Source organism: Acartia tonsa, chromosome 8, assembly GCF_053477335.1.
Source record: "Acartia tonsa isolate MP-2025a chromosome 8, ASM5347733v1, whole genome shotgun sequence".
In the NCBI taxonomy this organism is placed as follows: domain Eukaryota; kingdom Metazoa; phylum Arthropoda; class Copepoda; order Calanoida; family Acartiidae; genus Acartia; species Acartia tonsa.
This window is the reverse complement of record NC_137267.1, coordinates 29,705,425-29,777,513: the sequence shown is the minus strand read 5'-3', so window position 1 is coordinate 29,777,513 and position 72,089 is coordinate 29,705,425. Positions and strand designations below refer to the sequence as shown.

The window sequence follows — 72,089 nt, the reverse complement described above, 5'->3', positions numbered from 1 at the left end:
ATCACTAATTAGTGTATAAGTATTTAAGGATGATTTTTATGTATTTTTCGGCATTCGAGCATAAGCTGCCAATTGGGTCCTCAAAAACGTCTTTTCAAGTAAGGCCTCGAAACCGATTCATATCTGCTGGATGAAAACCGGTTCTGAACCGTTCTGAAAAAGTATGTATTAACTAGGGTTGGGCCGGATACTTTTTTGGCCGGATACCGGATACCGGATATCCGGCTGATTTCAAATGCCGGATATCCGGTATCCGGCCGGATATCCGGCCAATGCCGGATATCCGGCAAATATCCGGTTATCCGGCCAAATTACCGGATATCCGGCCGGATAACCGGCTAAATTACCAGATATTAAAGTAGCAAAAAAAATTTATTAATAAACTTTTGAGATTTCATATATAAAATTTACATAAAGATAAACATATTCAAAAAATGTTCTTCTAGCTTCAAAAATAAGAAAATTATAGCCATTTAAAATTTTAAAAAGCAGAGATTTTTGGTGTAAAATATAAAAAAAGTTATAGCCGGATATCCGGCCGGATAGTTTCAATATCCGGTTTCCGGCCGGATATTGAAAATGGCCGGATATCCGGCCGGATATCCGGCCACACCGGATATCCGGCCCAACCCTAGTATTAACGTATTGTATTATAGAAAAATTACACGAATAATGAAAAAAAATCATAAAAAATTACAGTTTTTTTCTCATTTTTTTATTGTATTTTACTATCCATAGAAAGCTGTCTATAATTCGATGCGAAAAAATAACTGATACTAAACTGACATAAAAGGAACAGATTTAGAAATTAATTTTAAATTTAAAAAATGTCTAATTTTCTGCAGCTTAGAGAAGAACGGCTGCCGAGCCCTGCCTTATCAACTAAACATAAAATGGCTATAAATTCCTGACATAAAATTTATAAAAAGCGTTGTCTAAATTCGACAATAAGATGTATAAAACGGTTTTCCATATAAGCTTTTTGTCCTTGTAGTTTAGAAAATGTGCTTAGTATCTTAATTTAATAAAAGTGGTCATAGCTGACATAACATTGACTGCCTATTAATGAAGTCGCTGGTAGGACCAACATGAAGCTTCTAATAATGAATTGAAGGATGATAAGTTTGTACAAAAATACTATGTAAATCTTACTCAAAATTACTTTAACCCATTAGTGCCGAACCGGGCATCAAAACCCGGTTCCGAAAAATGGAAAAAAAACTGGTTTCCGGCTTCATAATTGCATCATTCTCAGAATGAATCCCCCCTCTACTACCCTGACTTTCATTTCCCCCTGGAGCAGGCAGTTTAGCTTACTTCCGTTTGCTGGTATAGCTCAACAAAATTTGAAAATCATGAAAATTCAAAATAACCTTCTAACTTTTTTGTTTTTATAGTAAAGTCGCTGATTTTTTTTTGTGAAATCTAATGTTTATTGACAAGTACATCTATTTGTGAATTCGTTTTATTCAAATTATAATTTTTTATATGATTTTTTTATCGTTTTTTTACGCCCTATTATGACCCGGTTCGGCTTGGCCATAAATACCCGAAAATTTTAAAACCCAGCTCGGTTTCGGTTTTTATTACCCGGTTTTAACTTTTCAACCAATAAAAATAACAGTTTACGTCATTAGTAAGGGTTTGAGCCACCCTAATAACCCTAGTAATCTCTATAGGTGTCACCCAATAGTTTTATGCTCGTTTTCTGATATGTAACACCCAAATTTTATATGTTCTTTTTTTGTAGTGTGTGTCTTTTAAAACTTCGAGCAACGGGTTTTTTTACCCGAAAACGGCGGCACCTATAGCCGAAACACTAAATTTGAAATAAATCGCTTCGTATTATACTTGTAGCTCTTTAGATTACATGAGGTTGTGTAGTTTTCAATTACGGATCGTATCAAAGTTCTAAAAAGTGTTCATCTCACTTTTGGCGTTCAAAAATTACATTTTTCGATTTTTGGTCAAAATAACCGGGTTTATACAGGTCAACCGGGTTTTAAAACTGGGGGAAAGCACCAAAAACGGGTGTTAATGCCTGGTTGGTATTTATGGCCAAGCCGAACCGGGTTTTTTTGCAACTTTCCTGTGCACGCCACTAGAGCAAAACAAAAAAATACGAATTCCGTTTTGACCATTATAAAGCTTCCCTGAAACTTACAGCTCGATCGGCCCATAAAAGTGGCGCTCGGCACTAATGGGTTAATACTGGATGCTTAATAAAGACATACTAACATTCTAAGACTTGATTTTGGATATGCTTCGTTTATGAACAGAACCTAAAAAAGACCAAATTAGACAACGTTTTTAACCTTTTTGATACTACTGTTTATGTTCATAAATGAGAAGCCAACAAAAAACTTAAACAAGAACAATTAATGTGTTAATGTTAGCGGCGCTATATTTACATTAATAACAAGAAGTACTTTAGTAAAAAGGTAAAGCCTCGATTATTTTTATAAATGAAAAAGACAAAAAACAAGGATAATTTACTTTATTGGTAACGCAGCGTTTATGGTTTTTACATCAACAAGGACTACTTTATCTACTAGAAACTTTGCATTTTTAAAAGACCTTTTCAAAAATTTAGCTACTTTGTCTATCTTATAATATGAAAAAGGAAGGTTTTCTGTCAGAAGCTAAAGATATCACAAATGGACACAACCCAATCTTTCCAGATTTTGTATAATTTTTTGAGGAACACGACTCCAGTGACGTCATATTTTCCTTTCCCGAAAAAGGGAAGGGGGGAAGAAAAAAAGAGATGGGAGAAAAGGGGGTTTTCCCCATCTCTTTTGAAGAGATTTTCTTCCCCCCTTCCCTTTTTCCGGAAAGAAAAATATGACGTCACTGGGGGAAGGACAAATACACAATAACTCTTGTAAAGTGTCAGAACTTAAAATGTAGATTGTAGAACATTAAACAAAATTTTACATAGATTTGTTGCAAGGTTGAGTAAATCATTGATTAAAGGACATACGTTCATTTTTAGGATTTGATTTTAGATATACTTTTTTTATGATATTGTACTTTGTTGTTCTAGGAACAGTCAGACAAACAGACTACAGTTATAGAATAGCTGCGCTTCTAATATAGCTAAATAAGACTAACAAAAGAAGTAAGGAAATATCTATGAAAAATTTAGCAGTACAGGCTTACAGACCAACGCGTTTTTTTTTCTATACCTTAAATTCACTGTTTTACAAATCCGCGAGATTATGGAAACATTGATGATACATAATACTGTTGGTTTTGATAGCACAAACATTCTTGATTACAATTAATGGCATAACGTTAACAAATACAACAGGTTAAGGGGAGGAGGGTGGAACTTGTTTATTAGCAAAGCGGCTCTATAACTAATTTAACCATCTGTTTATCCAAACGTCTCTAGGTCATCTGAGAAGCAAGATTTTCTCCAGTTAAGGATAGACATCTACCACTTTTTGGTGAAAATGCATCATATCAATGAGCAAATATCTACTCTATACTGAATACTGTTCGTTAGACCGTCGGTAATGCTGCACGTGTTAAATTGGCTACTTAAATCGAAGACTTTTGTAAAAAAAATATTATTTCATATTTCCTTTCATTAAAGAGATTTATTATAATTAATAAGTATCTAGGAAAAGTCAATTCAGATGGTTTTGCGTAGATTTTCATTTTGGTTAAAACGTCCCAATTATACTATGTCAATCGTTGCCCCTGTTTCTGGGTCAGGGAATTCCCACTTACATCTATGAAGAATGTATTTTAACCCATTAGTGACGAACCGGCTTTTAACGCCCGGTTCCAGAAAATGCCGAAAAAAATCGGTTCTCAGTTTTAGGATTGCATCATTCTCAGTATGAATCCCCCCTCTACTACCCTGGTTTTCATTTCCCCCTGGAGCAGGCAGATTTGCTTACTTCCGTTTGCCGGTATAGCTCAACAAAATTTGAAAACCAAGAAAAACAAGGTGTTTTTAAAATACCCCTCCTAACTTTTTTGTTTATGAAGTAAAGTTAGTGATTTTTTTCGTGAAATTTAAAGTTTATTGGCATTTACATTCATTTGTGAATTCGTTTTATTCAAATTATTATTTTTTATATGATTTTTTTATCATTTTTTTACGTTCTATATAGACCCGGCTCGGCATATGGGGGGAAAGTCTGAAATTTTCATTACCCGGTTTTACTAATAGATCTTTTTTACAACAACAACAAAAACCGGGTTTATTAACCAAAAAGGGGTGGTACCTATAGCCAAAATCTTAAATGTGATATAAATTGTTTTGTATGTTAGTTGTAGCTCTATCAATTACATGAGGTTATGTAGTTTTCAATTACGGATCGTATCGTAGTTTTAAAAAGTGTTCATCTCACTTTGGGCGTTCAAAAATTACATTTTTAATTTTTTGGGCCAAATAACCGGGTATTTAGGTCGCAAACGGGCTTTAATGCCGGGGGAAAGCACCAAAAAACGCCAAAAACGGTTATTAATGCCGCAAGGTTTTTTTACTCGCGCCGAACCGGGTTTTATTGCAACTTTCCTGTGCACGCCACTAGAGCAAAACAAAAAAATTGGAATTCCGTTTTTACCATTATAAAGCTTCCCTGAGATTTTCAGCTCGATCGGTCCATAAAAGTGGCGCTCGGCACTAATGGGTTAAATGGTTTTATTTTGAATTTGTTGAATCATATAATCAACTATGTCAACTAGGATCAAATGGGTTTTCCAAAAGCATTTTTTTTCAATTTATGGAAATCCACAAAAATAGCTTAAAACCTACTCAGAACCATGATAGGATACGGAACATATTATGCTTATGTTAATTCTTATTACATCCGAGTATGTGAAAATTCTTCTAATGAGTTGAAATAAATTAAAAACACAACTAAAATGCTATGAGTAGCGCAGCTACTCTTTAGTTAGGGCATGTCCGTCATGTTTTATGTGAAAGTGTATGACTTTGGTATTTTCGCAGACATAATTTTAAACAATAAAATTTTACTTTTTCAGGGTAGCCGCCTGCAAGCCTCAATCAAATCAACCTTTTACAATTTTTTAAATCAGCTAGAAGTCTAAACCTGACCAATATGTCATAATCCCTCTTTTAAAAAAATTTAAAACATCCAAACTTTTAAATCTGAGGCTTAGTCACGGCTGCCGAGCCCTGATTTTTTTCTTAACTCTCGTTCACGGACGTACGTACTTTGCAATATAGTATAGCTGCGCTACTTACCATATTTAACTGTTTTTGTATAACAACCCCATCAACAGGTTGTAATAATGTTGTTGCTTTTTATGTGCGTATTCTAACAACTTCTTAAATTTGATGTCCTCAAATCAAGGATGTGCTGCATAACGAACCAAGGTTGATAACATTCATAAGTAGCGCAGCATATATAAACCCATTTAGCAAAATAGAAAAATACCAAGTCAAAAAAACTGACTGATAAAGACAGAAAGACATTAGCACAAAACAATGAATAGAGTGGATAAGAAGATGTCTTGACCAAAAAATCTTCTTTGTTGGTTTACTAACAGACAGAAGGACAAAACAATATATAGACTAGGTGTACATAAATCGAAAGAATGTTTACAAAAAAAAAGTTTTATAACTGTAAAAGAAACCAAGATAATTAGGTTTCTTTAATAAAAATTAAATTACTACTAAAGCTTTACTGACAGACAGACAGACAAAACAATGCACATTGGGGCAAATCAACCACAAAGGGGATTTAATTATTTAGTACCCTTAAAATTCATCTCACAAAAATTTCATTTTATACTTTTTTGTATGTAATTTAACAACAAACAAATTTGCTTTTATGTTTTTTTCTGTCATTTGAAAGGAACATGAAGATAAAGGTCATTTTATGAAGGTAGATAGAAAATTACCAGATTAACCCCTCCCGAAAATAGCCCCCCCTTACCCTATCCATCTATCTATCCATCTATCTATCCATATATCTATCCATCTATCTATCCATTTATTTATCCATCTATCTATCCTTGTATCTATCCATCTATCTATCCATCTATCTATCCATCTATCTATCCATCTGTCTATCCATCTGTCTATCCATCTATCTATCCATCTATCTATCTATCTATCTATTCATCTATCTATCCATCTATCTATCCATCTATCTATCCATCTATCTATCCATCTATCTATCCATCTATCTATCCATCTATCTATCCATCTATCTATCCATCTATCTATCCATCTATCTATCCATCTATCTATCCATCTATCTATCCATCTATCTATCCATCTATCTATCCATCTATCTATCCATCTATCTATCCATCTATCTATCCATCTATCTATCCATCTATCTATCCATCTATCTATCCATCTATCTATCCATCTATCTATCCATCTATCTATCCATCTATCTATCCATCTATCTATCCATCTATCTATCCATCTATCTATCCATCTATCTATCCATCTATCTATCCATCTATCTATCCATCTATCTATCCATCTATCTATCCATCTATCTATCCATCTATCTATCCATCTATCTATCCATCTATCTATCCATCTATCTATCCATCTATCTATCCATCTATATATCCATCTATCTATCCATCTATCTATCCATCTATCTATCCATCTATCTATCCATCTATCTATCCATCTATCTATCCATCTATCTATCCATCTATCTATCCATCTATCTATCCATCTATCTATCCATCTATCTATCCATCTATCTATCCATCTATCTATCCATCTATCTATCCATCTATCTATCCATCTATCTATCCATCTATCTATCCATCTATCTATCCATCTATCTATCCATCTATCTATCCATCTATCTGTCCATCTATCTATCCATCTATCTATCCATCTATCTATCCATCTATCTATCCATCTATCTATCCATCTATCTATCCACCTATCTATCCATCTATCTATCCATCTATCTATCCATCTATCTATCCATCTATCTATCCATCTATCTATCCATCTATCTATCCATCTATCTATCCATCTATCTATCCATCTATCTATCCATCTCTCTATCCATCTATATATCGATCCATCTATCTATCCATCAACTATTCATCTCTTTATCCATCAACTATCAATTTATCAATCTATCCCTCTATCTATCCATCCATCTATCCATCTGTCTATCCATTTACTTATCCATCTATCTATCCATATATTTATTCATCTACCTATCCATCTATCTATCCATCTATCTATCCATCAACTATCTTGAATTTCGTGTTTAAAATGTCTAATTAGGGGTTTTGGTTATCAGAGCAATATGAGAATTTTTTAGTAGCGCAGCTACCCTATCACTAGCTTTTTGGGCCCTTTAAAGTGTAACTAGGTTAATTGTAGTCCGATTTTAGTGTTCAAAGTGTCAAATTTGGGGTCATGGAATTCATTTCAGTAGGAGGGGAGGGGATGGTGTAAATGGGGGTGGATAGGGATCCTTATTTTAGCAAGCTACAAGTTTCACTTTATTTTTATGTTTAATAAATCCATTATAAATGTGGGCATGATTAACATAAATTTTTATTAACTGATATCTATATTTATAATGATATTTGATTCTTGTTTACTGTTTATATGTATACTAGCGGCTTCGCCCCTAGCCTCTAGGGGATTTGCCCCAAGATGTAATTAAACAAGGATGACAACATCCATGAAAGAAGCGAAGCTCTGAAATGGAAGGACAAACGAACATTAACACTTGTGAAGTGTCAGAACTGAATATTAAAGCATGTCTATACAAAATTGTAATTAAAACTGATTAAATACATGTTACTGTTTAAGGACATACTGACGTTTTTAGGACTTGATTATAGAGATGCTTCGCTTATAACAATAGACGCTATTGAAATAGGAATCAGTATTCAAAAAATCAGATGAATAGGATATTTTTAACATTCAAAACCATTATTTGTTGTCAAAAAAGTAAAAATCAGCTTGTTATAAATGGATGTACGGACTTTCTGGTAACGATTATAGAGTTGCTGTGCTTTCTAAGTCGTACCTAACTGTTGTAGAAATCAGCATGAAAAGTTTGAGATCGAAAGGACAATTCTAGCCTGTTTAAGTTAAGTAAAAGAGCTAACTGTACCAGACGTACGGACGGACCGACCCTAATTATAGAAATATGAAAAAATTGAGGGGGATTTTTATTTTTGAAAAAGATCTTTAAACAACCACAGGACCATTAGATATATTCCCTGAAGAGTAGAATTCAATCAGTTTAGTGGTTTGCGAGATCTTAAGGGATGGGCGGACAGACAAACAGACATCAAGCTACTTTGTATTACATATTAACACCTAAGGGATCTAAGGAACAAAACAATAACCGATTAATATGTACATCCCCAATATTGATACATATTTAATAAATACATATTTAATAAACTATATTACAAAATTATTTGTCAGTAGATGACAATAAGTGGTTTAAAAGTTTTGACACTCATCTTAATGAACCAACCAATAAAAAATCAATTAAATTTCCTGAAGTTTTTATGCTAACGAATATAAAAACGTTATTATAAAACTTTGAAGTTTGGAGACTAGTGTAATTAACAGTCCCCTCCCTTTCTAAATAAAACTGCTTTATTTAAACATGAATACCCTGTAACTACATAATTTAAAAACAAAGCATTACCAATAGACAGACAGAAGACTACTTGCTAATTCCAATTTAGAATGATTATAAGAACCTCACGTTATTTGCATATTAACTAATTTTGAGGTAGGGGACATTGGGCTGTTTATAACACTAGTCCCCAAAGTTTTACAGTTGTGTGTTAAAATTTTTAACTACTAACTTTAATCTACACAAGGGGTAATTTTGTGTATTATCATTGGGGATGTACAACAATTTATTGACCTTTGTCTTATCCCTTTAGATCCCTGATAATTGTAAGAATCTATAGAAACGATTATTTAGTTACATTAAAAGATCAAACATAAAGAGGTTTAGATTTAGGTTTAGCCCCCCCCCCTCTCCTCCCCATCATTTAGTGCAAAATAACTTGAAAATATTTATTATTAACTTTAATTCTAAGTCTGAATAAATATTTCCCAATATGTCTATGTGTCTTTTATTTATTTGAGTTATATCTTAAGTTTTGACTTTAACCCATCAGTGCCGAACCGGGTTTTAAAACCCGGTGCCAGAAAATGTAAAAAAAACGGTTTTCGGCTTCATAATTGCATCATTCTCAGTATGAATCCCCCCTCTACTACCCTGGCTTTCATTTCCCCCTGGAGCAGGTAGTTTTGCTTACTTCCGTTTGCCGGTATAGATCAACAAAGTTTGAAAATCATGAAAATTCAAAATACCCCATCTAACTTTTTTGTTTTTATAGTAAAGTCTCTGATTTTTTTTCGTTAAATCTAAAGTTTATTTAAATTATTATTTTTTATATGATTTTTTTATCGTTTTTTTACGCCCTATATAGGCCCGGTTCGGCATTTCCATTTGGAGTCTGAAATTTTTATTACCCGGTTTCACTAATAGATTTTTTTTGACAACAACAACAAAACAGGGTTTTTTTACCCAAAATCGCCGGCTAAACACAAAATTTGAAATAAATCGCTTCGTATTATACTTGTAGCTCTTTAGATTACATGAGGTTGTGTAGTTTTCAATTACGGATCGTATCAAAGTTCTAAAAAGTGTTCATCTCACTTTTGGCGTTCAAAAATTACATTTTTCGATTTTTGGTCAAAATAACCGGGTTTATACAGGTCAACCGGGTTTTAAAACTGGGGGAAAGCACCAAAAACGGGTGTTAATGCCTGGTTGGTATTTATGGCCAAGCCGAACCGGGTTTTTTTGCAACTTTCCTGTGCATGCCACTAGAGCAAAACAAAAAAATACTAATTCCGTTTTGACCATTATAAAGCTTCCCTGAAACTTACAGCTCGATCGGCCCATAAAAGTGGCGCTCGGCACTAATGGGTTAAAAGCGCATTTAAACGCCTTTTCTTACAAGCTTTTCGTGCACCCACGTTCAGAAAACGGACTAAAAATCCCTACGGGGGCGCGGGGGGGTAAATGAAACCAGTACTGGCGATTAAAATATGTCTTTGGGTAATCAAATATCGTTTTTTTTAGCCGGCGACACCCGGCGAAAACAAGTTTCCTCTTACTGTCTTCTCAAATGTTGATTAAAAAACAAACAAAATTAAAAATTAAAATCTTGACTTCAACTAAAATTATTTAGGACTAATTTCTTCAATTTGTGTTTTTTTCTTTTATACTGTTAAAATATATGTAATGCATGACTCATCAGAAGTTATTTTGTCTAATTACGTTAATTCTAAGAGATTTTATAATACTTTGAAAATTGTTGGTGAAACACAAAAAGTATGCCTTTTTCTGTAAGAAAAATTTTGCATTTCTTGACTTCCATGCATTAGAATGCTTACTTAAAAAGCGTATTTTTATGATTCCTTTGAAATCTGATGTACATTGGGTATGATAATACTCATAGAATGTTTAAAACTTGATTTGGGGGTGGTGAATTGTTGCCCCTTGTTGCCCCTATGTGCAATGTATAGACAGTAGGGCGGGTTCATATCGGAATTAGACAAAGAGGGGGTGTGCAACAGATAAAACTGGCTTAAATAAAATTTCTGACCGCAAAAGAATTTTAAAAAATTTATTATTAGAATGCGACCACTGAAAAATGTAATTCATTAGTAAAAAATATACAAAGACGACATTCAAGTCCTGTCCACTTATTATCTCAGTTCCTATTAGTGCTAGAGGACTAAACATTTTTGTGTTTATTCCCAGTTTGTTAATGAATTTCCGACTATAAGTCAGTCAAAGTCATATTTCGCTTCCTTACCCTTTATTTACCAACCTTTTACCAACAACCAGACATACAATTGTATAGCTATTTGTAAATGAGTGTAAAAAAATTATTGAATCAGAACCATGGCTTCATGGAAAGGCCTTGAGGAGTAGAATCAGGAACTTTTGTCCGTTTCAAAATATCTCGTTCCTAGCCTTAAAAATGACTAAAAACCACCAATTTTTAAGGTATATTGAAAATTGTCCAATTTGTAGAGGCTTTTTGAGCTTTTCTCGGGCTAGGAACGAGATTTTTTGAAACGGACAAAAGTTCCTGATTCTACTCCTTAATGCCTTTCCTAGGAGCACCATGAAGCCACAGTTCTGATTCAATAAATTTACACCCATTTACAAATAGCTATACAATTGAATGTCTGGTCGTCAGCGGTTTTAAGACTTAGGATAAATTGATAATCATTCATATGTGTATTATACTCATAAATATCATTTGCAGATCCCCGCTTTGGTCTCAGAATAAAAATGTCCAAAATCGACCCACCCTAATAGACAGGATAGGTCATGGGATTTTTCACCAAAAAATCAGCTTCATATCTTAAACAGGAGACGAGAAAATCACGTTTTCCCTTGGCAAATAGACGAGCAGACAGACAAAGTGACTTTAGAAAGGGAAAAAGAGTTTATTATGGAATTTCTAATGATACATAATTGATCAAAAGTTTATTTAAATGCAAGTTTCAGATACTTCATACAAAATAAAAATGGTAATATGTCAATTTCTTTATATCTAATTATTATTGTGTGAATAAAAATTGTAAATTTCTCTTTTTAACTATTTTTAAAATTTGTTAATGCCTTTAGGCAAATTAACATTTTATGAATAAGGAGCTTTTTTATTAGCAATGCTTTTATACAAATGTAAGTATTCGTCTATCCTAAATTTAATTTACTGGGAATGTCGAGGGGTTCTTGAAACTGCATCTGCCCTCAGCCACGCACCTTATGGAAGCTGCAGGCGTATCCGCACGGGAGCAACCAGCCAACGAATACAAAGAAGTTTCATCCGTAGACGTGTGGCTAACAGGCTTTGCTAAAATCTTTTCCATTATGGCTATAAAACTATGCGCTTTTCTTCAACAATAAGAGATTAATTTTAAGATATATTCTAGAAATTAAATTATTTAAGATGGTTGTTAATGTTTTTTATCAGTCAGCTTTAATTTTTAGAATGGCGATTCCTATGAAATTTAGACATAATGCATTGCTAATGTTTTGTTTTTCAAGAATTTTCTCACTGTGTATAAGTCCACCCCCACCCCTCCTCCCCTACACTTAAAAGTCCTTTTCTTATATTGAATCCTTTTTTGCTCAACTTCTTTTATTTATGAAATGTGAATAAATGAACTTTTTCTCCCTTAGTTTTCTCTTTAGCGAGTTTCATATAATACAACCAAAAAATGGAAAAAAAACTAAAAATGTATCTTGTTTTAAGATATGCCATAAATAATAAAAAAAAATATAAATGATTTTTCCCCAAGAATTTTGTAAAATGTTTCTAACATTGGTTGACTTAAACTCTTTTGATAATCGGTGGGATAAGATAGATCTTGCTAACCACTAGAAGGATATTGTTTTCCTGTACAATGAAGCTTTCTATAGGTGCTTTGAAGGTTTATAAACATTTTGGATGAGGGTACCACCACCCTAAAAAATATCGCCCACGGAAAAAACATCACACCACCCATTTAAAAAGTTTTCTTTTAAAAAATAAAATGTAAAGTGGAGGGTCAACCAATTCCACTTCCCTAAATTAACATTAGAGACCTCTAGCCGCTAGTTCCTCAAAAAAAGACTTCGAAATAAAGCAGTAATTTTGTTTACTAGAATTGGTAGCAGGTTAGTTTATAGTCCACTGACCTATCACTGTATTTATCAGAAAGTCTTTAATGTTCAGCGTAGCCTTGCTATAGTTCTATCTAGGTTTTAGACTATTAATTCATGAGGATCGAATGGCAATCATTAAAAAATAGCTCAAGAACAATATTATTTTCGTTGATTATTTGTTAAACATTTTATGTTTTTATTTTTTCTTTGTATTAGTCATTATTTTGCTATTTTATAGTATATGTTTTCAGCTGTTTTGTGATTACACTTTTTCTTTTTATAGTTCGTGACATGATTAAATTGAATGTAAGCTTCGCTTTCTTATTATACACTAAATTCATATATTACACAATATAAAAAAGTAGGCCGTTTTTGTACCTACGTATGTTGCTTAAAATCTGTTAAATGGGGAGGGTGACCCAATGGCAGTGCAAGGAATTTTAGCTTGAAAAAAACTTGTTAATATGTATGCTAATTATATTAAAGACCTTGATATATTTTTAAAATATGCAGGTTACAGAATTAAAGCAAAAGTAAATTTGTTTCTGAAGATTTAGTTGCAAAAAATAGCCTTAATCCATCCAAAGGCACGACTATAAAAAATAAAAGCCTAATGGCTGCGGAACCTATGTGAAACATTTCTAAATAGGAGAACTCAATTAGTTTAGTATTTATTAAAATTTTAAGCATCAGACAAAAAATCGTACTTCTTTATTTAAAAGGCTTTTGAATTCTTAGCTAAATAAGAAATAAATGTGAATTCGGCAGATTAACCTTTTATAGAGGCTTTTGCTGAAAAAATCCTAAAATAGGCGGCCGTTTGGCAGCTGTGGCTGAGTATGCTAGTAAGTGGATTTTTTCTGCAGTGTTTTATTTTACCTTTATGACTGCTATAACACCAACTTGTATTTTTTCACCCGCATATTTTTAGCTGACTTATATGGACAAAAAACATATATTAGAATTTAATATTAATTTGACCCTGGATGTGTGGGGTATATGATGATGAACATGGATAGCACAATCGGGGAGAAACTAAGGTCTTCCCCCAATTTTCATTTTTAGATTTTTGCTTTAGTAGATTAGAATTATGATAATATTTTTTAAATCTGTATGTACCTTATATTTATATTATGTTTTTTTCTTGATAATAAGCTGTATATTGCAATGGTTCCCCAAAGTTTCATTATAACTCATTCTTATTTGTTGGCTTAACAACTTTGGGGACTTTAGTGAGATTTGATTGTTTGGTTTATTATGTTGAGTGTTCAAACGTTTCAATCACTAATTTTAATCTACATAAAGAGAAATTTTGTATCATCATTGATAGTGTACATCAAATTATCAGCCATTGTTTTATACCTTTGGATTACTGGCATAAAAAAGCTAATAGATCTGATCGTTAATTTAGGCATGCATTTTTATACCTTTGTATGATGATTCCTATAACAGTATAGTACAATTATGAAAACCCAGCTATTTCTTTATTTGTTAGTTCGACTATCTAATATTTAGAGCTTTTAAGTGGGTTGTCATCCTGGTTTTGAATAGAGTATATATTTATGAATTGAATATAAAAATAAAGGAAGTCCTACTCACAAAGAAAATAAATAAATCACCTCTATAAATCATTACAATCTTAATTCAAAAATATTTAGATAGCTATTATAAAACTTTTTAGCGTTCAATATTGGATCGTGTCGTCTTAGGATTCCTCGTGCAAAAAGTTAAGATTCAAGTTCAAAATGAATCTAACGATGAACTTTATAAATTATACCTTATTACTCCAAGAATCATCAATTAAAATTTAAAATTGAGAGTACAATTCTAAAATGCCTAAATCAACGTAAAAAGCTATCTATTATATACAGGCATACCTTCCCTAATTATAGAAAAGCTTTGCTTTCAAACATAAAATTAAGGCTTCAAACGTTCATAAATATCTATAATTTTTCTTGTTTAAGGATAAAAATATTAATTTTCGCTGCTGTTTGACTTATTTGTTCTTGAAAATGAAAAGTAAATATACTAATTGCGTACCTTCAATGTCGCATATTATCAAATTAGCAAGTTTTTCAAATAACCGCAAGTTCTTTTTAACAATAGCAAATATTTAGAAAAGTTAGTTTGATTAAGAGTGTGAAGCAAATTAGGGAGAGGAAACTTGTGCATCTGCAATAATTTGCTATTGTCGAAATTTGGTAATGTTTTATATCTGTGGTATTGAATACACATCTAAAGCAAGTGACTCTGCTATTCTAATTTCTATTATAATTCCAACAAGTATTCAAGTAAGACAATGTTTATAAGTAGCGAAGCTATTTAAGCTTATAAGTAAATATTGACTACTTGATGCTTTCTCTTAAATTGCCTATCGAGCACTGTAAGTTCCCCCAACCATTGTTGAAATAAATTGAGAATAAGTATTTTTTAGCTATATTTCTAACTCCTGCCTTTGATAGCACAACTTTACCCGGAAGTTCTTTAGGTAAGTTTTACCTTTTAATAGGCCAAGATATTCCCTATATGTATGCATCTGACAATAATCTTAAAAAGTCTTTAGTTTCAAACCATCACTTGGCAAAGATACTCAAACAATTACAAAATAAATAAACAGACTAACGAACCGACCAACACACTATCCGCATAAAATATTGGAGCTACGCTACTCACAAGAGGAGACGCGATGGGATTGTGAAAAAAAAAATTAAAATCATAACTTAGTAAACAAACTTTGTTTTCTAGGGTGGCTCTATTCTGTAATAGTAGTAATGTTCTGGGATAGATAATTATTGGACTGTATATTACACTGGTATCTAATGTTTATTATCAGCCGTATCGTTTTCATTGCCTTAAAAAACTTTGGGTACTTTTTCAGAATTTGAAATGGTTGCTTTTAAAACTTGTAGTGTTCAAACAATTTTAATCGTCTTTAGGGATTGTAATATATTGTCTATTGTCTTAACCCCTAAAATCCCTGGGAATGTTAGTTAATATTTGGGGCGTTTCTGTTGCTTGTTTTAGATAAGGTTAGGTTAAGTAAAGGTAAGAAAAGAGATAGTACCCACCCAGTGTGACTAAGGCCCTGCAGGGTTAGATCGCCCTTCAAGGTTTAAAAAAATTAACTAAATAATTTAACAAATAAAACTACCCCTCTTCCTTATTCTTAATTCATTTCAAAATGAGGAAGAGTGGGATAGAGTTTTCAGTAATTAGGAAGGTACTTTGTATAATAGTGCTATTTATTCAAATTACAAAGAATACACTTTAATATACTTTTGAACTTAATAAGCAAAAAAAGCAGTTATTTCTTATGATTGAAGGAAGAAGAAAATAAGAAATGTTTTAATATTTAGGACCATTCTATCATCTGAAAACTAACTGAATGAGAAAATCATGAAATTACTTTCATTATCCTTTTAATTTGATTTGTATATTATAAAAAGTTTATTTTTTACCTTTTAATAGAAAAGATACTATTATTACTCTATAAAAAGTTAAGTAAGTTTAATTTATGTTTACTAAGATCTCTCTATTCATATATCAGACATTTTTCTTTGCAGGAAGCCTCAAGGTACAAGTCAGTTTTTTACATAAAAGAAGGCCCTAATGTCTAGAGGAGCTGTTATCTTTATTATGTATTGTAGCTGTAAGATGGACGTATCATGTAGGGCTAATCTTACATTATGGAGGAAATTGTGGAATTACTTGAGAAAATGAAAAAAGTGTAGTGTTGACAATCGAGGTGTTCACTAATTTCCCACACATTAATTAAATGAATAATCGCACATTATTACAACAGCAAGAACATTAAACTTACAGTATCTAGAGAAATGGTAGTTAATTTACGGATCTGTGTCGAAAAGAAAAGAAAAGCAGCTTCAGTCGAAGTACAACGCACTTCGTTTTTTAAGATATTGGAACTAATAAAAAATACCGACCAAACGCAAATGGTACATTTGTAATGAAATATAAAAATCTACTCCTTTTAGTTATTGATTAATCAGGTAACAAGTTTTCACTCCATCAAAACAGCATAAACATTGTTGCAAGTTAACAAAAAAAATAATTGAATAATGTTACGAAAATTTCCATTTTTTAATTGTTTATATTTTGCTGAAACATACTAAATAGATTATTTTTTACTATTGTGCCTTTTAGCGAATAATTAAACAACATGCGGTTTACGGAAATATTTGCACACCAACTGTGAAACATCTCATACAAATAAAAATAAAGTGTTTCTCTCCAACTTTCAGATGATAATATATATTTCTGGGAAAGCATCTATTTATTATATTGCTTCAATCTTGTAGTAAAAGCGTTTGGAAACATTTTCCGATTGTTTTTAAAAAAATACCCTTCCATAACATCAGACAGTAGAACAAACGAACATTTACCCTAGCTTTCCGAGTGGCGGAACTTAATTCAACCCCGCCCCACTATCTAAAGTGCTCGTAAAGGCCACTAGGGGCGTAGCCGCTAGTTAAAGAAATAAACCCAATTATAATTAATTACAGAATTTCCAAATGATTGTTTATTGTATCAACAGACAAATTTGATATGAAGAAAATCTTTTTAGTTATTTGATGCCGACATAAAAATTAATTAGTAACATTTTTCGCATCCTTTGAAATTTAATTGAACATGAGTGGGGCAGAACTTTTTTTTATATCAACGCTGTTAGTTAGAAAGCTACTCTATAATTCAAAATGACGGTCTGTCTGTAATTCTCTAGAGGACATCAAATTACTATAGGTAAATTGCCTTTTTTTCTTTTGCTATTTAAGATAGAAAGCTGATTTTTTGTTAAATTTTTGATAACTAATGCAACTGCCCTCTAAAAATCGAATACAAAAATACATACATAAGTATATTTGAAAATTTTTGTATGACCAAAGGAAAAACTAATTGGCAAAGCGTTAATCATTTATTTTCGTACAGAAAGTATCATAAAATTGTTAACATTTAAACTCTTTTAAACGTACTTAAAATTTGGTCACTCTTAGGCAGACGTATAAACCTAGAATTTTTAAGTTAAAGTATTTATAAATTACTAGTTTACATGTACACAAATATATATTACAAGTATAATTATAACCGTAACAGCGCAGCTTCTCTATAATTTGTATAGCAATTTGTCTGTATGTTTCATTTCACATTTATTTTAGATAGAGAGTGGAAGGTGGCAATAATTTTAATATATCAAAGGAGTAATTTTGTTTATCATAGAAGGTTGGGGGCGGGGGGAATTGATTCTCTATCATTGTTCCTACCTATTAAATACATACATGAAATGTCTGAAATGTTTGTCTGTCCTGCTTAGAATCCAATTACACTTGTTATATATCTGTCTATAATTGTAATTACGTAAATTACGCCGAGATAATCAAATTTAGCCCTGGGTTAGAAAAGCCAATCATAAGAATAACATCTTGTGTATGTATGTATATACATATATGCTGCTTGTAGCGTAGCTGCTCTGTATTACACAAAGCACCCTCTAAAGCAATGGTTCCTCCCCCCTCCCTTATTTTGAAACAAATTTAGAATAAGAAATTAATGAGGGGGGGGGGACGAGGAAAATCTACCCATACTCATCCATAAGGGGAAGGTTATATCATCAATGCTCAACTAGCAATGGACCTCAAATTATCATTTTCTTACTATATGTCTTACGAAAGATAAGTGGGTTAAAGTCAAAATTCACAAAAATGCTTCACTACTATAGATGTAAATATACTTGTTTTGTATATGTTCATATTATTATTAGGTATACCTTTATACACATGCCCGACTTTTCATATTTTAAATGTTCATATCAAACATTAAAATATATCATGGTGATTCCTTGTACAGTTAGGTACGATTTAAAAGCATTTTTGCTCTATAAACAGTATTACATGTCCGTATAGGTATGTAAAAATTATTATGATATAAATAACCTATTACATTGAACTTCAAACATTAATTTCTAGGATGATTAGTCCCAATGATATAAGCGAAGCATCACTTTATAAAAGTCCTAAATGTAAGTATGACCATAATAAGCATCATGTATTTAAGTAATTTTGGGATTGAGTTATAAGAAATTTTGTTCATTATTAAAAGCATCATTACTTTACATTTTTTAATGTTCGCAATCCGATTTGTTAAGCTTTGCTCTTATGTATGTTGTCATCCTATTTAAGCTTTTTTCATTTTTTTTATGTTGTTTTGTATGTTAACTTCTCATTTTACTTGTAATACACCTTGTTCTAGACTAATTGATTATTATCTTACTACTACTATACTCCAGGGATTAAGGAATATAATAATTATACTTGTGTATACACCTTGTTCTAGACTAATTGATTATTACTTACTACTACTATACTCCAGGGATTAAGGAATATAATAATTATACTTGTATATACACCTTGTTCTAGACTAATTGATTATTATCTTACTACTACTATACTCCAGGGATTAAGGAATATAATAATTATACTTGTATATACACCTTGTTCTAGACTAATTGATTATTATCTTACTACTACTATACTCCAGGGATTAAGGAATATAATAATTATACTTGTGTATACACCTTGTTCTAGACTAATTGATTATTACTTACTACTACTATACTCCAGGGATTAAGGAATATAATAATTATACTTGTATATACACCTTGTTCTAGACTAATTGATTATTATCTTACTACTACTATACTCCAGGGATTAAGGAATATAATAATTATACTTGTGTATACACCTTGTTCTAGACTAATTGATTATTATCTTACTACTACCATACTCCAGGGATTAAGGAATATAATAATTGTACTTGTATATACACCTTATTCTAGACTAATTAATTATTATCTTACTACTACCATTCTCCAGGGATTAAGGAATATAATAATTATACTTGTATATACACCTTGTTCTAGACTAATTGATTATTATCTTACTACTATACTCCAGGGATTAAGGGATATACTAATTATACTTGTATATACACCTTGTTCTAGACTAATTGATTATTATCTTACTACTATACTCCAGGGATTAAGGGATATAATAATAATACTTGTATATACACCTTGTTCTAGACTAATTGATTATTATCTTACTACTATACTCCAGGGATTAAGGGATATAATAATAATACTTGTATATACACCTTGTTCTAGACTAATTGATTATTATCTTACTACTACTATACTCCAGGGATTAAGGGATATAATAATTATACTTGTATATACACCTTGTTCTAGACTAATTGATTATTATCTTACTACTATACTCCAGGGATTAAGGAATATAATAATTATACTTGTATATACACCTTGTTCTAGACTAATTGATTATTATCTTACTACTATACTCCAGGGATTAAGGAATATAATAATTATACTTGTATATACACCTTGTTCTAGACTAATTGATTATTATCTTACTACTATACTCCAGGGATTAAGGGATATAATAATTATACTTGTATATACACCTTGTTCTAGACTAATTGATTATTATCTTACTACTACCATACTCCAGGGATTAAGGGAAGAATAATTTTAGATAATCTTTTCGTCTTTGGAATACCTCCTTTTGCTACTATTCGCTCTCATTCTCTCCCTCTTTCTATTTCTTCTGTTTCAATCTTCTTTTCTCCTTGTATCTGTTCTTTAAATTAGGTAATCTTGTGTTTAAGATCGACTTCCTTACATATTTTTTTTCTCTCCAAAATATTGGATGTGTCTGACTGTTCATCTGTCCGTATGTCTGCAACAAGTACGGGTGATCAAAAATTAGGGCAATTTCCATATTGATTCCTATGACAATATTGTCAGGAGTTCAGCAACTCTTTTTTCTAATTTGTCAACCTGTTTTTTAATTGAAAAAAAAATTGAAAATTAAATCAATTTCTATTTTTCGATCATCCTCCACCCCCCCCCCCCCCCCTCTTACTTTAACTTTAACTTTGGATGCCTTTTATTTATATTAATATTGTAGAACCAAATGTGAGGAAATGCATCGTATGTTGCAGCTATTTAAATTAAACCCAATTCCATGTTTCTAGTCTACACATACTTTCAGATTAAATTTACACAAGTCATAACTAGGGGGACTACAAATATACAAATAAATATTTACTAAAACATCTAACATCTAATGTATGCAATAATCATTATTTAGAGAAAAAAAAACTGCAATAATTCTAAAGAGACTAATTACCAGGAAGGAAAGGTAAATGGGACTGTAAATTACACTGGTACCCAGAGTTTGTAACATGTTACCTTTTTCGTGGCTCACAACTTTGAATACTTTTAATGTATCTTAATTGGTTGGTTAAACTAGTAGTGTGCAAACTTTTCATTCAATAATTTTAATCTTCAGAACAGGGATTTTGTTTTTCATCATTGGGGATGTTTATCAATTTAATCGTTAATTGTCTCATCTTGTAAGGTGTCTGTTAGTTATTAAACAAAAAATATAATTTGTAAAACCTACCAAAGCTCATAATATGTAGATTCAAGGATACCATCTCATTATAGCGTGGAAAAATATCAAAACATCCTCAATTATTAACTAATTTTTCTTCTAGGACTTGGAAAACTGTACAAAAAGTGAATCTTTTCTAGTATTGTAATTTAAAATGTTCATATTTTAGCTATCATGAAAATTGTAACTGTCATCGAAATAACAAAATAATCTATGAGAAAAAAATATTAATGATTTAATAAGGGAAAGGGTTAAGTGGTCCAAAATTCGGTTTGAGTGAAACCACCTTTCAAGTACCACAAGGCTTTAAACTCTATGTAAATTTTTTTATTGTTTATAGATTTTTAAGCTTTGCATTTATGGACGTTGTCATTATTGTTAATTTCACACAGTAGACCTTAAGGTTAAAAATAATCAGATTTGTCCTAATACTCTAATGTTTAAAATCCTTAACTATAAAATTTTAGTCAATTATCATTACCCCTAAACTTAAAACTTTCCTAATACTTATTTTCCTTCGTTATCTTAGAAAAATTGAAACCTCTGGCTGTAATTTTCAATTATCCCCAGTCTAATTTGTACATTTTGGGTAACATTATCAATTATACATCATTTTTGATATATTTATGTCATTATTATAGAAATATTTAGATTGTTACATGTAATAATAAATATGACTGTGTCAAAAGTACAGTCTTATACTTTATTTTATTTTAAAAATTAAGATCGGGCCCTTTGAAGAGAATTAGGGGACAAAAACCTCCTGTCCTCTATCCCGGCCTATATAACGATTTTCCGATTATAAAAGAGTCTTTATATACCAACCTTTGTCTTTAGGTATTTTTTACTAAAAAATCTGGATAAAGGAAAGAAAACGAAATAGCGGGTTTTGTCGTATTTTACAGTAGCTTTACTCCTATTTCTAGCCTCGGGGGGGAAATTAACCTTTGGCCAATCAAATCCTGTTTCAATCGTCCTCTATGATAAATCTTTAATTTTCTATTATCCTATCCCTCCGCTCCCTTCGTAAAAATTTTACCTTAAAAGTGTCCCTTTAAGTGTGGTTATATTAAATTGTTTGTTTATTTAGCTACAGGGGTAAAATTCCAAAGTTTAAGTTTAGGTTGTTATCTATTTAGTTAAGGTTATTTGGGTTATTATTAATTTATATCATTTCAGCCTGGTTCACACATGGCATTGTCCCGGGAGGGAAGGGACATTGGACTGTAAATTATTTTGGTACCCAAAGTTTTGTAATATGCTCTCTCCATTGTATGTTTCAAACTTTGGGTTCTTTTATGAATCTAGATTGGTTGGTTCAAACCGGCAGTGTCTAAAATTTTCTACCAATTATTTTTATTTACAGAAGTGATAATTTTGTTTATCATTAATGGGTATGAACATTATTTTAGTGTCCATTGTCTTATACCTCATGATTCCTGATGAAACTACTCTACAAATTTTACGTTGCTGTATGTTTTTTGTCTGTATAACAATAAATCCAAGAAATTCGATTTTAGACTTTTTTGGGCGACTTAAACTAAAAATGGAAAAGCATCGCTTTTATAGACTATTTTTAATTTTGGTTCAAAAGCGTATTGTAAAATTTATAAAAAAAAACTAATTAATATAATATCTACGTCGACTACATTACCTTAAACAGTGATAATAACTGACATAATATCAACATAACAATATTCAAACAACAATAAAACATAATAACAACTAATATTATTTACAAAAAATGTGGTGTCATTTTTCTGCAGATATAATCACGTGATAATAGATTTGCATTCGATATTTAATTCAATTTAAAACGAAGTTCCTGTCATCATCGCCAAAACATACACACAGACCAACATACCCAGGTTATTGAGTAGCTTTGTATATCAGTAAGAGTTTAAAAAATTGAAAAATGTTGCTAGTAAATGTTGTAATATCATATCGTGAACTGCAAAATCAAATAATCATAGACTATTTGAAGTTTAGATTGGAAATTTTAAATTCAAATAACAAGAACATTATGCCAACAATTCTGATTTTAAAAGTACAAAAATTTTATGGATTAAAATTATTGGCGGAAGAGTTTCGATATCCAAATTAAGATTGTATAAGTCTCTAACAAACCTTTCGGGACTAGTACAATGTCCCCTTCCTCCTTGCAATAAAAATATTCTTATATTTTGGCAATTAATAACCTGTAGGCATATCCAAGGGTGTGGGATAAGGGTGCTTACCCCCCTCAAAATTTGAAACGCATAATTTTACCCCCTAATAGTTTTGAAAATACATTAGATTACCCCCTCAGATCTTTAAAACCCCTAATTTTACCCCCCTCATAATAAAAAGCTTGAACGTCGCTGTCTGTAGGGTATAATTTCCAATAACAGTTATTTTTCCAATCCAATATTTTTTTTCTATGTAATATTTGCCCGTACAAATCGATATATTATTACTTGGATATTGCACCAGTTTTTATGTACTTTAATAAAATGATACTCGTAGCTGGTCGCTCTACACTAACTCAAATAGAGTGAGATAGTAATGAGAAGACAAAATATCAATAAAATAGGACTGGTCACTCTACCCTAATTCTAATAGAGTAAGATTGTAATGAGAAGACAAAATATCAATAAAATAGTACTGGTCACTCTACCCTAACTCTAATAGAGTAAGATTGTAATGAGAAGACAAAATATCAATAAAATAGGACTGGTCACTCTACCCTAACTCTAATAGAGTAAGATTGTAATGAGAAGACAAAATATCAATAAAATAGTACTGGTCACTCTACCCTAACTCTAATAGAGTAAGATTGTAATGAGAAGACAAAATATCAATAAAATAGGACTGGTCACTCTACCCTAACTCTAATAGAGTAAGATTGTAATGAGAAGACAAAATATCAATAAAATAGGACTGGTCACTCTACCCTAACTCTAATAGAGTAAGATTGTAATGAGAAGACAAAATATCAATAAAATAGGACTGGTCACTCTACCCTAAATCTAATAGAGTAAGATTGTAATGAGAAGACAAAATATCAATAAAATAGGACTGGTCACTCTACCCTAACTCTAATATAGTAAGATTGTAATGAGAAGACAAAATATCAATAAAATAGGACTGGTCACTCTACCCTAACTCTAATAGAGTAAGATTGTAATGAGAAGACAAAATATCAACAAAATAGGACTGGTCACTCTACCCTAACTCTAATAGAGTAAGATTGTAATGAGAAGACAAAATATCAATAAAATAGGACTGGTCACTCTACCCTAACTCTAATAGAGTAAGATTGTAATGAGAAGACAAAATATCAATAAAATAGGGCGTAGATTTTGTTAACTTTAGTCAGGTAGGGAAAGGACGATTGAAGATAAAATAATCTTTTTAAAAATATCACAAACAAAATTACCTTGGATCGAGTTTGGGCCATTGAAGACATTAAAAAATATATCTATTGCTGCTAGGTCAAGCGTATGAAATTAAAAGTAGAAGGGAATGCCTCTGCTCAGAAACAGACGCAACTCATTACCATAAACAGCTAAGACTTAAAAACAAGGGTTATTCAATTAAAGAAATGGTTGTCTATTGATAACGTCTTAAATATCTAAAGTTTCCTATTAAGAGGTAATGCAAAGTATTATTAAAAGGGGAAGAAAGAGATTTAGATTGGTTTAAACGTCATTGTCCTCCCCTTCCCTGGTAAGCTAAAACTTATTATATGTATATTTACCATGTTAGATGCAAAAAGTAAAACTTAGGCTTCTTACAGTTTTTCTGTTTCTTACAGTTTTTAAATATGTTCGTTCATCTGTCGGTAGGTCTGTTTTTTTTGAAAAATATTTGGAAATCAGGGATTTCTCGTTTGTTATCAAAAAATAGACCATTGAGTTTTTTTTGTAAAAATTACCTGTAATGATGAAAATCCAGGGTATAATTTACTTTGTACAATCTCAACTTCCCCCCCCCCCCCAAAAAAAATACCCCTCCCCCTCCAAAAAAAAGATTCTTTTTAAAACTAAAATTAAAAAAGGTGGGTCGAGTCCTCCCCCCCCCCCCCCGAAAAAAAATCAAACCTCTTAGGGCAAAGCCCCTACAGACTAGGGACTAAACCACTTGTTCTTATAATAAAGTAACAGGATTTCTATCTGTGTGTGTGTCTGTCAGTCTGTCAGCGTGGGTCTCGCTAATCTCTAAAGCGATGTAGTTTTCCTTTACAGTGAAGCTTCTCATAGGTCCTGAGAAGGTTTATAGTTATTTTAGTGGACGGTTTCATCACCATCAAAAGGGAAATTGCAAAAAATTAAAAATTTCTATTAAATGAAGTTTTGTATCAACCCTAGCTTTATGAAATAAATTTGTAACAAACTAATAGATAGATAGATTTATGAATAGATAATCATTAAAACTTAACATTTCCTAATTACTATTTTGTAAAGCTAAGCCTTTTAAACCATAAATTTAAACCATGACAAGCATGTCCTTTCATACATCTATCTGTCACTATATAACAGTTACCTTCCACTTTATATTATGCTTCGCTTCAATAGATGTTGTAATCCTTGTTTTTAGTATTTACTCTGTAATTTACTTTATCTGTCCGTCCGTCAGTCATTCTATAACACTAAGGTGAAATATAAATATCAAAATAAAAAAATACATAAGAAATATCGGGTATAGTCCCTTTCGTGACAACGCACCTTAAGGGGCGATTCTTCGTATTTTTCGCAGTAGCTTTTCTCTTATTTCTAGCCCCTGCGGGGCCAATTGCCCAACCCTGTGGGGCAACCACCTAACCCACCTAACCCACCTAACCTAACCTAAAATAACCTATAAAAAGCCATTTTAAAAGTACGACGAATCGCCCCTTAAGGGGCGTTGCCACGAAAGGGACCATTCCCGAAACATCTCTTCATTTTTTCTCTATAAATATTCTTAAATCTGCCTGTCCGTATTTTCATCAATGTTATTTATTCTATGCTTCGCTACTTTTGGAAATTGCAATCTTTATGTTTTACAGGATTTACACTTACTAAACCTTATTATTATAAATACTAAACACGAAATGAAAACCTAATAAAATAACCACAAAATTCTTACAAATTATATTTCTGGATGTACAGGAATGTTTTTATTACCTTATTAGAACCATATTTACAAGAAACAAGCAGTTTTTTTCTCTTTGTACAAAACAGATTAGATCAATCTTTAAACGTTAACAAGTATGACAACATCAAAAAGTGACGAAGCTCTAAATGTAAAATCAAAAGAATAATAAAGAAACTGAGAAATATTTTATTTCCCCATTAGAATATCTTAACATTTGAGATGTTTAATGCATTGGTGCATTACAGAGGAGTACAGACTGACAGACTTACCAATTTATTGTAATTGTTTCTTCAATTGTAACTAAAGTGAACTAAATATAGCTAGCTATTTGCTATTATCATACCAACATAAAAAAAATTATCGTACCGACTTGTAGACAATTTTCTACAAATAACAAGATAAGAATCATAAAATTAAAACCAGATTTGTTGGCTCGGGCCTTTTCCTCTATTGGTCAACAAAACTGTAATTAATCTTATAATTTTTTATTAAATTATCCGCGGAAAGCTATCTTTAATGTTATAGATTAAAACAGATAGTCAAAAAATTGACACAGCTAGTTTGAACCAATCAATCAAGATTCAATGACTGTACCCAAAGCTTTTATAGTGAATGAATGAGATAACTGTATGGTGTATGAAACTTTGGGTACTAGTATTAGTTTCAATCCAATGTCTATTCCCTCCCTGATTGGATGAGAAAAAGAAAAAAACTAACAGAAAATCTAAATTTCAATAATGTTCCGTTGAAGAAAGTTTTATATAAAGTTTATATTATTATTCTGTTATGAATACATGAAAATCGTGGCAATAAAGTTGAATATAACATAAATGGCTACTTTTCAAATGTTCACAATTTCAAGCTTACACTAAACTATATATTTTTAGAATTTTTATTTTAAAGTATAAAAATATGCATAACAAGTAGCAAGGCTACCAAATAACTTCTAAAGTTTGTCTGTCGGTTCGTCAATCAGTTTGTCCATTAAGCTTAATATGAAATGGAATTCATATTTTCTATTGCTATCATTTTTTTGTAAATAAATTTGAAGGCTTTACAATAAGCTCCAGGGAGGTTTTAGACTTTTTCAATTTCTAGATTTAAGTCTTAGGATGTTGTTAGAAATAGTCTAAGACTATTTCTCTTACTCCTTTTTACCCCTTTGAAGACATATTCCTTAGATGCAAGGGGCTTAGCAACCCAAGGGCGTCCAAGGTTTTTAATTTATTTTTTTTTTGGAGGAGGGGTGGGCCGCGTGGGGATAATCACTCCTTTACCCCCCCCCCCCCCATTGCACGTCCTCGTAGAATCCATTATAAAAATAAAGGAAAATTGATGATAAATTAATATTCAAAATCACTAAACCTCTTCATTCCCTGAAAAAGTAAAAAGTAGTTGCAAGATTTGTTGTACCCAAACTTTTAAAAATATCCAACAGGAGATAGGAAAAATTTGACTTTAAATTATACTGGGACCCAAAGCCCAAGTTATCTTACTCGTTGGCTCAAAACATATGATACTCTTATTGAATTTTGGTTGGTTGGTTCCAAACTATTAAAGTCAATTATCAACAAATTATTTAATCAACAAAGGGTAAATTTGTTTATCATTATTGCGGATGTTTATAAATTTATCGCTTTGTCTTATCCCTTAAATCCTCATAAATATCTTCAGTGTCCAAACTTTTTCACGTTTTCTAAATCGAACCTGAATATTACACGAATCATTAACCAAAGTTAAGAATGCCAAAATTAACGAGAAGAGCTAACGGACGTGCTGGCGGATATACAGACCATAATTATATAAAATATTTGCTTCTAAAAACTCTTATTTAAAAAATGGGTGTACGCCTCGGAAATACCAAAAATGGAGAGGAAAAAACAAAACTATGAAATAAAAAATATTCAAAATGAAGAAATAAACAATGGAAAGCAAAATTATTTAATTTCGTAATTTTGACACTTTATATTTAAAATCAAAACATGTTTCTTTTCTTGATTTTATTTATTTTTGCGAAATATTTTAAAACTAAATGAAATAAAATAAGGGATCTTGTTCGTTAGCCTACAAATTTTAAGTACTTTGATTGAATTTTGATTGATTAGTAAAAAAATAGTGTACAAACGTTTCAACCAAATAATTCAATCTATATAAGGCTTTGAAACCGGCTGGATTAGACCCAGCTCTAGATTGGATTGGGTAATAATGAACAAATTTACAAGACTTAAATTTAAAGATAAAATAGCCTACAACCATCCTAATTATAACAAAAAAACTTTAATAATAATATTCCTCTACGGAAAAAAAAGTAAGCTGTTCAATACTATTTAATTCTAATGTAAAGAAATGGCCTATTATACCAAATAATGATTAATTTTTGACTAAATAATATAAGAAACAATGTAGCATTTTAAATAAAAAAAGTCCGAAAAAAATGTCACTAGGTAGCAAAATTGTATTACTTCAAGAGAGACTAATTTTCTCTAGTTACCAAAGGCATAAATGTTTAGGAGAGAGGATTTATATGTTGTCTATTGTCATATCTCTGATTTTTTAAGAAGCGTGGGACCGCCACGCTACGATGATCTTTACTCACACTATCTACCTATCTTTACTCACACTATCTACCTATCTGCTCTGCACAGTTTTTTTAGTGGCGAGGCTATTCTACAATTCTTAATGTTCGTCCGTCTGTCTTTAAATTTGAAACGATATGGGGGAAGTGTGAATTTCCCGGCCTTTATCCAAAATTTTAGTTGTGGATTTCAGGTAATTTTTGGGGCGGTTTGAGTTTGTTTCATTAAAGAAAAAATTATCAGAGTATATATCTATCCATCTATCTATCACAGTATCTATCTATCAGAGTATTTATCTATATATCTATCAGAGTATCTATCTATCTAATCTATCCGAGTACCTATCTATCTATCCGAGTATCTATCTATCAGAGTATCTATAGATCAGATTTATCAAGCTATCTATTTGAGGATCTATCTATCCATCAATTAGAGTATCTATAGATCACTCCCGGCTTATCTTTACTCCTCACACACACACACACACCAAAAATTATGATTTCTACGCTATAATCAGAGGTATTGTAGATAGGCGGGAGCTACTTTATAAGGAGATACTTAGGCTTACCGCCTTATTAATTGTGACTATAATTGATATTAATTCAAAAGCCCATTAGCCATATATCAAAACTTAGCTGCTGAAAAAGTCTACAGCTTAGAAACAAGAATGACAACATCCAACATCAGCAAAGCTTAAAAATAGTGGATGAACAAACGGATAGAATTAGTAATATATAAAGCAAACGGACGGACAGACACACATATTGAATTTGCCACTGGTTAGGTATTAGGCTATTTCATGTGGGGGTACCTAAGAGAATAGGCCCCAAAACAAATATACTCTCCCCCCCCCCAAAAAAAAAAAATATAACATTTTTAAAGCAAAAAACATACATGTTAAACTCTTTCCCACTTCATATATATATGGGGAGATTTTCTAAGAATAGGACCTGTAAAGTCTGCATCAAAACACCAATTTTTGGGGGACTATAGTGTTTCCCATAAGTGCTTTCGATCCTGTGAAACTTTGAAGGCTGGATGTTTGAAAAATGAACACAGATTCTTAGACAGCATAGCACCTGAAAGTTTAAAAGCATTGTGTCAATATAACATTCCATGATTTAAGACGAAATTTTGTTATTTAATAAAATCTTTAATATACCATTTAAAATTATTCCTTAGCTGGTATTATTGTAGAATTTTGTTGTTTTCTATGTTGATGACGATTAAAGCAATATTTTCTAATCTAGCAGAAAGTCAATAGATTTGATTAATTATAATAATTTTTGTCTAGTTGAGAGGTTAAGGGCAAAATAGTCTTTTTTATGATAATAAATCACTAGTTACATACTAAAAGTTTTTGAATTCATTCTATAATACAAAGTAGAGAATTTTTGTCTGATAAACCCATTTTAAGGAATCTTCTCTTAGGTCCCGTGGTGGTTTTTGACTATTTACTCTTTCTTATTGAGATCCTTTTAGGATAATTTCCTCTTTTCTCTACCCTTTCAAATACACGGTTTAGAGCCACAACCGCAATTTATTCATACAGTATTCTACTCTTTTACTTTTAACCCTATGTAAGCCCTCTAGTTATAATAATCTATTATATTTATGTTTGTAAGTAATAAACAATCTTAAGTTAAAGTAATGCTTCAATGAATTTAGATAAATGCCCGTTCAAAATTTCAAAAAAAAAAATAGCAAATCCACTTTAAAAGTCTTATAATCCAACTATTATATGATTTTTTAATAGGAAGGGTTTGGGGGGTATTTTTAGAAGTTTTACCTCCCCATTTCTTTACCCGAAAAATAGCCTCAAACCTGCATAAATGTACAGCACTATATTCCGTTAAAACTAAATTCTAACTGTCCAACCGTTTGAAAAATCTTGAAAAAATCATTAACCACTTTTATTTAAAAACAATTGAACCATATCTTAAATAAACCCTTAATAATTTGCTAAATTATTAAAAAAAATTGGTTAAAAATAGGAACACCCTATTGGCTACTATTTACTGAGTATTGCTTAACCCTTCCCTACAAGTTAAGTGGAAAAATAACATAGAAATAATAATTTCCTCTTATTTAAACATCAGATGATTAATATTCTGCCTATTGACGATTATTTTACCGTGAAATTAATTTGTTTTATACGGTAATTAAAATAAAGTTTAGCCCTGCGGCCTTTTCCAAGGCTCGGCATGAGCCTACAATTCAAACCCACTTGTGTGCAAAAATAAAATTCTGAAAAGTTGGATTGTCCGTTTAGGAGCAGGTTTAGACATCCAGCTGAATTTTAAGGTTATGATATGACCATTTCAATAAGGCTTACACGCGGCTGACGTGCGGTTGCCGAGCCCTGGTATTTTCTTACGTCCCCTTAAAAAATAAATACCATAAAATCAATATAAAGCTAAGCTTAAGTTTAAAAAGTATTGGAGTCTCATTGGAAAGAGTGTAAAAAAATAGAACAAAAAATAGTAAAATTGGTTTATAAAGTAGAAAATGTCTGCCTGTCCATCTGTCTGTCTCTCCGGCTAAAGCTCGTTACCCATTGGTCCGTTTGAGCCTTGATCATCAGGTGCTTTAACTACTGGTCATATAATGGTTTTAAGCTATTTTTAAGGAGAGTTGAACGCCTCCATTAATGAAAACGAAGCTCTAAAATCAGACGGTAGGACAAATGAACATTTACTCTTGTAGAGTGTCAGAACTCTAATGGCAGAATATAAATTAATTTGTATATAGAAAATCGTATTAACACCCCATAATTTTAAATGAATTTGGAGGCCAGGGACGAAGCCATATTTTATCTAATATTTGAATATTTAGTCTTGAAATATTTGTCTTTTTATCCTATTTTAAAAGCATAAAATTTTAACATCAAAAAACATTTTGTTGAAAGATTTATAAAATTTTCTATAAAGAAGGACAATAATAGTAGAAAATGTAATATTTCGCCTCTGGTTAAATAAAAGTAAGTTTATGTTATTATAATTGTATAGATATACCATATATAAGTCTTACAATTATTAAAAGGTTCAGTTTTTATAGAAAATTATCTGTGCTTTTAAGGAAGATTTGAAAATGATACCTCTCAAGACCGAAATTTTATAGAGCTTGTGTTTTAAATTTTGATGTTTTAGTGCTTTTCATAGCTTCTGTGATGGTTTTAGGCTATTCTAACTCTGAATTAAAGTATTACAGTCGGTTTTAGGATATGACGTATGAGGGGATGTACAGACAGACTGGAATACGAGTATAGAGTAGCTTCGATACAATTAAATATCAATAATATAACAAGGTATTTCTAAAAAATACACATTTATTAAACAATTAAAACTGGTTAGAAATAGGCAGATTAATGGGATTATTATTATAGGATATATTTAATATGATATCAATTAAAGGCTTGGACGTCCTGTTTCTTAGTTAGGTAAGAAACGACGTACTTAAACACGTGGGAAATATAGATACCGCCAGCCTAGACTTATAGGCTTGTATCTAACCGAATGCAGACGGGAGGAAGCGTATTCACTCTTTGGCCTGCAACAATCAACTAGCCCTCAACACAGCAGGATGGAGTATAGTGGCGGTTACAAGTGGAGGTCTGACTCAGCCAGAGAAGTATAGGAATGTGAACAGGGATGGGGATACATAAACTTGGATGGTGAATACCACACTTGCCCCCTCTGAGGGAATATGAAATATTCCCTCACAGTTGACCTGCACGCCTGCTTCTGCGGGTTGATGTTGTACTCGCAGGTTCTTCGATTGCGGCCATAGCCCTCTCTACGATATCAACAGGATTGGGTTCTGAGGAAGTAGGATTTTCTGGAGCTGCTGGAGGCTCTGGAGCAACAGCATTCTGGAGGGCCAACATGCCCTCACAAGGAGCCGTGGCTACTGGATCTTCGGAGGCAGCGCCAGCCTGCGGATTAACAGGTAGATCAATTCCAGATGGAAAGAGCTCACTGATTTGAGCATCGAGCTCTGTGTCACTGTTTTCCTCTGGAGGATCCAGGACCTCTGGATTGCCTTCTCTATCGGTGGGCCTGTACTCATCAGAGCACTCAGAACCGCCATAATGAGAGATCAGCTCAACTCCATCATCATCTGGCCGGGGTACGTCCCCAGCGGGAAGAGATGCCTCTATGGTCGCCACATTCTGTCCAGGTACATTCATTACATTACAACGAGTATTAATATATTTAATTACCCTGTCAGAGTTTTGGTCCAACAGTCGACTAGTGGCCTCAATAACCGTGGTCATTCGTGATTTTAACTCAACGGTCGAGTCCTCAGAGACAGTGCGAATTTTTTCGCGCAAAGTTTTGCGGTTCCGCAGTAATTCTGCGGAAATTTCAATAAGGCGCTTGCCATGTTGTATATATGCTTTCTCAACAAATGAAGCATTGCTAGCAATTTTAGATTCCAGACTTCTCTGGAAGGGGAGAAGAGCTTCCTCCATTGCTTCTTTTACAGTGGAAGATAGGACTTTTTTCCATTCCTCAGCAGTCACCCAAAAAGCCTTAGGCTCACTTTTGCTTTCTGCTAATGTCTCTTTCTTTTTAGGGGGTAATGGAGGCGGTTGAACTTCCACCTTAGCCTTTTTGGCTACTGGGCCGCTGCTGCCTGTTGGTGTTGGCGGACGTTTTTCTACCGCTTTTGGGGCAGATTTTACGGCGACTACCTCCAATTCAGGTGAGGCACTACGTTTTGGTGGCGATTCCACCCGATTTTTTTGCGGTTCCCCTCCCCTATTTTGTTCCATTAGAGGCCTGGCCCTAGGCCTGGCTTTATCGGAATATTCGTTGGCCTCTAAGTTTTTAGCCTGCCGCAATTTTTCTTGCAAGTCAAGGAGTTCCTTTGGAACATCTTTTCTCGCGGTGCGGTAAACGTGGATCGATCTTGAGACACATTGCAGTTCACTGAGGTTTTCAGGGTTGCGCGGCGGTTTTACACGCGGCTGATACCTGTTTTCATCAGGTTCATAGTAGGCTTCCTCAGGGCCGCCCTGGGGATAGCCATGGTTGCTGTCATAATAATAGTCCTCTTCATTGTAAAAGGGTGCCTCTTCATATTCTCGACGGTATGAAGAGTGACCGGCCCCATGGGAGTGGTGAAAACCCCTTGAAAAATTCCGCCTGGGATATCCTAAAACAAAAATAATAAACTTAAAATTAAGGGTCATTAATTCCTTATACCGAATAAGGAAATATTTTTACAAAGACGACCTTTAGGGACGACAATCTTATAGGTATATATGTTTGATACAGGTCGTCCGTTTTTGGGGATTAGTTTTCCCCATTATTTGTAAAATCCCGCAATTCGTGTGTTTCACTCGTACCTCCTTCTTTGTACGCGTGAATTTTGGTGCAGGCTAATATGTAAATGATAAAAGCGACGCATAATAACGACCCTATTCCTGTAAGGATGGCTGCTACTACAAGCACTATATGATACCAAGTACTGGATAGGAAATCAACCACCTTATGATACGTTTGAATAAACCAGGAGTCGGTTATTTTTACTTCAAAATTATTGGAGTCTGCGGCAAGTTGGCTGAGGTATAATTCCTCGGCACTTTCTGAGAAATTAGTTTTTTCTAGGCTTTGCCAAGAATGATATAGAAATAGGCTAATCGGTTTATCCATAAGATATTGGTTTACATTTAGTATTTGCATACCCTGCCCTTGATTACCAAGGAATTTTCCTTGGTACAAATGTAAGAAAATTGGATTTTCGGAACATTTAGTCGGGGTTAAATGGGTGGTGTTGACCAATCTGCGTGAAAATGGTGATATTCCCATAGTCTTATTATTGATTGAAACCGAGAAATGATCCACAAAACAGGGTAAATTTTCTCCCAAAGAAACATTGATTTTAAGACTATCGCACTGTATTACTAAATCCAGCTCACCGAGCGCCCTAACTAGTTTTTTACGATGAGTCTGAATACTGCTTTTAGACAGAAAATGGTTCTGTAAACAGCGAGTTTCGGGGACAATTAATTTATTATATTGTTGGTAGGAATAGAAAATCTCTAGTGGTAACATATCATCTTTTTCTTTAGCGTTTAAAAGTGGGAAATATGGTTTTATAGAATTTGTGAACCATACCATTAAGTTATCAATATTAGTTTTGTAATAAAATAATTCGGGAATTAGACTTTCAAAATGTTTTTTATCTTTAAGTTCTAGCGCTAGAGTAATTTGGGGATCGATCACTAGATATTTTTGGGCACCCTGTTCTTCAAATGTAAACAATGAAATATTAAAGATGTCTACCGTTCGCCAAGGAGAAGTGAATTTTTGTGCGCTATCAGTTTTATCATCTGAGATAATTCTATCGTAGCCTATTCTCAGATTGTGATCTAAACAATTGTTTCCCACCCAGTGACTGCCCAGGTAACAGCCCGCTTTTGTTTGTAATAATTCAACAGGCTCAGCCTGGACCCCTATTTGTTTTTCCTCAAATGTCCCAGGGATAAAAATGCCGTTAATGTTTACGCCGTTTCCCTCGCAGGCGGGGTCGATGCCGTTAAGGAGGTCGTTGGGGTAAGTAAGTGTCCCGTTTACCAGGAAACGCGTGTATGACATCTGGTGTTCATACACTGAGACTGATTTCCCTTCAAAGTTAAATATTTTAGTTTTGGACATGGTGTAACAGTCTTCATAAGTTACGAGGTTCGGTATCTCCACGAGTGCTGGAGCAGCGAGGTGTATGTGGCTATATCTGCCACAATACCAGTAATGAGTACTGGTTCGGAGGTGGCAACGAATTCCAGGTATAATTTTTCTTTCAACCTTTTGCAGCAGGTGAAATTGTTTTTGTTCAATATTAGTAATATTAAGAAACGCAGCGCATTCAGAGATTTTCAAACGCGGGTTTTCGTTTGCTACACATTGAGTCGCATCTATTTGTATTATTTCGGACGCATTTGATTTTGCCAAAATAATAAAAAGCCCCAAGAATCCCAAAATAAATTTACCTCGAGCTCCTGGTGCCTTTGCCAAATGATGCTGCATTTTATTTTTATGCTTCTCGTTTTTCTCTGAAATATGTTAATTAGTTAGTTTTAACATATATTTTTTTTGTTTATTTTCGTTATTATACATACGTAGATTAAGCTATATACATTTGCCACCTTGGTTTTATATAATTATACATTTTATATACATTTTATTTCTTCCTTTTAATTGGGTTATGCAGTCCGATTTGGACATGTATGCGGTTATCCCCCCCTTGTGACCTAGTTTTTCTTTCTTCTTCTAATATATACTTGGGTACTATGCTTTGTTTGTTAACATTAATAACCTTTTCAGGGCTGGATTGTTTGGGTCTTTGTGCGAAGAAAGAAGCCTCGGACGGGACGGTTTCTTCCAAGAAACTATTTTCGACGTGGATGTGAGGACCGGATGACCGATCTGCGCCAGGGGGTTCTTGGTCTTTGGGCTGTGACTCAAATGGTGAGTTTTTTTCCATTATATCCCCTCCCCCATCACAATCCACCTCCCCCTGGGGTAAGTCCTGACTAGTTTCAGGGTTTTCTATAAAATCGTCACCATCGTTATCTAGGTAGGTAAAATCGTCATTTTCCATACCTTTATTATCGTTTGTTTCGGTTTGCCCGGTATTATCTATGGTTAAGGTTATTTCCTCAGACGGGACGATTTCCTCAATTGGAAAGACGTTAAAGGAAAGTGTTTCCCCCAATAATTCTATTTTAGAATCTATTTTTCGTATTTTATCTCTACTAACAACTTGGTTAGTTTTTATTGGATTTGATCCAAAGGGACTTAGTTCAAAAAGGGCCTCTGAGAATTTTTTTGTTACAATAAAAGGACCCCCATAGAAAGATTGCAATTTTTTACTGACCCCTATCTTGACTAGGTTAAAAAATGCAAAGACCACGTCGTTAACGAAAAGGGGAGATGAAGCCTTCCTAGATTTATTTTGAAACTCTAAATAGATCTTAGATTTTTTGGAAACCTGTGCAATAATTTCTTCCAAATTTTTTAGGTAGTTTAAGTAAGACCTGCAGTCAATGTCCTGCCTTTTCTGCAAGATTGGAGAAAAGAAATCGAGATTGAGAGTTGGTTGTCTGCCGAACATAAGGTAATATGGCGTATACCCCGTTCTTCTAGACGTACTAGAGTTAATTACAAAAGTGGTCAAAGCTAATTTTCTTGCCCAGTCTTTACTTTCGAATCGGTCATCGGATCTTAGACCTGCATAAATGCTTTGATTATGCCTTTCACATGGGTTACTATTAGGGTTTCTTGGGGGAATAAGTTTAGTTTCGATACCTAGTTCATCCATAACTTTTTTGAAAACTTCCCCAGTAAAATTTGTTCCCCTGTCACTCCTCAATGACCGAAATAAGCCGTAGGTGGGTACTACCTGTTCAAGGATGACCTTCACCGTGCTTTCCACGGTGGCGTCCTTGATGGGGTGAGCGATAATGTACCTAGAGAATAGGTCAACTAGGATAAATATGTAACGGACATGTTGTCCTTGAAAATAGTTAGGGGTTAAAGGACCGATAAGGTCTACTGATACCTGGCCAAAAATCTCGTGACTAATGGCTGAATGGGTGATAGGTTGTTTGTGTTTAGGTACCTGCCCTATTTTTCTTAGGCAGGTAATACAATTTTTGATGCGTGATTCGACAAACTTATTAATTCCTATGAGGAAGAATCTTTCATTTATCTTGCGTGTTGTTTCGTTAACCCCCTTGTGACCTATACTATTATTATGTGCCAATTCAAAAACTTTATTATATAATCCAATGGGTACGACGGGTCTTTCAATGAATGTTCCATTGCTAAGAGGTTGTCTAAATATTAGAAGTCCTTCCATAACGTATAAATGTTCTATTAATTTAAAAAGGACCTCTTTCCGGCCGGTTAGTTCAGCTTTTTCAAAACTCGACAACTTCTTTTTTTCGAATATCCACCTACGAATTTCAGATAATACTTGATCTTTTTGTGTTTCAGATTGCCAAACATTGTTCACACCGACTTCTGAAGCCGAATGTAACTCAAAAATCTGGTCTTGGTATGGGCAATCCTGTTCATAAGGATCCAAGGTAAATGAGCTAGTACATTTTTCACAATCGGTTTCCTTATGTTCTTTGCATAAAAATTGCCCTCTAGATAGATTGTCGGCATTGCAATGGTCCCTACCCTTTCGATGAATTACTGTAAAGTCAAAACTTTGGATAAAGAAAATCCATCTCAGAGTTACACCATTTATGGTTCCTTTTTGCCATTTTATGTAATGAACTAAGGAAATCGAATCTGTACGCACAATAAAGTTTCTGAATCTTAAATAATGAAGAAAGGTTTTAAGAACAAATACTAGACATGCTAATTCGCCTTTATAACTTGGATAATTTTTCTCTGCCCCGTTACATTTTTTGGAACATATTCCAATAATTCTTTCTTCCCCCCCCTGGTTTTGGCTGAGAATTCCAGCGAAATAACTCGTAGAAAAATCTACGTCTACTATAAAGGGGTTAGGATTATCCCACTGGGGATAGCCTTTACTTATAGAATTTGAGAACATATTTATGAAATTTTCCCAATCTTTTGATAGGGAATTGGTCCATTCGATAATTTTATCGTTTCTGTGTTCGTCTAGGGTACAAGAATTTTTCGCATAGGATGGGAAATAGGCCCTATAATAATTGGAGAAGCCCAGGAAACGCTGGAGTTCCTTGCCTGTCCTGGGCCTGCTCCAATTTTTAATTTGTTCTAAATATTCGGGGTTCATTTTAAGTCCTTGGGAACTGACTATATGACCTAAATATGTACATTCGGATGTGAAGAATTTACATTTGGCTAGATTTAACTTAAGTTTTGCTATTTTTAGGACTCCGAAGAGTTTTCTGAGATGTTTCAGATGTTCATCAACATTCTTTGAGAATATAATAAGATCATCAAGGTAAGAAATTATAAATTCGTATAAGCCAGGGATAAGGGTTAGGACTCTGTCCATCAAATGGCAGAAAACACTTGGCGCGTTACACAGTCCGAACGGCAGTTTCTTGAAAAGATACTGCCTGTTAAGGGCTGTGAACGCTGTCAAGTGTTTACTTTCCTTCGAAATGGCTAGCGCATGGAATGCGCTAGTCAAGTCGAGGGTGGTAAATACATTACCAGTGCCTAATTTTTCTAAATTACTAGAAATCAGGGGAAGGGGCCAATTAATTTTTCGTGTTACACTATTAAGCGCACGAAAATCGATAACGAACCTAAGCTTGCCTTCCCCCCCAGCCGTTGGTTTTTTCTTCACCGCAAAGATTGGGGAGGACCACTCGCTGTAGCCCTCCTCAATGACGCCCCCCCTTAGCCAATTTTCAATTTGTTCTTTTAATTTGGCTTCGTATAATGGGTTTAACTGAATGTTTCTAGCCTTAATAGGTTTAGCCCCGGGGATCAAGTCTATTTTATACTGTAAGAGATCGCAGTTACCGATATCGGCATCGTCAACCGAAAATATATCGAAATGATCAAGGCATAATTTTACTACCTTTTCCTTCATCCCTGGGTTATTTTTGATAAGATCACTATTTTCTAAGTCTAATTTTTCTTTAATGAATTTAATTCTTTTAAGAAGTGTAGTTCCTGACAATTCATTTATTTGATTAATACTTTTATTGCAGGAATTTGGGGAATCTGATTCGAATTCAAAGCAATATCCAACTTTAACGTTATCCAATAAGGTAATATTTTTTCCTGCTAAATTGACAAAATTTACCCAACATTCTCCCTTCTCATTTACATTATAAATACCCTCCATAAGCATTAAGCCGTTACGGCTTGTCATTTTAGAATTATTTGGGGATATATACAGCTTCCTATTTTTCTGATGAATAGGAATTGTTATCACCGTTGTATTCCCCCCCGGCAAGAATGTTGTTTTCTTTGCTAATTTTACGCATGTTTTATTTTGTTTTAATGTCCCAGTCCCCCCCTGGTTACTCCAATTTATTCCCGGGATAAGGGAGTTTTGTTCCGTATGAACATTGTTTGTAGGAATTAAGGGTATGTTTTTACTTTCTTCAACTATATTAATTGTTGAATTTTCTATGGGGATTTGCTCGCCAGTGGGGAGCTCAAAGGAGAACTTATCTAGTAACAAATTAATTCGATTAACTTTGAGAAATTCATATCCTAGATTTATAATTTTAGACGTTGTTTCAGGGATGTAAAACGTTTCTTCGAATATTTTATCTGACCCATCAAAGCTGAATTTTAAACTCACGTGTCCTATGATATTTACTGGTTTTAAATCTACAGACAGAGCGCTAAGATTGGCGGGGGTGAATGTGATTTTGTTATCATCTAAGATTTCTTTAGAAATAAGGGACCTAAAGTTGTTTCCTGTATCCACTAAAGCGTGTTGCAGGAATTCCCCCCCCACGGGATTAAGAACTTTTAGTTTTGCACAGATAGGCATTATAAAATAAATTATATTTTTAGTCGAAGCCTAAGATGCATATTTTCCAAGATCCCCACCTCAGCGGTTAGACGATGGTAATCCTCACACAGAGACTTCCTGTGTTCCAGGTATAGTTGTCTGTCGAAATTTTTTAAATAATGAAATGTTTTAACAATATGGTTAATTGTTAAAATAATTTTATATAGCTTTCTGGGTTTCATTAAGTTTTTTTTATCAAGCGCTTTTCAGCTCCAGAAATTTCTCAATAAGCATGAGAATGTTGATAGTTCTAAAGAAACTACTTAAATTTAATACGGGTCCTTATTTATATACTTGGATATATGATAGAAACCTATCGGAATAAAACTAAACTAAAAAGTTTTCGAAAGATTGAAGGGCTACAAAGTAGCTTAAAAATAAGTGTTCAGCTTGCAATTAACAAGACATTAAAAACAGACTGACTTATTTTTTGAATTATATCTGTATTTATACAAAATATAGTGTCATTAGTTAGTATCTGATTCACGATACAAATAATATAAGGTTAGCGCTAAATTATAGCTCAAAAAATTATTAGATATGGCTAATATAATAAAGAGGGTCAATGATGACTGGTTTATTATTCTGATATTGTTAGTATTTATACTTAATTTTTCCACCTATGGGGTAGAACAAGTTTATATACTTACTAGAGTATAATTAATGCTGAAATCAGCTTAAAAAAATAGGATGTGGTTTGTAGTAACTGCTTTGATAGTAACTGGCCTTGATTAATAGTGTGCATTCACTTTTATATAAACTTTTTATTCCGCTGGTAATCCTAGCGGAAGCTAATAGAACTAACTTTATTTCGTTCTGCTAGTAATCCTAGCGGAAAATAATTCAATCAAAATGTTTTAAGATTTTATTAATCACATCTTAAGTGATTAAAGTTTTTAATTTTTAAATGCTGCTTGATTGCAGCTCAAAAATCAGAGAGTAAATGATAACAACAAAGAACTGAAGGACAACTGAATTAGATTTGGAAATCTGCTCGTATTTATACAGATTTTTCTAGTAGACCCCCCCCCCTTCTTAATCTTATCATTTACTTATACGGACCGCGGTAGCATTCTAGGCGACATCTTTCGGATACATAATAAATTAAATATAGTTCTATTATTGTCACTGTACAAAATGCAATAATATTTATCCATATGGATAAGTTATTATACATAATTGCTGAGATATTTCAGCTACAAAAATCAGAGGCTAAGAGTGAGCAACTCTCAGATAAAATTGATACTGAGGGTTCAGCTCAAGAATCATTGTTTATATACAGATAATTCGCTTAAGTTCCCCTAGCGGTTAAAAATTGAACTAGAATGTTTTAGATTCTAGTATATATACATTCAAAATATACGATATTTACATTTTAGATAGGTCATGCGATATTAAAAATAAATACTACTAAATAGAAAATAGGTATTCACTTGTCAGCTTCTTGATAAAGACTATTAGATTTTTAAAAAATGGAAATATTAAGTGCATGTGAAATGCTCCTCAGGTTACTTCCCTATTTCCCCCAATTTCCTGTATCAGCTACATTGGGATAGGGAAAGGAGGGGGAGGAGTTCATTTTGTGTTGCTTAGTCAGACTTAATAACAATAATTTGTTTTATTTTTTCGCGCCAAAGCATTGCTTGGCAAGGGATATTTGATATTAAGGAATTTGCAAGCTTAGCTTGGCATGGGATATTTTGTTTATCTTTCATATCAAAATATGAAACTCATTCAGCAAATTTTTATTTTCTGGGATAGGGACAATTAATATCGCATAAATACACTTTTACATCTAGTGGACGTGATTTTTAACAATCGCTTGTACATATTTATCTATTTCAGATTCTTCGCTGGCTTCCTGATCCATTTGGTTGATAGTTTTACGCGCATACTGCTCAGGTATTTTATTACTATTACTTGGAGCTTTTCTAGGCGTGAATTTACTCCGTGTTTTACCAAAGCGGGACTCAGGATTTGGGGGCTCCCCAGCTTTCTTTTTGTTGCAATTCTGCACTACATGGCCAGGGATATTACAATGCCAGCATTTAATATTTTTACTCCTCCCATTAAAGGCTCCTATAACGCCCTCGATTTGATCCCAAGCAATAGGATCATCCTCATGATCTACCCAAGAGGGAACCTCGTCAGGTTCTTCGGTTAAGTTTTCCTTATACATTGCCGTGTTAGTGGGGATATTATCTTCGATAATGCTGATTATGGGTTGTTTTTTCGTTTCCGCAGAATTTTTAGGTAGGAACATTTCCATGGCTTGAGAATAGCAAGCCGAAAGGTTTTCCTTGCTAATATGGCCAGACCCATCCCAGTTAACGTATCTTTGTCCGAGATTAATAAGTTTATTTAAGTAAGCGTTGTAATCGTCCAAAAATTGCATACTTTCAACGTAATTGGCCATGTCCATGGCAAGGTTGGTATACAGTAGATTTTTGCTAACGTTAAGATAGAATTCTTTCCACTTCTTTTTAGGTATGAGGCCAGGATTCATGAGTTTGAACACCCTAAGTTTGTTTTCAAAATAGGTGTCAAGGGGTTGATTAGTCTCCTGTTTTAGGTTGTAGAAGTACTGAGAGGCTACTTCTGGATCCGAGAAAGGAGTGACCAGCCTCCTAATCATCAGGTAATAACTTAAAGCAGATAAGGCCTGATTTCTTTCAGGCGTAATTAAGTCTCCTAATCGTTCCCCTCTAGAGTCATAAATTCGCTGGTATAAAATATCCTTAAAAAGAATTGGGTCACAGATTCTGTATGTCTTTGCAACCCTCCACATATTAGAAAAGAAATTATCAAAGTCGGCCCTACCGTCCCACCTAGGGGCATCCCTCGCAAAATCGGAATCCCATTTTTGTCCCTTAATAAAGCATTCTTTAATAAAGTCATCGTCGGCGGCGCTAGTTGTTGCCGTTGCGGCTGTGCCTGTGTTTGGCGTATTTCTTGTAGAGGGTCTTGTTGCTACATTGGGTGCAGACCTTGTAGGTCTACGGAGGGGTTCTAACGACTTAATCCTATCAGGGATAAAGGGAATCCTTTCTAATAAGGTTTTTTCATATTCCGTTAGAGAAGTTTCTCTTACATTCATCCAATTGTCATTATCCGCCGGACCTATAAAGCCTACAATTGAATAGGCCATACAACCTGGGGCTGTCATCCTATCCTTGGCGACCCATTCGACCACGTTTATCTTTTGCTGAACCGATATCCGGTCATAAAAAGTGGCATTAATTGAATCATCACCTATGGTGTTAAAATGAGTCATGTTAAGACTTTCGTTTAACGTTTTTTCCGCAAACAATGGGCCAAGATTTCCGTCCGCTGGGAGTTTTGATACTCTACGTTTTAGGTCTAAGATGTCGGTGTCGGCTAATAATCTGCGATGTGATTCCGTGTCCTTAAACCCTGCCCATTTTGTTTCTATTTCGAGCTGCATAATCTCGGATTCTTGTTTTATTAAATCTCTATAATGTGACGAGTATTCGTTTAACTTAACATTTAACGCTTCCGATATGAGTTCTTTGATTTTTTCAGGGGAAAGCGGGTCAGCCTGCTGCTGCTGCTGCTAGGTACCAGGGACGGCCGGAGCCGGCGGAGGCGGCGGTTTGGTTTTATCATTATCCCCTTTCTTATCGGTCATGGTGCTGGAGTGTAGTGTTCGTTAACACTGATTTGTCTACCACGAAACTTTTTTAAGAACTTAGGAATATCCCTTTCTTCCTGTTTTAAGGAGAAAATATAGAAATGTGTGAAATTAAATACTAGTGTGAAAATAAAAGGCGGGTTCCTTTTTATCTTTATTTGGCAGTTTGCCACGAAATAATTATTAGAAATATTCTGTAACAAATTGTTACTGTAAACTGTTTCCGTGAATAAACTTAGTTATCAGGAAAATATTAATTTCACTTTGCAATCGAAGCTACTTTACAATTTAATTTTGTCTGTACGCTAATTATCTAAACCTTCCCCCCTCAAAAATTGAGTGGTAGACAAGACTGCGCCAAAATGACGTATGAGGGGATGTACAGACAGACTGGAATACGAGTATAGAGTAGCTTCGATACAATTAAATATCAATAATATAACAAGGTATTTCTAAAAAATACACATTTATTAAACAATTAAAACTGGTTAGAAATAGGCAGATTAATGGGATTATTATTATAGGATATATTTAATATGATATCAATTAAAGGCTTGGACGTCCTGTTTCTTAGTTAGGTAAGAAACGACGTACTTAAACACGTGGGAAATATAGATACCGCCAGCCTAGACTTATAGGCTTGTATCTAACCGAATGCAGACGGGAGGAAGCGTATTCACTCTTTGGCCTGCAACAATCAACTAGCCCTCAACACAGCAGGATGGAGTATAGTGGCGGTTACAAGTGGAGGTCTGACTCAGCCAGAGAAGTATAGGAATGTGAACAGGGATGGGGATACATAAACTTGGATGGTGAATACCACAGATAATTGTCTTTTCCCTTTCACCACCTTCAAATACAGAACCCCTAAATGCTAAGGGCGAATCCACTAGTGGAAGATTAATTAATTAGATCAATTAGTAAGGTTTTATGTCTGAGCTTATTAGGATGCGCTTTTTAGGAAAGTTTCTTGTAGGCTATGCAGTGGTTTTAGGCTATTTTTTTAAGTTTCTCGCTAGAATATCATTAATTAGTTAGATTTAAGCAATATCTTATTTCAATGTCTAAACATAAAAATGAAAAATATTGTTAAAAACCTACTTGTCTTGTGGAAATGAATGAATTTTTGATGAATGTGCGTAAAAATCACACACACACACACTCTCACGTACGAACACACACAAACACTTAGGTTCTAAGACATTATGGTGTTTATGTGATACCCCCAAAATATTAACACAGCAAAAATTGAGATTATCAAGGCGTTTAATTAGTTGCTGTAAAATATTGTCAGTACAGCTAAAAAGAATATCTTAATTCAAAAAGTAAAACGTAATATTGAGTGTTTGGCAGAATCTACGCAGTCTAAACTTCTTTATTTGCACATTTCTTCTAAATACATTATAATAATACTAGCGGCTGCGCACGTAGCTTTTAGGGGTTCTTTTAAAAAGGAGAACTTAATCAGATCAATAGGGATTGAAATCTTAATCTTTAGACAAAAAAAAATATCTTTTGTAATAGGGAGCCAAATTTACTTCAACCAATCACACAATATACATTTTAACACCCATGAATACTTAGCTAACTGGCCTTCATACTTTTGTGTGCGCACACAGAAACACCCTGTTACTTGATGGTTCCGGTCTATAGGATGAGAACTTTATAGGAACGGAACCAAGGGTAGATATGAACAAATCACAGCAAAATTACAATCAAATAAAACCCTGATGGCATTAGAATATCATGTGTTGTGTTGATTATGTGTCAACTATCACCATTTTTGGTTAATGTCATATCGATGCCTCTACTGTGTGTACCGAAAGATCTTTCTAACTGCTGGACCCATCTGACTCTCCTTGGATTGTCCACCTACCCACACCCACTCCCACCCCCTCCTGTCACAATGGGCTGTTTATTATACTAGTCCCCAAAGTTTTATAATAACGTATTCTTATTCGTTTGCTTAACAACATCGGGGACTTTAGTGAATTTTGATTGGTTGGTTTATTAAGTTGAGTGTTTAAACGTTTCAAACATTTATTTTATTCTTGAATAGTGGTAATTTTGTTTATCATAATTGTATTGTTATCAATTTATCAATTTATCGTCTTTTTATCTTATCCCTTTTTGATTTCTGTTTACAGTATAGGAAATTAAGTGCAATTAATTCTAATTTGATTGAGAGAATTTTAGCCCTGTAATTTTAAAAATTTTCTGTTGATGGGAATTTTTCAACATTTAGAAGTTTCTAACTGAATATATCATAATTCAGACATCTAGATACCTAGATAGATAATTATCTAGCTTTATTTTTCAAATTTAGAAGTTGATTATAAAATCTACTCGCTTTTATGATTATACCTCATTGTTAATGGAATATTTCTGCAAGGTTTGAAGGTAATGGAACGATTCTAACAAGTAAAATTTTATATTTATGAGCTATACGTCTTTCAGCACATACGGCTATACCCTAAACGCAGTAAAGCTTTTTTATTTTAACAATCAAAAATGAGAATGAATTTTAGATGTTTGTTTATTAAACTCTAATAGCATAATAAAATTTTCAAAAATAATCTTAATTAATCCAACGGATTTCAAAGTAAGGTCTTAAGAATTTTTATCTATCTAACTATCTACATTTCATCTATCTAATTATAAATCTAACTATCTATCTATCCATCTATATCTATCTATCTATTATTATGTAAAATAACATGTAGAAAGCTACTTTTTTATATGAATAATAATTTTACTGCTATATGAGAAAGATAAGAATGTTCAAACAAAAAAGCTACTCTAAAGCCTTTAATGTATTTTGTCAACAATGTCTTTTTATGGTGACTTACTTTTCGACATCTGTGTTATTATATGCTGCTATTAAAGGTCTTAAGAGGGCACTGAAGAGAGTTTTGGTAGGGGTTGAATTCTACCCCACCCCCATTTTTATTTTAGTTTAAAAAGGAATAAGTTTTTAAAAAATTTATTTTGGGGAGTTGGTAATTTTTATAAATAGGTACGATTTCTCTTGCGAGGGTGGTGGTACTCTCATTCAATTTAGTTATAATCCTTCCCAGGACCTATGAGAAGCTACTTTTTAAAACCGAAGCTTTTCTATAATTAGGGTCGGTCCGTCCGTGCGTCCATCCGTCACAAACGGATAGCTTTTTTCGTTAATTTAGGCATGTTAGAATTGTTATATCGATTTCAAACTTTGCATGGTGATTCCTTTAGTAGTTAGGTACGATTTAGAAAGCGTAGCAACTTTATAATCATAACAAGAATGTCCGGGCGTCCATTTTAAACATGTTGATTTTTTTTACTTTTTTAACAACAAATTTTTATTTGATCCGATTGATCTGATATTTGGTATGTTGATTTGTGGAACAACAAAGTATAATATTATAAGCAAAGCAACTATGTAATCATGTCCTAAAAATATAAATATATCCATAAACATTATCCTGTATCAAGCAGTTTTTCAACAAATTTAATTACAATTTTGCTCCGATTCTTTTGCATTTATATTCTGATTATTTAGTTCTGACACAATACAAGTGTTAATGTCCGTTTGTCCTACCGTTTCAGTGCTTCGCTTTTATGGATGTTGTCATCCTTGTTAAAGGACAAACATATTCTTCTGTACACACAGATCCTGTTACTTGTGTATGGAGATTTACGTCGTTAGTATGTCATTCGGTAGGCGTATGTTTAAAACTAATCATACTAATGTATTAAATTTATGACTTTAGTCCTATTTTGATAAAATAACAGCACAATATTGTGCAAAGAAGAACTCTATATTTACTGGAGGAGAGGATAGAGGCAAAATAGTTTTTTGTATCAAATAAAAATGGATTTGCTAGTGTGATTTTTCAGGGTGTTTTTTCAAGATGGATAATTTTATGGAACAATATGATTTATAAAAATAAACAAATTTGATTTATTGATAATGCCTGACAAAAATGGATATTAGATATACATGGATATTATGACAGGGGGTAACAATTCTCGTCAATTTTGGTTGCTAACACGTACATCATTTATTGGTCAGTTTGTTCATCCAGCAGCCTCCAGATTCATTAAAAAAAGTTATAGTAATTTTTTTAATTTTTTAAATTGAAGCTTTGGGTTTTGAATTTAGGGTATTAGGTCTACTTGTGGCAGTCTTTCTGCAGTGTATTTCCTGCCGGCTTCCTTTAAACTTTATTCTTTTTTTAAAATTTTAAATGGACTTTTTTATGAAAACATATTTTGATTTGATGAGATGAACTGAATTTAGTTTCCGAAAGTGTGCGTAGCTTCCGTGTTCTTTCTCAATATTTGCTACTAGCTAAAAAAGCTTCAAACTTCAAAAAAATCAAAATTTGAAAAATTAAAATATTTGAATGTATAATGTATAAATCGTTTTTACATTAAATCGCTTTTCCATTTGGTCGGAGTCGCTGAAAATAGGGTCTGCAATAATTGGGTTATCTGCTGTACACTTTAGGAAACTAGGGCTCGAATAGGAAATTTATTTCAGCTGATCTTTGATGATGATTTATGCTGAAATATTCATAGACAAATAATTTTTATGGATTAGATATTTTTGGTGCTTTCCCTCAAAGTGCCTAGAAAGCACAGAAACCCCCCTCCCCCTTTTTTTAAAAAGAAATATAAATGTGATTGGTTACTGTGCTCGCTACGCACTGAAAGGGAAACCGTCAATTATCAGTGGCGTAGCTTCTCTCAATTTCTTTGCGTTGGTTAAATAAACTTCTATGCTGTTACTATATCAAAATAAGACTACAATTCTATTAGGTAAGGTAAGGTTTTATTGGGTACTGGAAATATTTCTCTTGGGGGAAGTGGTATTACACTCCACCTTATTAATCTTCCTTGTTTAAGATGCTTCACTGTAAAGGAAAATCATATAAGTTCCTGGCTTCGCTTTGAGATTGGGACCCAGCTCCGCCAGGAACAGATTATCCTGCTTCAACGCAATCATCCCTTCAGAGCAGGACACTGCTAATCAAAACTTAATTTCTAACTTATTCTACATCGATAAATAAACTATTTGCCTATTAGGTAGCACCGATCAAAACTCTGAAGCATAGCAAAGCGTTGCACTGCGTGTTGGTGATTGCGTCAGCCGTGTGCAGTTGTGTCGCTAGTAAGATTTAGTAAAGATTTACATTTCTAAAAAATTGTTTTATCTGAAATCATTAGTGAAATATATTCAAATTGTGAGATGAATGTTTATTATTTTAACAGTTTTAATGTAACAATTTATAACGTATTACATTTACAAAATAATTCCATCGTTTTTACATGTTTCTCGAAATTTGAAGATCTCCTGATGGTTACGTTTTAATGTCTCAATAACGTAAGACCGATTCATTCCCACTGTTGGTACATGAAGGTGTATATCCCACATTATCTTTGTGATAATATCCATTTTTTGCCTCCATTGCTGGAATTGTAGGTCTCCCATGTCATCCTCATTGTCATAGTGTTTGAAGAACTTAGTTTCCATCGCCGCCATAGTGCGTCTTTGTACCCTCCAGATCTCCAGGTATAATGGCAACCTGGCTTCGTCCAGCTCTAAAATATATTGAATGATAATTTCATTTTAATATTTCACAATTTTTTAGAATGTTAGTCTTTTATCTCAGAAAAGGTAAATATCTAGTGCAAATAATAATTTTTTAATCTTTATATTGATATTCTTATTCTATCAATAACTTATTCATTCATAAGACCCTTATTTTATGTCAGTATTAAGTCTGTCCTTGTATTTATGTAATCATATCTTACCTATGTTTTCATCTAAGTTTTCCTCATCCAAAGATATATTCTGCAACATTTCAACACATTGTTCCGAAACCATTTTTTAGTCTGAAATGGATATAGGTCATTTAATATGTTGCTTTATAAGTTTTACACATATTTTTTATATTTTTAAAGAATATCACAAAGTTTTAATTAGTTCCCAGTTGAGCCAAATCCACCATTTCCTCTTAGTGTGATCCCCAACTCTTGTGTGACCTCCAGATCAGGTATCGCTATACGCTCGAATACAATTTGGCATATCCTCATATTTTTATTTATTATAAAAGGATCATTCCCATTATTTATGACCAAGATTCCTATATTTCCTCTGAAGTCGGGGTCAATTATCCCCTGGAAGACATCTATAGCATTAAGATATGCGAATCCTGACCTCGGAGCTATCCTCCCATACATCCCTGGCGGAATCTCCATCATTAAGTCAGTCCATACCATTTCCCTACATCCGGGTTGGATTGTTACATCTCTGGCTGAGAACACGTCATATCCCGCCGCCATGGAGGATCCCCTCTTCGGACATTTCGCATCTGGTGATAACATTTTAATCTTAACGATTTCAGTCATTTTTTATTCTGAAAGTAGAATAAAATGTGTTTTATTTGAAATTTCTCTTCGTGCTTTAATAAATATAGCATGAATATTATTTTCCTTGCTTTAAAATATTAACTTTTTATTTTTGTGAGTTTAGTGTTGTTAAGAGATTAAAAGACTTTATTATCATGCTTTATTTATTAAATTGCACTGGAAATTCCAAATAAAGTTTTACAATTAATATTCATATATATTATATAAAATCTCGTATAAAATCCATTTATAAAATATGTATAAAATAATTTTAAAATATTTGCTTAAGTTTGTAAGACTGTATTAAATTTCAAATTGAGCGTCAGAAATCTTAGGAATATTACGGGCTAGATTAAGCCTATACTGATCTGTCCCCCTCAAGTAGTACAGGGGTGTCTGGAGGCCACGCCATCTGCCATGGATCATGGTGGCCTCCAGGGAGTTACCGCTTTCAATGTAAGCGGTAACTCCCCCCGCCTTGAAGGAGTTCTCAGTATAGGCTTTTCTAATGCCATACTTTGCTAGAATCTCCTTCATGCCATTCATGGCGGCTCCATAGCTTAAAGACTTATGATACTTGGGTTTTATTAGACCGTTACAATTATAAACCATAAAATTCAAATATTTCATTCTACTGCCTTGAGGACCAAAATTAAAGTGAAATTGTTGTGCATACAATCTATATAAGGTTACAGGACAAAACTTTCCCCCTACCAGAGGCAAATAGGACTTTGTGCCTTGATAGAACTGGTCCTGTTTTGTACGGACAAAATTAATTCGGATATGATCTCCTCTGTCTTCAATATCGGCTTCTGTGAGAAGACTGTAATCGGAATATCTAATAAAAAATATCTTATTATTTTCCCCAATGTCTTAAGATAATGTCAATTTCTTTTATTCCGTTTTTATAAGTCAATCTTTAATCTATCTAGTTTTTTATTCACCTGCTCCATGTGAAGAAGTATGTCACAATCCTCAATAATGCCCGAAACTCCGTTGGTGAAGGATTCTGTCCTCTCGCTTTGGGTTCCCACACAATGGCATTGATTAAAGTCCTCAATTCAGGTTCTCCAAAAGGAACACATTTCTTCGGTGGAGGCTAAATTAATTTAATATTGTTAATACAATTTATATATATTAATATTAGTACCTAGATATAATATTCATTTTATATTCGCTCTTATACATTTTTCTATATTGTTCATTACCTTTATTTATTATTATTTCCGTGATTTAAGATTCAGTCATTTTAATATTCGTAAAATTAAGTTATTAATTTTAATATCTTACTTTTTTAGCAGCCAACTTGCGCATCATGGCGGAACACCCAGCCGAAATTGTAGGAGGTATTTGACTCTCAGATCTCCCTAGTGACGTCTCCAGGCTCGCCAAGGCTGGCTTCATCTTCTTGAACCAGGAAAATCCCTTCTCCTGTAACACTGACCATCCCAGGAATTGTAGTGCTGCTCGACTCGAGAACAGTGGGTATTCAAAATCTAAAATACATAGATTTGTTATCCCTTCATATAAGTTAATTTCTTAAATATTCTATTATATTACTTAATTAAGATTCCTTAAATTAGTCTTTATCTTGTTGAATAAAATCCATTAATCCTTTTTATGTATTCATTCAAAATCCTATATTTGAATTTCATGCATTTATTTGTGTTTTAACCAACTTATTAATAATTCCTAAATCTTACCGTTTGCATGGCAAAATATCCTAAACGGTCCAAGAATCCAATCATAGGCCAGGTGAGTTGATTGTGCCAGGTGTCCTGAGAAGATTGTACGGAAGGCGTCATAATACTGTGGTCTGTCCTCTATTATTTCTCCAACACCCTCTATTTGTGAAACGTCAATTCCATGTGGCTGGAATCTGCGAGCTCCTATAATATTTAAGTATCAGACTTATTTATTATGTGTTGTATTAATATATACTGAAAATCCTCCATAACCTTTATTTATTCATATTCTACCATTTTATCTATCCATTTAAGTTTTCCTATTTATCATATTTACTATCTAATTATTATGTAATATAACTAAAACTCTCCGTAATTTTATTTCTCCATATTCTACTATTTTACTATCTATTTAAGATTTTCTATCTATTATATTATTTACCTATTAGAGTACCAACTCCATTCTCCGCCGCTTGGAGCTGCAGATCCTCCATTCCCTCTCTTAAATCATCCTGGGTCTCAATCTCCACTTCATTTTCCACCGTTAGAATGAGTCGTTCTGACATTTTACTATTTGAAAATAAATAAAGATTATATAAAAACTGTGTGAATAACATTAACTGTCTGAATATTCATATATATATAACTAGGTTATATTGTATAGACTAGGTCCATATTCATACATTTAACCAATAACAATATTTTATCATCTTTATTAACTATGATCACTATTATTATTGATAATAGTTGATATTATTTTTATATATTATAAATATTTTATAAAGAGAATTTATCATTTTATCAACTAAAATCTGGTCATTATCAGTTTTATACAATTTTGATCATAGTTATTAATGATGCATTAAACAAGCAATGAATTTCATAGATTTTTTGAAAATATTATCAATTTCTAAATTGTGATATAAAACAGGTTTACAATCAAAAATATATATTGCTCTAATGAGCTCGTGGTAAGATTTTCCATTGTGTAACAACGGCCACCAAGAAGCCGATGTCCACATAGGACGTACCAAAATGAATAACGGCCCCACTGTGGATTCTATTTTCCTTATAGTACGTCCAATTTTTGCCACTGGAGGGCATAAATAGTAAATTTCACTTTCATTTGGGGTATGAGAAAAGAAGTCTATAGCTAAATTGTCATTATCTAAGAATTTGGAAACATATTTTGTACAAATTCTGTTTGAATGATTTGCAAATCCATCCACAGTGGGTTCACAATTGAAATACAAGAAAATAGAATTAATCATAAAACGGGGTATACCCCATAAATCGGTATCAGAGGAGAACCTAGAACCCTCATCTGCCAATAACATACGACAATGTGACCTACGGGTCCAAATCGGTATGACCGTTATGCCCAGTTGAATCTCCATTTGCTTAACCTTAATTAAAGTCTGTTGTGTATTATAGTTTTTACTACCATGATGGAGAAAATAATAACATAATTGGGAATCCGTCTCCCAGTAAATAATGGGGAACTGAAATTTCCTATCTATCGATATATTGTATTGCAGAAAACTCACTAGAGCTAAAAGCTCTCTATGACCTGAACTTAATTGTTGTTCATTACTATCAAATTCATAGTTCTGTAACTCTACTATTTCCCCATGAAAAAGGGAAAATGCCCTTTTATCAGAAGCATCTGTCAATAACAGATTAGAGATAGGTATAGCTGTGTCCTTAATATTATTGACCATTTTTATAACTTCTTGCTGTGTCACTGTCATAGCTCCTATACGGGCATTACTTATTGCTTTACCATTAAATTTGTCCAAATTATGGAGAAAAAACTCCATTTCAGGTATTCCCCTAACAAAAGTCACTTTAGTGTTCCATCCATACAAAATCACTTGACGACCTAACTCATTGTAGGTATTACGAGGAATTATCGCCACGATGGCACCATGTGATTTCTTAAGGCTCTGAATTTTACCAAGCACACTAGCAGCCATTTTGGCTGGAATAGAGCCCTCATGGTTATGTTCAGCCAACATATTTCTCAATGAATTTAGATATTTAGTTTGTTTATCACTCGATGTGAAATACTGCATTCTGATAGAATCAGATATAAATCCCTGGTAGACTATACTTTGCGAAGCTATCAATTGTGATTTTTTATAGGAAATATTCCAGCCTGCCTGATTGAACAATCTTATCACTATCCTTAATTTCTGCTCGCATTCTACTTTGAACTTTGCAATTACTCTGCCATCGTCTAAATTATGTGCAAAATTTAATTTTCCAATAATAAATTATGTAATTTAATATATATTGATATGATGTGGTACTTAAAAGATTTTTTGGAATATTAAATTTTTTCCTACCTATGTATATACTGAAAATGATGCCCAAAATGTGTATAAGAGACTTAATTGGCTTTGTTAACTTATTGATCACTTCAGTAGCTATGCTGATGCCATAGCACATTACGAGAAAGACATAGAATTTCTCTATGCCTTTCTCGTCAATAATTTTAAATGAGAAATATTTGCGATAGTCAGGGTGCAATCTCACATGAAAATAACAATTCGCCAAATCAAAACTAGTGAAAAAACAATCTTTGAATATTTGATGTTCTGTTTCACTAAGAGTTTCTAGTTTTGATTTAGGCGAATTGATATGTAGATTGATACATCTAAAATTTTCAGATCTTTATTAAAATTTCACAGAATTTTTGACTTTACTTAAGTAATTTTTGTTGGTTAAGCTCTTTATTGAAATTATTATTATAAATCTTTGCAATTTTTAAAGATCTGTGCCTGCTAACGTCTATACAAGGACGTTTTTTCTTAATATTATTGAAATCATCTCTCTCTACTGAGACTGATAATGGATTTACAAACAACGGTTTGTTCTCCAATTCTATGACTGCCCCTTCATTCTGCCATTTTTTAACAGTCTCCCTCAAATCTGCCATGTGCTCACGGGCACTTTTGTTATTTTCTTCTTCATAAGAAGAAGGAGGGTTTTTAACAAAGTCTAGTTTTAAGCCATCTCTTAATAACTCCATAACCCATTGATCTTAAAATATTTTTTATGATTTTTATGTTGTAAATTTAATTACTAATATTAAGCTATTTTAAATTAATCTATTTATTTCAAATATTAATATAAAACCATAAAATCCTGGCCTGGTTGCAGTATATCATGCATAAAGTGAATGCTCGCATTCGAATGTATTGAAAATGGCTCCTCCGGCAAAGAATGACCCCTCTCATCAAGAAACTTTTCAAGTTCATCTGCTGTAAGCTTAGGATTTTCCCATCCTAACTTCGTGACGATTTCGATGAACTCATCTAAAAAATTTTAATTTATCTTATCTTAAGTTCAGCAATTTTTTATTGAAATTTATAACATATTTGTAGCCTTATTCTCCTTATTCCATGTTATGAGATCTTAATTCTAAACAAACATCTTGTTCTATCTAGTTATATTACTTACTTCTATTATTGTTTCCAGGATGTAGAGTTAGTGCTGCCACTCGCCCTTGCTGGGCTCTCTGGGCTTCAAACGCCATGATATCCGCATCTTTACAGACATTATCACGATACCAATGTCCAACAACATTACATCTGGTACATTTACTAGTCATCCTAAATATTCATTCCTTAGTTAACTGTCATAAAGTTTTATCATAATTCTATATTTATCGTCCCATATTAATCATTTAAAATATTAACCTTTATTTTTGTAAGTTATAATGCTGTGAAAAATTTAAAAACTTTTCCCATAAAATATCATATAATCTTAATTAGTATACAATAAAAAGTAAAAGTTTTAGCCTTAGTCAAATTATTATTTCAATCCTATGTTCAAACTATAATTCAAAAAGATTTATCTAGAATATTCTTAATCCTACGTCTCATAGTTGAAAAAATAAAAGTTAAAATAATTATTCATCTTACTTTTGTGCTGCAATATTGGTCCTTTGCAGTGTTGTAGTTCCCGACGTACTCGGTAGCGGCTGCGGTTGCACTTGCTGCAGTGCGGAGGCAAGAATTGCTAACAGATCCTGTTGGGGCGGGTTGTTTACCCTTCCATATCCACGACCTCTATATCCAGAATAACCAGGGTTGTATCGGCCCCGATTGATATATCCGCCTCTCTGGGCTCCGCCCCGGGCCTTCATCTTATGGTTCTGTAACGTCCTAAATATTTTTAGGTTTATATCATTTAATATTCTATTTTGTGCATTATTACTATCTATCTTTCCAGTTTCTATGTAATTAGTTCCAATGACATTTCTATTCTTATTTTCATTTTCTCTTTCAAATATTAGTCATATATCTATCCATTCATTATATCAAATTATTACCTAGTCAATTTAGATCCAAGCATACTAAACGTAGTATGATCATTCTGGACCAGATGGCGTACTTGTGGACCAAATTGGAATTCTGCCAAGGCTAGACGATATTGGTCCCGTGTTTGTAACACGAGACCTCTTACCGCCTGGCGTTGTGCCTCCTTGGCAGCCTTCGTAGCATCATCATCTAAATATTAATATTATTAATATTAAATTTAATTCATTTAATTCATTAATCTTTTCCTATAAATATTATCATAAATCTATGTTCTTATTAGTATTAGCTTTGTTTTCTTTATCTACTCAGTCAAGCATAATCATCTATCTCTACTAACATGTTTTAATATTACATTTCTAAGTTTAACATACCTGTTGCTATCTCTTTAGGTTGTCCTAGCAACGTCATCTCAGCTTGTATCAAAAAATTAGCCGACGCGACTAATTTTTGACGGTCACTCGTCATCGAAAAGGCATTACAAATTGTAGCCTCACTGACAATCTAAATTAGAAAACTAATTAATATTATAGTTTTCCTTTATTCTTTTATTTCCAAAATAACTTGATTTATAAGTTTTTATGTCAATTCTTATTCATTTTTACTTTTTATCAAATCTCTATCAATATTCATATCAACTTTTCAATTATTCTAATTTCATTCTATCTTTTTTCTATCTAATCTATCTTTTTACATACCTTTTCTTTTCTAGTCTGGAATGCCTCTTCTGAGAGTTTTTCAATTACAAACCGTTCAGTTATGGTATCTAAAAAATTGAACCATGTTATTTTTAATTGAAAAGTCTTTCAATTTTCATTTCTAACAATTCAACGGTTTTTATATAATCTTTACGGGACTTTTATACCCTTTTCTAATCATATGTAATAAATTACATTTTCATTCTATTATTATATTTTCCATTTATGAAGCTCAATATTCATATTATCATAAAATTTTCTTTTATTGAGGGACTTGATACCCACATTCTTTAAATATTAAGTTATCAAATCTAGTAGTATAGAATAGAAGCTACTTTCAGTGTGATTGCAATTTTCGTTTTTTATTCCCGGGTGGGGGGGTGGGCAATTTTAGTCCTTTATTTGGCAGAGCCTGCGCCGAATAGAATTGATTTATGCTAATCACTACTAGAAGTAGCCGCCATCTTGCCGTACCTCATGTACGACAGCTGACAACCCGTCAGGGTTGCCAACTAATTTCTAGAACAGAGTGACCAAAAAAATTTTTCGAAATAAATTTTTCGATCAGCAGCGTGGCTGCTGATTTGTAATGCTCGCAGTTTACACAGGAAGATCAGTTCCTGGCTTCGCTTTGAGATTGGGACCCAGCTCCGCCAGGAACAGATTATCCTGCTTCAACGCAATCATCCCTTCAGAGCAGGACACTGCTAATCAAAACTTAATTTCTAACTTATTCTACATCGATAAATAAACTATTTGCCTATTAGGTAGCACCGATCAAAACTCTGAAGCATAGCAAAGCTAAGCTGTTCCAAAAAGAAAACTAAATTGACGATTGATGCTACCCATAGGCTATGTATTTTTACCTTTCTCATGATCATTCTCATCAGCTTTCTTACTGTTTGACTCCGTGTTATCTCCCATTTTGCAATCGTTAAGATCAAATTTTGAAAGAAAATAATTTACATTAAAGTTTTTATAATGGAAAAAATTTTTACTATTGGTAAAAGGAAATGACAAATAGAAATAAAAAATATTTCTGGTTCAACAATTCTTCAAACTATTCATTCATAATTCAATTGAACGATTCTTCGATAATATAGGTTAGTTGATAATTTAACTGATCAACATATTGATTTATATATTGCATTTTTCTCTTAAAAAGAGTATAGTTTGACCCATCATTGGGCTGACAATTGTCTAGTTCATAACAAAGAAAATTGAAAGATTTAATCATCTTTCCCAACATATCTTTGGTATCAATATGATTCACTAAATCTGGATCGCTAGCCAAATCGTAGTGGCTTTTAAGAACCACTTTTAGAACACACATTCTGTCCGTGCATGCCCTATATTTGCTAATCATTAATTGCCTACGTAATTCAGACATTCTGTAGACTTTATTCTGAAATTGTTTTAGAATTTTAGCAATTTTCTTATCAAAATATGAAAAATCAGACCTTTATACTATAAAATTATCAAAAATATCAAATCTTTATATCACAAATCATAATATACTTTTAAAATATCTTAGAAATCAGTCAACTTTTTATCAAAACTTGTTAAAGAACTATAGAGATTCATATTACTTTTCTAAAAAATTAAATTGTTTTATAGGTAAAAAATTGTTTTAGGGGTATTAAATTACTTATTTGAAATTGTATTTCTTTAAATTTTCCTTTTTAAATCGCACTCGTAAAATTAAAATATCTATTATTTAAAAATTATATTATTGAAATTTCCAATTTTTTAATTTAATTTTAGTCTAAAGTTGCCAGTTATTTTTAAAATCGAATATACTTGAGTTTAAATCATAGAGAAGTATTTACATTTTACAAACATATATTAATAATCATAATCATGATAGAGACATTACTTAAAATTGAATCAATTACATAAATAATCAATATATTTCAAATGATCTGTTATTGATATTCTTATACGACTGTTCATATGTTATTTTACATTGAAAATTTTTTGTTATTAAGTACCTATGTTTGAATTTTGAAATTATTTGAATATATTTTAATTATTTATGTATTCATACATAATTTAAACTTTATATTACTACTATTGACTTATTCGTTTCCTTATCACTTAAAAATGATCAATCACAGAGTCTACTATTTTCTCCATGGCCCTAACTTTTCTCCAAATTTCCTGGAGAAATACCTTACAACGTATTGCCCCTTCTCTAATATGGGGTTTGAAAAAATTTGCAGAATTATTGAGTTGTCTGAGATCTTCCAGATAAACTGCAATTAGATAGGCGAGATCAGATTCAACATGAACTGCCCCTTTATGAAAGTCTAATAAAACATATCTAAAACCACGGAGTTTCATTTTAATATAAAACCACTCCCTCATTAACTTTTCATACTGAAATCTACGCATCTTATTCTTATTTAACTTATCTGAAATTGTTATGTCGTTTTAATAACAAAACCTATATCATTTATAAAAATTTTTTACATTATATTAGTTAATTTATGAGTACATTGATATTTTGTTTCACTTCAGCTTCAAAATCCACTAAATCACCCCAGAATTCACCAAAAAATGTTTTATAAACAATATAAGAATCCCAAGGTCCAGGTGTAAGCCTTTCAAATCTTAAGCAAAGCTCATCGGCACGTGGAAAAAGTGTCTGGAGAATAAATTGTGCATCGTTTTTCGCGCCTACCGCAAAATGGTAGTGGCCAATCAAATCCCTAATCACGTGAAATAACTTTTTGTCAATAAACTGACGCATGACGTTGAGCTCTGCTCCCTCAATGGGAGTCATAATTGAAATTTAAATATGTATCTGAAATTATTTATAATATTTAACAAAATTTAAAAAATTTTTAATAAATTTTACCTATATACCATTCTTTTATATCACTAATATTTATCGGCACAGCTCAATTAAATTTTAGTCCTTTATTTGGCAGAGCCTGCGCCGAATAGAATTGATTTATGCTAATCACTACTAGAAGTAGCCGCCATCTTGCCGTACCTCATGTACGACAGCTGACAACCCGTCAGGGTTGCCAACTAATTTCTAGAACAGAGTGACCAAAAAAAAATTTTTCGAAATAAATTTTTCGATCAGCAGCGTGGCTGCTGATTTGTAATGCTCGCAGTTTACACAGGAAGATCAGTTCCACCTGTAGCAAGATTTTAAGATACACACACACAGACAAACATCCTGTTACTTTTATAAAAGGATAATTATTATATCGAATCTATGTTTTGCTAATTCAAATGACGAGAGCTAAGGTAAATAAAACAGGGTTATCAACACACAATTTTAAAAATCAGCCAAAATAGTTTTAGGAAAGAAAATAGATGTATCTTTTTTGCTAAATTTTTTTAATGCACAAATTGTGCAATTAAAGGAATAATCTTTCATCCAGATAGAATAAAACAAAAACAAGCATGCAAAAAAATGGATTTGAAATAGAGCCTATAGTTATTAGTGGAAGAAAGGGGTGAAGATTACTTTAGAGACCAAGTAACCTTTCACTCCCTGCATATACTTAATGAATGTTTTTACCAGTATGGCTTCGAAACCGATTGATGCTCAACGATACTGAAAAATCAAGTATAGTACCATAATCAGACAATTCATTACGAAAATAAGATAAAATTAAGACATAAAATTGATACCAGTTTTAATTTATTAATTTTTCTTTTTAATATCCGCGAAAACAATGCTCTAAAAGAATAAAAGTTTGACGCCCCTATTTGAATGAAAGAGAGGGGTGGTAAAACTTTTTGTAATGTTATGAGAATTTCTCATAAAATTTTCATATTTTCATACTAACTTCGTGGAATTACTCAAAACTGTTGACAATTTTAAATAAAACAAGGATGACAACATCCATAAAAGCGAAGCTCTGAAATCAAACGGTAGGGTAAAAAAAATGAACAATTGTAGTTTCGAAACTTTATAAGCAAATTATATAATAAAAAAGGACACACATATATTTCAGGACTTAAATTAAGATACGCTTCGTTTAAAATATTTTACCTTGTTGTCCTAGGAATCATTGTTCCGAAAAAACAGCGCAGCTACTCTATAATGATTATTGGTTTAGATTCTCTGAATAATGTAATATAAAGTTGTAAAAGAAAGGTATTTGTTTCCAGGGAAACATAAATAAAAATGATTGGCTACGAAACAATTTAATCTATCACTTTTTAGAGCTATGCTTTTCTTTAATTAGTTTAGCAATATTATTGCAGCAATTTTTGCTGTTGTAATAAAATGCTATTTTGTTTGATTTAATAAATGTACAGAAACGAAGGAACACCAATATTTCGCACCAATATTTGCACACCCAGAATTCTGTATCTTTTTGAATGACATAATTTTCCCAAGATATCTGCAACTTTGGGAAGATGTCATCAGTTTAGGCAGCTTCCTGTTAACCTGCTGTGCTGTTATTATATCAACAAAAGGAAACATGATAAAATTATCAGGATTTATATGTAGATATGATTTCGACACAATTTTCAGAAAAATTTGCTTCTTGACCATGGTTTTCTAATGGAAACAGAACTAAAGTGAATTAAGACAGGGTAAAAAATTAGGTGCTTACCTGGAACTCATTTATTAGTCAGTTCATTCATCCGATAGAAAAGAAGGGGATGGGGGTTAAAGGGGGTAGATGAGAGGAATCGTTAGTTTAGCCCGCTGCAAGTTTCACTTAATATAGAACATCTTAAACTGGTTTAACATCCGAGTAATAATAAATCCATTTGTATTGTATAAGTAAATGTTTATCCTAAAATGATCTAAATATGTAAAATTTAATTTAAATATTCATACTTCTGTTAAGGGCTAAAGGGATGATAATTGATTTTAAAAATAAGAATGACAACATCTATAAGTAGCGAAGCACAAAAAAAACATGGTCGGGAAAAGGGAAAAAGTGAGTTGAAGAGAAGATGTTCTGTTGACAAAAAAAAGAGAGAATATGAGATTTAGATCCTTTAAAAATCCCGAATACTTGGTAAATACGGACAGACCGACAAACAACAAGGTGAGTTACATACTGGATGTTCATATGTCAAAAAATTAGCTGCCTCTCGTTAACAGCAGCTGACATAATCACACAGCATTACAGACGGACTTGTGGGCAGACAATATAAATTATAATGAAGTTTCGCTACTAATAAGGATGACAACATCTATAGAATATAACGTTTAATGATATTAATTTATATTCAATTGCCCTTCCCCAATATCCCTGGGAATAAATCCAATTATTTGTCCGTGTAAAGGACTTTAGTTTACAAATTTTACTTTAGGTTATAGGCTTGTCCAGGGATGTTGGGATAGAGCAACGGAGAAAAAAATCTCCGCATTGGTCTATCAGAGATCTTAAGGGAAAAGTCCTTGGACGACAAGTTGGTTTACATTACCAATGTTATTAAACACAATTACCCCTTCTGCAAATTAAAATTATTGGTTGAAAAGTTTTATCTAGATCTCATATAAAAAAACTTACTACTTTATAATAATAACTGCTTTATATTATAGATAATATTATAGACAATTGATGCATCTATTCATCCATTGGGGCTTAACCCATAAAATATTTAAATAAACGTGAATTTCAACTACTGTTAATAATTAATCATTTAATCAATTTACAAACAAGAACAGTTAAGTACATTAGTAGTGCAGCTAAGATAAGTTAAATTGTAAAGTTTCACATAATTCTAATAAGTAGCTTTGAAACTTGTTCTGTTTTTAATTCTAGCTTCTAAAAGACATAAGGATGAACATAATTAAAGAGTAGCTTCGCTATTGAGAAGTCCGAAGTAGCCAGAGTAAACAATTAAGCATTTGAATGAATATAATTCATAACTTTTGTTTAATTAACAAGGGCTACTTCTTCTTAACAATGTTAGGGCCAGGTCTATAAGACAAATATTAAGAGCCAAATTAGACGGACAATAGAACATACTAAATAGTGCCTAAGCGTCATAAGAATCACGGTGCTATGACGACTAAAACACATAAAAATCTATAAATAAAATCAACATATTTAAAAATGGCATTTATTGGTAAAGATTATAGAGTTACTGCGCTTTCTAAATTGTACCTAATTGGTTCAGGAATCGGCACGCATAGGCGTCCAAGGGGGGGGGGGTAATGGGCCATTTGGCACCCCCAAAATTTTGTGAACAATACCCCCCCCAAAAAAAATTACCCCTACCTTGGGGGTGCCGTAGGCACCCCCAACGATTTTGGGGGGGGTATTTACCCCCCCCAAACCATTTTGGGGGGGTAAATACTCCCCCCAAAATAGAAAATCTCTAACAAAAAAAATTTTTGCGCGGTTCGCGCGCATTTTTAATACTAAATTTTTTATGAAATTTAAATTACCCCCCCAAAAAATTTTACCCCGGGGGTAAATTTTGGGGGGGGGTAAACAAATTTTACCCCTGCCAACAGATTTCAGGGGGGGTAATTACCCCCCCCCCAAGCAAATTTTGCCTCCGGGGTAAAAATTTTGGGGGGGGTAAAAAAAATTTGCGGCGCGCTTCGCGCGCCATTTTACCCCCCCCTTAAAAAAATTTTACCCCCCCCAAAATAAAAAGCTTGGACGCCCCTGTCGGCACGAAAAGTTAAGTTAACAATCAAAGATATCATTACACACAGACTAAATGACTCTTATAAAAAAGCTTTAATTTAGAAAATTGAATTCAATCTTTTTTTGATTGTTTAATTTTTGAGAGGATTTGACTGATAGTCCGAGACACATAGATTATGAATGCTTTGCTTTAATATTTTCTTGGGTACTTTAGAGGATCAATATTTTGTAATGTTGTATCTTAAAACTTAAAACACGAGAATATATTATGATACACTTATGAGTTATTAGAGACTAGCGTTTACGCCCAAAAAGGCCTCTAAAGGGGGGTGAGCTATGTTGACTCCCTCTTTTCAAATTTTTAAAAAGTAATTGTTATAAACTTTCATTGGACCTATAAGAAGCTTCACTGTAAAGGAGAACCAGATCAGTATAGAGGTTAGGGAGATCCTTTCGTACAGACAGACAGATTGATATCATGTTACTTAATTAGGCACCTATATTCTAGGTAAGGAAACTTCCCTGAAATGGAGAACTTAATCAGTTAGATATTACAGACAGGCTAATCAGCCTTACCTTATTATATGATTACTTCGGATTTCGATAACTACTGAACCGATGGAACTCTCAATTTTAAGGAAGCATAGGTCCCGGGATGATTTAGTATAATTCATTTTTACCTATAAGTATTTTTTTCTGTTCTTCCCTACCCCTTCTTATTAAGGGTTAAGGGCCGCTAGAGACGCAGCCGCTAATTGCTCTATGTTTCATTTTTTCACTTCATAATAGTTTCACACAACTCTAATGAATCGCTGTGCACGTCTTTGATACCAAATATTGATTCCCCGCACCACCACTCTATTGGTAAAGAATTAGCCTTTAGGAAGGCATGGCAAGTGTCGAAGTGTTAATAGAAGGGATTATTCAAAAATTCATTCAAAAATATTTTCACTAATGTATTTAGCTTCGGGGTGTTTCTTTATGTGTTGGTTTAATTTGTTTACCAGCGTAGCTGAATAATAAACATACACAGTCTGTCTGTCGGTGGGTCTAAAGTTATTAGAATTAGAAGGTGGTTAATTGACTCTCACATAACATTTTTAAAAAAAAAGTTAAATAATTTATTCATTCATAAATCTTTTTTTTTGTGTCCGTCTGTCTGTATGTTTGGCTAAGGAAGACACATGGCTTTTTTTGCTTATTATCTGTGAAGATTATTTTTATTTGGTTGTAGATTATTATAACCAATTGGTCGAGTCGTTTGTGAGATCTTACAAGAAATACCCACACACAAACACATCCATATACTCTTTTATAGGTTGACTAGAGTTTACCCATTTGTTATTAATACTTAAATTTTAGTTTTTAATTCCACTGTAGATTAGTAAGAATTAAAGTCGATAATTGAAAATTTTTCCATTATGGCTTCGAAACCAATTAATTATCCGCTGGATAAGAACCGGTTCTACTAAGCCATCTGAAAAATTATGTATAGCATCATATTGCAGACATCGCAGAAAGCTGTCTATAATACAATGCAATAAATAACTATCATTAAATAGATGTGCAAGTAATGAAATTAACTGTCCTTGTTATTAATGTTTCAGAAGTTATAGATTTTACAATTTCTCATTAACTTATTTAATGATTTTATGACGTTTAGTTAATTGTTATGGAAATATTAGGTTTGTTTGTTTATGTTGAATTGGTGTCGAAGGGGTAGGGAAAGTAGAAAAATAATCTAAAACCTTTCCAAGACTTAGATATAAAAAAAAACAGTCTAAAACTCTCGCGGTTCCTATGTAAAACTTCCCTAAATTGGAGAATTCATTCCCTTTTAAGTGGTTATAAATATCTAAAGCAACAGATAAAAACTTACGACTGTATATAAAAAAAAACATAAATTTCTACCAGCTAATTATAGGGAAAAATCGGCTTAAGTTGGGTTTATAAAGAAGTTAATTTTTTTTAAAAACCATGAATGTGTTTTAAAAAACGTAAAGATTATCAAGAATAATTTTTAAAATAAATATGCCTTGTGACCAAAACTTTACAATTTAATTTTTAAACTGTTTTTTTTTGGCTCGAGCTTATTATTATAGCTACTGATCTTAAGAGGGAGGGGGCATTTCAAGCAATAATTATACTCTACAGAAGGGGTAATTCTGTTTATCATCAATGGGTATTATATAAATGTATCCTCCATTGTCTTATACCTTAAGCTCCCTGTACCAAATCATTAAAATAAGATATCAGGTTGAATTTATTCATAAGTTAGATCTCTTGGTGTTAATTCAACTCCGCACATTTATCCTATAATTAAATCACAAAAACCGCATGTAATTCAGGAACCCTAAGGGATAAGACAATGAGTGATAAATTTATATAATGATGATAACAACAATTACGCCTTTTGTATGTACATTGGTACAAACGTTTGAAAAAGTACCCAAAAGTACCCAAAGTTTGAGGTGACTAATAATGTAACGCAATTATAAAAACTTCGAGGACCTATGTAATTTACATTATGCTTTGCACATTATTACAACTTCACAAACTACCCCTTCCTTTTTTCTTATTACACATGCCCCCATAATGTATTGGCTATTGTGCGAATTTGGAACACTAGATTATGGTATTATGCGGAACTTAATGTATACCAGCCCGCTTACATAATTTTAACATAGATTTATATCATATAATAACTTGCATTATATTAATATGGACAATTATGTCTATAAATAGTTCACCTTAATTTAGTATAATAAAGTAGAAATGAGAAAAAAATATAGATCTGCTTTAAAGAGTAGCCATTCGTTCTAATAAACTATATTTTGATAACAAATAATATAAAAATAACAAAGGACATACATACCTTCAAACACAAAATATAGAGTGGCTATTCTCATTATCCTTATATAAAAGTAACAGGATGTTTGTCTGTTTCTCTGTGAGTCTTGTAGCAAGAGATCTAGTTACCACAGAACCGATATAGGTCTCCTTTAAGGGAAGGCTATCATAGGTCCAATGAAGGTTTCTACGTATTTTGGAAGACAAATGTAATAAAATGGACGTACTTACCATACTATATATAGGATGCTTATAGAGTAGGTACGTTCCTAATATGTTATATAACAGCAATTTTGTCCAATCATTAAGAAAATGTTATCTTTATACAGATTATAGCAACAACAGACAAATTCCAACTAGAGTAATTTAAAACTACTTTTCACTTAGTAATGTCCGTAAGTCCATTTTCTTTCTCCACTTTTCTCTTTAGCGAAGGATCTCACACTAATCACTACACACTGGTTTTAGTTACAGTGTAGCTTCTCATAAGTCCAGGTAAGGTTTATAACAATTTTTGGGGGATATTACCTATACACCCTTCCCCCTACCCTTTTGGTAAAACTGTCCTTTCGGTAACTACTGAGCTGATTGGGTTCTCCACTAGGGAGCATTCATTTGTGTCTTGAGAGTGTTTAAGATTTCTGATTAAGCTCGTTTCTTCCCCCTTACAGTCTTACTTAATAAGTCCATAGTCCATATGTTTTGTATGTAAAGTAAGATCTCAAAAGCGCCTATCCCATCCGTTCCACAAAGTTCAAGGAAGGTTAGTTTTTGTCATTTTTTAGGCTATCTCCTAAAAAAATAATTAAGTTTATGGGGCAGTGAATAGTTCACAAACATTCTTAGTGCGAAATAAAGCGCGTAGTCACTCTAAAACTATCTCCAATATATTGCATCTGTATCAAAGATACCGTAATGTAAAATTTAATTCATCATTCCAAAATCATAACAGCCGGTCTCTTAGTCCTACATTTAACTAATATCACATCGCAATACGTAAAGACAGTTGAATTCAAATTTGTCATCCATTTCCAGTATCTAGAGAGACAATAGTTTATTTATGAATAGAAAGGAATAGCGAACTAAGCATGAGTATGCTGCACTTAAAAAATTACTGAACAAATACATGAAGATATTTTTATTTGAAATCAATATTCACCCCTTTCAAGAGCTTGATTACGAACGTTTACAAACTCCCCCCCCTCCCCAAAAAAAAAAAAAATGTTTCAGAATGGCTAAGAACCTATTTTACCATAGGAAATGTATCTGATATGAAGCTTTTACCATAATTGGGTTGAAAAACCTCCCGAAATAAATAGCTTAAAACCTTCCTAGGACTGCTGAGTCTAGACATCCCTAAGATCTATATATATGAACATGACAAACAGCTCTAGTTATCATATTTCATAAAGTTTTTTGAATTTAAGATTTTCCTTAACAAGGGTTGGACCATCCGTAGGTTTATAACGAAAGCTATAACTTTATTGATCCATCGTTTCCGAACCTAGCATGATTATTCCTGTAATAGTAAGTATTTAGAAGGATATTCTATATGTATTACAAGAAAGTCCATGTGTGTGAAGCCATTGTTTCTTAGTGTTGGGACCTAATATTCTTTTTAGCTTTATAGACAAAATTTTTTATATTTTATAATTATCCTGTATCATAATTATTACAAAAATTTTCGTTTAGACTTGCAAAAAATGTCCGTCTGATTTGTTTATCTTCGCTTTTATGGGTGTTGTTATCCTCGTTTTTTGTTGCAATTTCAGGTGCAGATTAAGGCGATGTTGAGTGTTGTTTTTTCATGATAAAATCATCAATTTAATAGATCTCATACGTTTTAAAGATACTGCTAATAAAAAAGCTTATTCTTAAATCTAATGGGGGTGTGTAAAAAATTTAGATTTTAATTTTGTTGATTATGTAGGATTGTACATCTAGGGCGTATATCCTACTATAAATAAAAAATCATAGTTTGATAGTTTAAACAAACCAATCAAGATTTAATAGAAGTCACCTTAGTTTTTTTAGTCAACGGGGGAGAAAACTTGTGATTTTGGATATCAGTAATTTACATTTTACAGTCCCCTCCCTCCCTATTATTTATAGTTGTTTTCCTAGTTCAAAAAGGGAAATTTTGGTTATACTACACAATAGGCTTAACGTTTATTAAAAGAATATCGTAAAATTTTGCCCTAAAAAACTATAGAGCTAAAAAAGAGATTATATCTAATGAATTATAAAAACATAAGTAGATATATATTTTTATTTTTGGTGGGATTATAAAAATTTGTTGTGTCATAACCCCGTTATCTCAAGCATTTTCTGTTTTTTTTTGTTCATTACAGGGATAATACAATGGCCGATAAATTAAGCTTCCACAAATTCCTTTTTTTAACCCAAGATGGGGGTAAAGTACAAGTGTATCCTTATAAAAAAGTAATATGATGTCTGCCTCAAAGTTCCAAAGTTAACTAATGAACGAATATGATTCTTTTTTACATTGAAACTTCTTATGGGTCATGGGAAGTTTCATTTATATTTTGGGATAGGGTACCACCACCTTCCCATGAAAATCATCTCTATAAATTATTTGATAAATAAGAAAAATCTCTTCGTAACCATATCATAAAGAGAAAATTTAGTGCCTCTCCCATTTACATATGATAGAAAAAATACCTAGACCTAGGAAAAACTTTCCTGGAAATTGTGGTCCAGCCGTTTGGGAAATAAATGCAGAAACATTAATGTCAAGCATCTGTCATAGCAGCAGTAAGGATATTTTTTAACGTCTTTAGTACTAACATGTTTAGAGTCGACTTTTATATGATTTTCCATAGGCGTACTTGAAAAGGGTGGCGGTTTAGCACATGTTTTTCCTTTTGACCCTACTAAGGCTCACTTCCCCCTAAGCAAATCACTGAGCACGCTTTAGTAACAAGTATGTTAATTTCGCAGGTTGTATAATCTCTGGCATACTTATATAATCTGATTACTATATCAGGGATTTAAAGGGATAAGACAATGGTTGTTAAGTCGGTATACATCCCCAGTTATGATTAACAAAATTAATCCTTTTGAAGATTGCTTTAAATTTTGGTTAACCAACCAAGAAACTAAGTACTATAAGTTTTTTAGTTAATAACATAACGACTAATAAAACTTTGGGTACCAACCTGTGGAATTTAGAGTCCAATATCTCTTCCCTCCCTGTAACAATATACAACCAGGGAATTGGGGATAGAACAATGAATGATAGATTATTCTCTTCTATAAATCTTAAAATAAGTATTATACTACAACTTTTGAGGCCGGGGATGGCAATCGATTAATTTGTCAAATTGTCATACCTCTTCCTGATTCAATGAGGCTGTAAAATTAATTTTATTAAGTAGGCAATAAAAAGAAATCTGTAATATTTATTAGCAGTGCAACTACTCTATATTTCTTTGGTGATTGTCTAGTCTAGTAGCGTATCAACTCTAAGAAACATTAACAGAAACTCAGTACGTTCATTTATATTATGTTGATTTTTTGCCTATTTTACGTTAATTTACCGGTTCTAGTCCATACTTAAAAATCACGTATCGTATCGTATCATATCTAGTTTTCTACGAATATAAAAATGTACAATCATATTATTAAAACCAGTTTATATCCGCTGGAAGCTGTTGATAATACGATACAATAAATAACTATTATTTAAACTTCTACATGATATGAAAATATTTCAATATTAAAGGCACTTATTTTATTGTTTGTTTGTCGGATTTAATAAGCTTCGCTTTCATGGATATCGGCATCCTTGTTAGATAATAACCTAAGGATCACAAGTTATCGACAGATAATATGGAAGAATTTATTAGTAGCGATGCTATTCTTCAATTCATTTTTATTATTACATTATTTCTAAGGGTAAAACAAACGAACATCAACACTTGCACAGTCTCAAAATTTTATAACCAGAAGAATAAACAAAATTGTATGTAAACTTGTTTTAAAACTGCTTAATACTTACCTTTTTTGGACGTTTTAGAGATGCCTCGCCATTGAAGATTTGTTATCAAGATATTGGATGTTGTCATCCTTGTTAATATTTATGTAGTAAATAACTTGAGATAGAATGGCGTTATATAACCTATAATAAGAAAGGACACATGTTCCTAATGCAAAAGTAATAGGATGTCTGTCAGTACCGAAGGATCTCGCCAACTGTTTGGAATTAGTGGTTAAAACGTTTGGACACTCAACTTAACAAACCAACCAATCAAATTTAATGAGATTTGAGAATAAGAAAACATTATCATAAACTCACAGTGTAATAATTAGCCAAATGTCCCCTCACTCCCTGGTTATTGCAGTATTTATTATAAATGTCGACACATTTTATTACTCGGGCCGAATTCATTAAAGATCTAACATTTTAATGAATCAATCTCCCAATTATCATAAACTAAATCACCCTTTGATCTGATTTGTTTTTGGGTATATCTGTGTTTTTTTTAATACAGAGACAGTTAAAAATAGCATTCTTTACTGAAAATAATTTAGACCTTCAGTTCAGTCATTTTAGAGATATTATGTAACACAAAAACTAATGATATCATTAACATGATAATTTTGAAACTATAATTGTTTAAACATAAGAAAATCTTAAATATTAGTAATCAATGAACCGATTAAGTTCTTTATTTTATGGGGGGTTTTACACAGGTCCTGGAACAGTTTTTGGATAATTTATTTATAAATTTAGGTCTTGTGGTGGTTTTAAGCTATTTTCTCCAACATTTATACCCCTTCGAATACAGAGCCCATAGATTCAGTGGTTAGGCCCAAAAAGCAAGAGTTAGAAATATCTAAAATTTAAATTTTAGACTTTTAGTGAATATGGCCTTTACAACTTGACTAAGTTGTCATAATATTGCACAAATCTGAACAAAATCATAATAAAGATAATTTCACATATCATAAATTACTAGCAATAGATCTATTACTATAGATGGGCATTATTATATACTGATAAGAATTTTCGTTGATGTTTCTATCTATGGATGTTATAATCCTTGTTTTTATCTAGTTTTGGGGAGGGTAAATCATATATACTAGAAACCCATATTGAAGAAATTTCTCTATTTTCTTATCTTTAATATAATCCTAAGGGATACAATGCACGTTAAATTAATATAAATCTCCAATGAGGATTAACAAAATGAGCCCTTTGGACGTCTATGCCTACACCCCTTATCTTTTTGGTTGAAAAGTTTGGATACTGTTATTTTTAACCAACCAATCTAATCCATCCTTGCATTTTACTACTTTTAGGTTTTTCCACGGCATAGAGAGCTTGCAAAATTTACGTACAAAATAAAATATATAAAGTCAACGCAAGCAATAAATATTTATATTGTTCAATTTAGGATTAAGTTATCAAGATTTCCAAATTCCAAATGAATATCAAAATAATCTAGCACAAGTATTTCAGGGTGTTTTCACAATGCAGCCAGAAAAAAAGTTAATACAAGTAT

General features: G+C 32.7%; 3 protein-coding genes, 1 long non-coding RNA gene and 1 pseudogene across 4 annotated transcripts; 1 reads left to right on the top strand and 4 right to left on the bottom strand.

Annotated features, from left to right (window-relative positions):
• The first annotated feature begins 35,318 nt into the window (after nt 1-35,318).
• Nucleotides 35,319-40,551, top strand: LOC145326451 (uncharacterized). The gene is made up of 7 exons (XR_013881921.1): nt 35,319-35,665; nt 36,204-36,347; nt 36,901-36,996; nt 37,878-37,969; nt 38,755-38,826; nt 39,548-39,607; nt 40,368-40,551. It is a non-coding gene; the product is annotated as an uncharacterized LOC145326451 (long non-coding RNA).
• An 8,692-nt stretch (nt 40,552-49,243) lies between these two features.
• On the bottom strand, nt 49,244-49,887 carry LOC145326450 (uncharacterized). Its single transcript, XM_080169804.1, has 2 exons — nt 49,817-49,887; nt 49,244-49,603 (listed from the first exon to the last, which is right to left on the bottom strand). Exons 1-2 carry the CDS (start codon nt 49,863-49,865, stop codon nt 49,305-49,307), a joined length of 348 nt encoding a protein of 115 aa, XP_080025930.1. The 5' UTR covers nt 49,866-49,887; the 3' UTR covers nt 49,244-49,304.
• Nucleotides 49,888-49,984: 97 nt separating this feature from the next.
• On the bottom strand, nt 49,985-50,389 carry LOC145326558 (deoxyuridine 5'-triphosphate nucleotidohydrolase pseudogene; annotated as a pseudogene).
• A 327-nt stretch (nt 50,390-50,716) lies between these two features.
• LOC145326557 (uncharacterized) lies at nt 50,717-52,355 on the bottom strand. The gene is made up of 4 exons (XM_080169927.1): nt 52,117-52,355; nt 51,704-51,909; nt 51,358-51,512; nt 50,717-51,251 (listed from the first exon to the last, which is right to left on the bottom strand). The coding sequence occupies exons 2-4, from the start codon at nt 51,815-51,817 to the stop codon at nt 50,717-50,719; spliced, it is 804 nt and encodes a 267-aa protein (XP_080026053.1). The 5' UTR covers nt 51,818-51,909; nt 52,117-52,355.
• Nucleotides 52,356-55,430: 3,075 nt separating this feature from the next.
• Nucleotides 55,431-58,051, bottom strand: LOC145326556 (uncharacterized). Its single transcript, XM_080169926.1, has 6 exons — nt 57,988-58,051; nt 57,122-57,189; nt 56,798-56,927; nt 56,438-56,615; nt 56,028-56,270; nt 55,431-55,715 (listed from the first exon to the last, which is right to left on the bottom strand). The coding sequence occupies exons 1-6, from the start codon at nt 58,043-58,045 to the stop codon at nt 55,556-55,558; spliced, it is 837 nt and encodes a 278-aa protein (XP_080026052.1). The 5' UTR covers nt 58,046-58,051; the 3' UTR covers nt 55,431-55,555.
• Nucleotides 58,052-72,089: the final 14,038 nt, after the last annotated feature.

Excerpts from the sequence above, each read along its gene's own strand:
- LOC145326450 (XM_080169804.1), bottom strand. The coding sequence starts at position 49,865 with ATGTTGCAGAATATATCTTTGGATGAGGAAAACTTAGATGAAAACATA. Across the intron at positions 49,604-49,816 it reads AAACTTAGATGAAAACATAG|AGCTGGACGAAGCCAGGTTG; the intron begins GTAAGATATGAT and ends AATATATTTTAG.
- LOC145326557 (XM_080169927.1), bottom strand. The coding sequence starts at position 51,817 with ATGAAGCCAGCCTTGGCGAGCCTGGAGACGTCACTAGGGAGATCTGAG. Across the intron at positions 51,513-51,703 it reads GCAAGTTGGCTGCTAAAAAA|CCTCCACCGAAGAAATGTGT; the intron begins GTAAGATATTAA and ends AAATTAATTTAG. Across the intron at positions 51,252-51,357 it reads TACTTCTTCACATGGAGCAG|ATATTCCGATTACAGTCTTC; the intron begins GTGAATAAAAAA and ends ATTTTTTATTAG.
- LOC145326556 (XM_080169926.1), bottom strand. The coding sequence starts at position 58,045 with ATGGGAGATAACACGGAGTCAAACAGTAAGAAAGCTGATGAGAATGAT. Across the intron at positions 57,190-57,987 it reads TGAGAATGATCATGAGAAAG|ATACCATAACTGAACGGTTT; the intron begins GTAAAAATACAT and ends TCAATTTTTTAG. Across the intron at positions 55,716-56,027 it reads ACCAATATTGCAGCACAAAA|GATGACTAGTAAATGTACCA; the intron begins GTAAGATGAATA and ends ATGAATATTTAG.